At 46.8% G+C, this 72,089-nt stretch overlaps 1 protein-coding gene across 1 annotated transcript; it reads right to left on the bottom strand.

Annotated features, from left to right (window-relative positions):
• Nucleotides 1–23,113: 23,113 nt before the first annotated feature.
• LOC146194529 (sulfotransferase ssu-1-like) lies at nt 23,114–25,061 on the bottom strand. Its single transcript, XM_084596073.1, has one exon. It carries the CDS (start codon nt 24,976–24,978, stop codon nt 23,971–23,973), a length of 1,008 nt encoding a protein of 335 aa, XP_084452199.1. The 5' UTR covers nt 24,979–25,061; the 3' UTR covers nt 23,114–23,970.
• Between the last annotated feature and the right edge of the window lie 47,028 nt (nt 25,062–72,089).

Genomic DNA, 72,089 nt, shown 5'->3' with positions numbered 1-72,089 from the left:
TCGCTCGCCGTATTACACAGCGCAAAGGTGACGCACGCTCTTTTGTCCTGATAAGCTTGCCCCCTCCAGTGAACATCAGAATTTTGGACACTGAATCTTAAGCGCCAATGATGGAGGGGGGGTAAGGAACAATCAGAAGAACCTGCTGCTCCCCGGAACTCTTTTCTTCACAGCATGAAGTCATTTTTCGCCGGACTTTCGGAAACCAGTTTGGCTGTAGCTTTCACAGTGCCTAGGCTGGGCACACAAGACTTCATTGTGAACAATATGACAGGTCCCAGGGAGCTCAAAATACGTGCCTCTTTTCGACGGCGAGCACATACATGGTGGCTCTGAACACGTACTCTTCTCAAGGCTCCGTGGGGTCACGAGTCATTCCAGCAGAAGCGATGTCCTGTTCTGACGCGGAAGCATCGAGCGGTCTGTCTTATGCCTATGGGCCCTTGAGTTGTAAATATTTGTATCATGCTCAACATGCAAATAGATATGTGCGAGCAAAGTCCTTCGTTGTCAGTACAGGGAACTACCCCCTGTAAAGACGTAATCTTAAATTAACTGACGCGGCAGAATTGTGTTAAGGGCACAGCTCACGACGACTCTGCAATCAGCGACGACGTGCAGCTTGGATAAAGCAAGAGGTACGCATCTTCTAGGTCTGCAACAGTCTTGGACTGCCCAAAAGCAGCAGCAGAGGAGAGATCACGTTAGCAGATTCGCTGGGCCAGCGTTGAGAACAAGTATGGACTTGAAAGGTTGCTGCTACTGCGGTGGCAACGTGTCACAAAGACAAGCTTCGGACTCCATTACGCATGTCAATGATGGGCGACAGCAGCAGGTGCGGCGGCAGCGGTCAACGTAAACCGGCGCATGGTGCTTGTAAGTTCCATTTTTCAAACTTTTTGCTGCCCTTATTGTGGGTTTAAGCCGGTACTCGTTTAATCAGCATGTGTCGCAATAGTGAGCACAGTGTTGAGTCCTAGATTCGAGTGGTCCCAATCTTTATGATCAGCAGGCGTGACTGCATTTGAGTGACCACCCATACGTATAGCATGTGTTTCAGCGAAGGTGAACCAGAAGTTTTACAACTGCTTTTTGTGATATTTAGGTGGTTTCAAATTGCAATTGTTTACATCAGGATACAGGTTAATCAAGCTAATCTGGTGGTTAACTAAACTCGTAACAATTGGCTTCTTATGGCACTTCATCATCATCATCAGCCTGATTATACCCACTGCAGGGCGAAGGCCTCTCCCATATCTCTCCACTTAACCCGGTCCTGTGCTAGCTGCATCCACTTGACCCCTGCGAACTTCTTAATCTCATCCACCCACCTAACTTTCTGCCGCCCCCTGCTACGCTTTCCTTATGGCACTTACACAATCAATATTCGTGGTTACCCAAGTTTGCAAGTGCGAGATGCCGGGCTAGTGGGTACTGCATTTTTAAAGAACAGCGCAAGGAACAACACGGAAACACACAGAATGGATGGACACTGCCGCTGACTATACTTCGTCTCACAAGATGCTTGCAGCACTGCGAAAGGCAGAGGCACCCCAGTGTAATCAGGATCACGCGCACTGCAATTGGCAATTGTGCTCCTACGCGGCTCTTGCCACCAAATTGGCGGGGGTAACAGTATAAAAGCACTATTCTCTATTATAGTGTACAGGGGCGAGAGGCACTTCGAAGCACAATTGCAAGGACTCCTCTGCCTTTTGCAGTGCTACAGATAACTTGTGAGGCGAAGAACAACAACTGAAATTTTATTACCGAGCAAAACATATATAAACATGCATAAAGAGGTGGAGCCAGGGCGATTACTATAAACTGTTTTCGGTGATCGCACAGCATCACCTTGGCTTCACACCTTTATGCGTGTTTATATATGTTGTGCTCCGAAATAAAATTTCAGTTGTTATTGAGCGCCTGTGTCCGTCCATTCTTCTGTGTGTTTCCTTGTTGTTCCTTGCACTCTTATTTAGGCATACCTAAGTTTGGTCTAGTTTTGGGACATGTCCTTCAGAGTTATCTGGCGTTGAGATCTTGCGTTGTTGATTACTGTGTCATATCCTTTCTCCTACAGTAAAACCGCTTAACTATCATGCACACAGCTTTGAACTTCAGGCCAGTTCGCGCAGCTTAATTTCATGTCTCATAATGGACATTTTTGCAGTAGTTTCCTGCGATTGCACAAAGCCCCCTCATATATCAGTTTTGATGACCATGCTTGCGAAAATGGAGGAGTTTTCTGAGCGTGATTTTTCACGAACGTCCCCTCAGTTATCGACGCCCTGGCCTGCTGCACAATAATGGACCTTTTCTCAGCTGCGCACCCCTCTTGTGACCGCCAGGTGAAGTACCCTTGACGGGACGGCTTACTGAGGTTACCTCGCATATTTCCAGCAAACATTTTTTCACAATAGTGGAGTGGGCTTATTTTCTGAGCAGTAGTTGAATGCAGGGCTGTAATGTGTGAAGCAGGTCAAGTGCAGGGGGAAGGTATATCAGGGTGTGTCCACAGATGCCTCAAGCATATCTTTGCACATGCTAGCTGAAAGTAGCCCAGCACTTATATATACTGCTTGGAAAACAGGCCGGCACCACTACTGCGAAAGAATTTGTGCAGAAAAAATAGGAGCGATCCTCTGTAACCCGCCCCGTCAGATGTTCCTCGCTTGGCGGCCACAAGAAGGGTGCGGTGCTGGAAAAATGTTCTCCATGCAAGAGAAAGCGCTTGCTGTCTCTGCAGCCGCGACGCGGTTCCAACACGCTTCCATTTTTTTTTTTTTTGCCACGCCGCCGCAGTTTGGTCGCCGAGGTGTTTCCATCACTTGCATGTGTATACATTGTGAATGTGTCTATTCCCTCCACATCTCATTTTTCTCTCGTTTTTCTCTCACACAGGTTCCCTCGGAGTATGGATTCAACCACGACGATGACAAAAGACTGCTCGGTTATCCTGCCATTTTCAAACGCAATAAAAAGTAAACCCTGCCTTCCGTTCTCATGTACTAATATCGGTGTGCAATCTGCACCCTGAATGGCTACATGGCCCGTCACAAATATGTCGCTCTAGCCCGAAGAAACCAACATTGCGGAAGCGAGGGCGCCTGCGACCGGCTGACGAAGACATCATACATCTTTTCACCAAACGTTTTTCTTCTGAATAGGGCGTATGTTAAGGCTGTCTAATGTTGCAGTGGAGGCAGCATTGCCACACATATGCCAAACGGAGTTGCTTGCGTTGCAAATAAAGAAAATGTATGTCTCGTATAGCTTCGATAGCGGCGATGTCTTGTGACTGACTGCACAATCAGTCGAAGTGTGGTTGTTTTCAAATTACTAGCGTGCCAGTGTGCACCTAGACTATATTTAGAAGGGCGCAAACATACCCTTCGAAGGAAAAGAACATTATCTTAAATGGGTGTAAAAAAAACTATAATATGAATTTATTTTATTCCTCTGGGTGGTAATATTACCTTTCCAAACGAAGCATAAATATGAACGTAAAAGTGCAAAGTTACGCCCATTCATAGGGTGCAAAGATGCACTTACGGGGTGCTGTAGAAAGCTCATTACGCTGGCATAAATGCAGACTCTGTGAGGGTAAGTTTACGCCTTATGATTAAGCATAAGATTATTCCAGGTGGGAGCAAACATGCACCCGATTTTAGAGCATATTTTTGCACTTTCATGGCCTAACCTTTAGTCCTTCTGAGAAAGGGTAACGTTACTCCCCAGAAGCATATACTTGCACTTCACCATATGGCATAACGTTAGCCTCGTTGTAGCGCAAACTTTACACCACACACTTAAGCCCCCGTCGAGGGTGTAACTTTGCACCCAAAGGGGCTCCCCAGTGCGTCAGTGTACTTACCCCCCTAAAGGGGCAAGATCACACCTTTTTTTTTCTTAGAGTGCATACTATGCTTCGATGAAAGGCTTCAAAGCAGTTTTCTGATCTTCCAGCGGGGCCACGCCGATGTCTTTTTCTGGCGGATAAGCCATAAACATGGGTAAACAATATGCGGGTACAATTCAGGAGCCTTACCATAGAAATACATGCGTGTAAGCAAAATTTTACAAAATATTTTTCTTCATTCATACAACGAAAATACAAGCAGCCGTTGGAGAAGAGTTTTATTTAATTGATATTTATTGCCTCAATTCATCAGTAGGGTATAAGTTGAAGGATGAATAAATGATTAAATGAATGGAGAAAGGTTGGCTGATTTTGTGAAGTCCAGAAGTGATCGATGATGAGGTCCCTGCGTCCAAGTGAGATATGAGGCACGATTCGTTGCTGAAAGGCCCGCTGCGCTCAGGTGCCGTATTCGTGTTGGTTTGAGTGCTGGGCAGTCGCATAGCAAGTGGTGGATTTCGGCTTCAACATCTTCGATTTTACAGATCGGGCACCCTGGGCGGGGATATAAGTGTTGGAAGTATGACCACGTCCTAGTGATAGCTAGTGTAAGGGCAACACCGACCCAGATCCTCCTAAGCGCAACCTCCTCTGCACGGGTGAGACCGCGGAGAAGGGATACCGCACAAGGAGGCATACGGGCACGTGTGCGGCGCCGGAAGTGTTCCTTTCTTGACAAAAGGGAATTGTCGTCCACGTCGAGGAGCCGTGGGACTGATGCGTCTTGGTTCATGAGGCGGGTTGCTAAATCAGCTTGACTTTGGGAAGGCAGCAGATCCCGTGGGACCCACGCAATGTGTATTGACTGTGGGATGCGCGCCGCAAGCTGGTGTATGTCTTGGCAAATTTTAGGGCAGCAGCTGACACGCGTGAGCAGACGTACTGCTTGAAGTGCGTCAGTGCAGATGACAACGTGGGCTGTAGGGAGCATGGTTATGGAAGCCATGGAGCAGAGTGCCTCCTGAACTGTCACGAGCTCAGCGCATAAAGCTGTAAGTGGTTCCGAAAGCATGTCAGTGGCATTCAGGATTGCTGCATGACTGATGTTGTCATATGCCTTTTCAACGTCCATTGCTAATATGGTACGTACATTGCGGCTACGGCTAGATGATAGAACTGCTGAGCCCAAAACAGTGAACCCGTCCTCTGTACATATGTATGGACGACGAAATCCAAATTGAGCAGGGTGATAAAAACCATGCTGTTCAAGCCACCAAGAAAGCCGTGTGGCTAGCATTTTTTATACAAGCTTTCAAAGGCTTCCCAGGTTTGGGAATAGGGATCACGACAGCGCTTTTCTAACTCTCGGGTACAACACCATCAAGCCACACTTTGTTTATGGTGTCTAGTAGTTGAGGAAGTGCAGCAGTACTGAGGTTCTTGTAAATCGCATACTGAATTTTGTCCAGGCCGGCGCTGTTTTCCGTTTCGCATCGTCAATCGCAGCCAGCAGCTCAGACATCGAAAAGGGGCTCGCAATTTCATCTGCGTTGGTAGCACATGGCAGTTTCCAGGCGTGCAGTGATATCTGCCAAATTAAGATTTGCAGCTGAAGGAGGCAGTATATCGTATTTTGGGAAAAATTTTCGAGCAGCTTCTTTGTACGAAATCGGCCGGCAACGGATTAGCCGCAAAGCATGCTGTTGCTGCTGCGTCAGTAGAACGATGACCGTGTTCTATTTCATGAAACATTCAGCAGAGTGAAGCATTCGATGATTTATCAGACAATTGTTCACAATATGCATGCGGCTGGCGTCGCGAGAGATCGCGTTCGTATTTTCGAGCCTTCGCAGTAAGATAGATCAGTCGTGTACGTGCCTGCCCCGAAGTAGGGTCTCGAGTAGCAGCTAGCTCAGCTTGACGGCGGGATGCCCACAAGGTAAGCAGGCCGAGATCTGGTAGCGGTCGACCTACATCAATCCAGGTAGTAGTCATATCGCTGTTTAATGCTCTTTGTATACGGTCAGCAAAGAGTGATGGCGAATCTGAAGACATACTGTCGAGACATAAGCGAAAGCTGTCCCAGTTGATCACAGAACATTTGCGGCATAAAGGGAGGAGACGGGAGGGATGGAGACCGATGATAATAGGGTGGTGATCACTTTCCCAGCATATGGCTCCATGTGCCATGAGGGAGTTCCCGCGCCCAACCACCACGTCAAGTCTGGAGCATAGGCAGCACTACGTATGTGACGCACATACCGTGTTGCTGTCCCAGGGTGATTAAGCAGAACAAATAGGGCATCAGTGAAGACGTCCCGCACGCGCCTACCACGAGGGCTTGCAATTGGATACCCCCAATCCGGGTCAGGGGCGTTAAAGTCGCCTCCAACCAAAATTGGACACCCGGGGTATTGCCGACGAACACTGATAACCAGCCAAGAATAATACGGGAAAGGGCGCCTCCAGCTGATCGAACATAATATGAAACAAGAACAACAAATCCTTTCAGAAATTTCGGAGCAATTGCTACTATCTCTTGGTATGATGTACACCAGTTTTCGAGAGAAAGGCGCACATGGAGGAATACGCGTTTCAACATATACCGCCGGCTCTCCCGGGGGAGAACAGTCTACACGTGACGATCGCTCATTGAAGGAGACACGTAGCCGCTGAAGCCCAGAATTGATGGCAAGGCGTTCGTTTCCTGAAGTAACATAGTCAACACCCGAAGCTTGTTAAATCGCAGTCGGGTTTTCAGCTCGGCCACCTTCGTGGAAATGCCTCTACAGTTGCACTGTAGTACACCAGGACGACCGGATTTCGCCATTTTTGTTTGCTAGTCCAAGCGCTGCAGTATCACAGATGTCAGGTTGGACAACTGGTTGACCAAATAGAGGAGCAGCGGTGTTGAAGAGTTATCATTGTGCGTTGTGGTACTCTGGGAAGAGGCAGAAAATGGCCCTGTTGCGCGGGATGAAGGCGGCGGTGCTGGACTATTGCTATATTTGGCGGTTACTTCTGCAGCTCGCCGACGTCGAGCAAGCATTTCGCGGTGTTGTCGGAGCTTAGAGGCCTCTGCTAAGAGACGATTGATTTGCTCATCCACTACAGCCATCAGTATGCTGCTGTATCGGCTTGTCGACGGCGTTCCTTGAGCACCGTATCGTTAGACTTTGTCTTAGCTGGAGGTGCATTCGAAGCGGGCTCAGGAAGCTCTGGCCACTCGTCCTCATCCCACTGGAGAGCTGCAAAGCGACTATGTCTGCACTGGTGTCATGTCTTCTATTGGTCAATGCTTAGCGTTCCGAATACGAGCCTTCTGCGTTGCCTTTTGCTTTGTCGGACAACTTGGAGATGTTATCTCGTGGTTGTCCGATTTGCAGGGACCGCATCGGTACGTAACTTTTCCTTCAGACGCACCTTCATCGGTTGTAACAAAAGTGCAAGATTTGTGCATGTGCCCTGCTCGGAAATAGCTGTAACAGTAAACCACAATGTCCGATTGGCTGCGCAAAGTGTTTCGCTTGTGGTGGGGCACATTGCTAATCTCCTGTGTGCCCACGAAAACAAAGCTATATTTTTTAGACGTTTGCAAATTTTATCATTCTTTCATAGATTCTTCTTTCTGTAGCCCAATGAACCGCCCCAAGGCCTGCAAGCTGTTGCAACTTGTATGACGTCAATCGCTTGCCGCCGTTCGCAGGTGGTCGACCGGCCGTTGACCTTAACTGCGGCGTGCTGAACAGCCGACCTGGTCCCCCGCCTCTCGCTCTAGTATGACGTCAGTAGTCAGGTGACCGGCCACCGCAGCCGATCGACCGTGGAGCGTAGCCACGGTGCAAGATATATAGGTGGGGACACACCGTACAGCGCCGGTTCCAGATAAGGTCCGCTAGTTACTCTAAGCCGTACGAGGTGGCAGTTCACTCAGCGGCCTGTGACGTAGTGGGAGGCAATGCTTTTCTATGGTGAATACACGCTTTTTGAGAGCCATTTTCTCGTACATTGTGGCCGATGATGAGAGAAAAATATTTTTGCCGCTTTGTTTTTGTCTAGGACCATTAGTCAGCGCAGTTTTATCAATCTGTGGCTTCGTGAATGCTTAAATAAAAACGCAGAAGGCGCATAATATTTCGCGCGGCATTTGAACCTGCTGCACGCATAAGCGACGGCACTTTGACAACAAAGCATTAACCTTCGGTCGTTTCATTTGTTCTTTGACTTTGCATCTTTTGTTCGCCCATCAGTGTGCCCGCTCATCCTTAGTTTGCTCCTTACTTTATTCCTTCCCTAAATTAGAGGTCCGCTAACTGGATTCTGCCAGCTTCCACTGAATCCCCCCCCCTCTCACTTCCTCTTTACCATTAATTCTCTTCGCTTCTTTTTTCCGTTCCCTTATTCTTTTATCCTCAGGGTATTGGGAACAGTACAGAGGGGAAGATAATTTCACAACAGGGGAAAAAAAACACCGAGTATCATTTATTCAATACAAAACAATAGAGGTAAAATTACGGTTAACAGCTTTTTTGAATCTACGTTAGAGATTGGCGAACAGTATAAATCAGTTGATGAACATAAATAGATAGATAGATCGTGCAGCCTTTCGTGCAGTCAGGATTCGTGCAAATATTGAAGACAGTTGAGCTTGCTTGAGGCAAAAAAAGCCTTAAATCACGGCAGCGTTTCTTCCGGTTTTCGTACACTTAACTCGACCGTACTTTTCTTCGCTTGCTTATTCCATTCTTTTACTCAGTTTCCACGTTAGTGATTTATTCGATAGAGAAGCAGTACGGGGCGCTGTTGCATTTCCTTCATTAAGTGGTTAAGAATACCCTATGAATTTTTATATTTTTCTCCCATTCGCTCAACCGAACGCAGGATTCGCTTTTCCTGCTCTATAATTACGCTGTCCAAAGTGAGAAAACTGTTACTCCGGCGCCTTCAATTCAATAACGATGACTTAATGATTGAGTAATGTAGTACTCACTCCCCAATATTTAAATATAAAGTGCTACTTCAACCTTTTCTTCACTTCGTTGTTAGAAATAAATTGCGTCAATAGTATTGACAAGCCAATAAATTATTCCGGACTTCGCTTCTGCAGTGATGCAGTGGGCACGGCTTAAGAATAAAGTGCTACGGTGATGCTTCCGGCGACGACGGGGAAACAGTTCGGGCCATGCAAACGGCTCATGCAGGAGAAACACGCCGCGCGATATCAGCAGGTTGCTATCGCAACGGCGTCGTCGATGTATGTGTTTTTTCTTCCAGTGAAGATTCACCGCTACATCGACGCTGACGCTGCGATCAGCGGCCCGGTTCGGAGGACCGTGACTGGTACTTTATCTGGAAACTTGCGTCCAGTGCCTCGGCCGTGCTGTGTCCCCACCTAAATATTCTTACACCGTGAGCCTAGCTAAGGCGCGCCGAAGAGCCGACTTGCTACCCCGCCGCGCGCTCTGGTATGACGTCAGTAATCACGTGACCAGCCGCCGCCGTCGCTTGACCATGGAGCGTAGCTACGGCGTGCTGAACAGCCGACTTGCTACCCTGTCTCTCGCTCTGGTATGACGTCAGTTGTCACATGACCGACCGCCGACCGTGAAGGGTAGGCTCCGGTACGGCGAAAAGGCGAAGCCTGGCGTAGTATTGCTATCGTAATAAAATCCTCTGCAAGTCGTTACAAGAGAGCTCAACGCCTCGCATGGTGTCATGTGGTGAACAACCTACGGCACAGAATCATACGCTGACTTCAATAGCTACTGCCTGAGCACGCGCCCTACGCCACTCGACATTGAAAAGAAGCCTCAACACGAACATGGGGCATGCGACAGCATCTGTTCTGGTAATCTTCTAGCAGCCCCGATAGCCGCGTTTGTTCAATGAATCCCTGGGAGAAGATCCGGAGAATGGCTAGACCAGCGTGGACGAATCTCTGCATTGTACAATTGCGACAACAAGCGCTCTTACTGCCCGTTTCTTTTTTGTCGTTTCCTGCGTGCGGGCCTTTTGTGACGTTAAATATTTGTAGGACACCTTGAAACCCCAACATGTCTTCGCACTAAATGGGGCAGCTAGGATGCTGAATGAAAACCACGCGTATTCGCTAAAAACGTGGGTGGATGTTATGGAGAGTTAAAGCACTTCTCAAACGTTCTAAGGAAAGACAGCTCAAGTACTCCTTCAATCCAAACGTCATGTTCCCGACGTGTTCGCCCTCGACTACATTCAGAAAATACAACACAATTTCCTCTGGGGCAACAGAAACATATGGAAGAAAGAAAGTGAGGACTTTAATCATCATCATCAGCCTGATTATACCCACTGCAGGGCGAAGGCCTCTCCCATATCTCTCCACTTAACCCGGTTCTGTGCTAGCTGCATCCACTTGACCCCTGCGAACTTCTTAATCTCATCCGCCCACCTAACTTTCTGCCGCCCCCTGCTACGCTTTCCTTCCCTTGGAATCCAGTTTGTTACCCTCAGCGACCATCGGTTATCCTCTCTTCGCACTACATGTCCTGCCCATGTCCCATGGGAGGACTTTAATGACACACGTCAAATAGTCTCCTTTCACCGTCCTTGTTAGGAACTCGCCGAGAACAGTGGCCGTAAATGGGATGGAAGCATCCACAACGAGATTATGAACCCCCGTATACGGCAATATAGAACCTACCGCTTTAAGCCATGTGCACAAGCACCTACGACGGAGGATCTGAGAGCAGAGACACCTGTGGCGGGTGCTTATCATCGAGCCCCTCCAAGAAGAATTGTGCCGACTGTCATTATCCCAGCTGCCCCAAGTAACGACGCTCTCGGACATTATCCGCGAAAAAGTCCAGCAAGCATTGGACTTTATTCAAGCGACGGCTCTTGCGCATGAAGCCCCAGCAATCCGGCGCGTCACGCCGCCCATCGTTTCTGCGCAATCTTGAATATAATAAGAGGCATAGGTATTCTTGATGCTACATTGGTTGGGAACATATTTTTTAGAGTGTTTCCCCATATTGTTACCAGGCTGCAAGCAGATGACCATCGAGAACAGAGCGAAGATGACCAATCACTATGAGATGATTGAATGAATCGCGGCGGGCGCTGCGGAAGTGTTCCTGTCAGCGCTACTGCCCGCTTCTTCCTTGTCCGCAGTATTACGCGGGGCTACCAAGCAAACGTCCTGATCGTCGAAGAGTAACTTTGTCGATGAGATCGATGGCAAGACGATAGGTGTGATTGGATGGTTGAAGAGTGAAGAGGAAGGAGGAAGACAACGCCTTACCGCAATGATGATTCCCTGGCGAATCCTGGTCCAGGACACTTTCGTGACACAGGTCGCCACGCTCCAATGGCCGAGGCCCCGGCACGCACCGCATAGCATAGGCAAGGGCGATGTGCTTATGCGTGGCGGCATCTTGAGTCATTAGTATTTTTGTTCGGTGTCTTGGGTCGTTCGGGTTTTTGTATGGTTGAGTAGCTCTCTCGTTTTCTCTTGTGGTCGTGTGGGTCAGTCTCTCTTGTCGTGTCTTGTGGTCGGAGCGGGAGACTGAACGGTAGAACTGAGATGTCGCATCTGGTCCGGCAGGCTGGGGACCAGCCATGCGATTCCTTCAGGGCGCCGAAGCTCCGGGCCAGGATGAGGAATGATGAAGACGTACCCTAAACCTTCAGCCAAAAGTTTACGGGGCGGCAAGCCGACCAACACAAACAACAAAGAGATGACCGATGATCGCGAGATGAGTTTAATGATTTGTCGGCGGGCCTATAGGGCGAGCGCTCCTTCCCGCGCCACTTCCCGGTTGTTCCTCGTCATTAACAATATTGTGTGCAGTGTGTTTGAATTGTATTTTATGTGCTTATCATCTTTTGTATTATTTGCATTCTGCTGACGATACAGCTCGACACAGCAGGAGCCCTTGTCAGGCTTCGCCTTAACCTTCTGCTCTACTGAATGTTTTTGCTTCGTATCAGAACTGATAAATAAACACAAATACAAGATGGTTTGTTTTCGTTTAGCATTCTTCCTGTACGACGTCATTTTAATTTACCTCCGAGACAACAGCACTGCTGGAATATGCTTACAAGGGCATAAGTTTATTGATTAGAAAACTAAGGCATAAAAAGATTCAGCATAACGTTTGAATTTCTATGCCCTTGGCAAAAACAAAATATTGACACGTCTTCTACATGGGTGTTTTCTAGAGAGGATGGCACAATTTTTAACACAAATACTGATCCCAGTGAGACTAACTCGCGAATCCGCTGTTGTGGCATTTGAGACGTCAAATGTTGAAGATGGAGCAGCCAACTATCCTTTGTTAGAATGAAAGCTGATCATCTCCAGAAGTTTTTACAAGGCTTCGAACTTCCAGCAGCGCGAAGTAACGCTGAACCAAACAGGTGCCTATAAACATTGGGAGGATCTGCAAGTGCACGCTGACAAATGACACGGTCCAAGCTGCAAAAGTGTATATGTCGGCTAAACAAACAAAGCACATACGGCTTTCGTGTTTCTTCGTTTAGCTGACAGGGTTTGCTTTATGAGGAGATTTCGTTTTGGCATTTGCGTGGACGGGTACTGATCGCCTCTGATCAAATGAAAGGTTTACAATAATTTAATACGCAGCTCTTTGTCACCACTTCTTGTGTTTCGCGTCGTCGCCGTCGGCGTTGCCGTTTTCCTTCGTAACATCGGCAGCCGCGGCACCGCACTGCTAGAGCTGCGCGCGCTCCTTGCGCCATTTCTCCACGGTGCTCAAGCTGGAACGCATAGCCGGCTATTTCACAGGCGTCTGCGGGAACTTTACTCGCATAGACCTCAATTCCACTTTTCGTTCTTGTGAAAAAATTTCGTTCTCATTTATAGTGCCTCATACACGCAGTAAACTATTCCTGGCTTACTCGAGTCGCTAGGCAAAGGAGATGTATAGACACAAAAACACTTTGGATCATACTCGGCTGCCTCCTAAAGGGTGAGGGTGGCTGCGCCTGGTCCTGATGGGTGTGCGCCAGGTAGGTCACCACCGATTGCGGCGGGGGCTAACCTGCCAACCTACTTTTATCTGTTGTAGGCCGTCATTCCACCCGTCCTGCTTCGATGGTGGACGACGGCTGTTGCGGCGCGCGTCTTTCTCTCCCTCTTCTTTTTTTTTTCTTCTCTATTTTCTCTTCTGTCTGCATGAGGCAGTCAGTACCCAGGTTAAAGATCCCCAGGTGGTCGAAATTGCTCCGTAGCCCTCCATTATGATTCCTCTTTCACTTTTTCAATTTTCACTCCCATCTTCCTCCCTTCCGTTACGGCGCGGTTGAGGTGTCTTTAAAAAACAGATCCCCCACGTGGTCGAAATTACTCAGTGCACGTTAAAGATCCCCAGGTGGTCGAAATTGCTTCGTAGCCCACCACTACGGCTCCTCTTTCTCTCTTTCCACTTTCAGTCCCATCTTCCTCCCTTCCCTTACGACTCGGTTGAGGTGTCCGCAGGGAACAAGTGAGGCAGTTACCGCACCTTTCAATTCTTATAAATCAGTTTTTTTAATCGTCCGTAGAAAACAAGTGAGACAGTTACCGCGCATTTCCCTTCCTATAAATCAATCAATCAACCAGGCAGCGGATGTGGCTCAGAAACAGAGCCCGCAGCAGGCCCGTGCATTTTCTGTTCCTTCTTCCTACAGCCAGGACAGCAGCAGCTGTCTCTTGGTGGTAAAAATATTTTAATGAAAATGATTAGGAGGTTGTAGCGGCGGTTGGAGTCCTCAGTCCGGAACCCCATTGGCGTAGGCTGCTGTCCGCGCTCTTCCGATGAGTTCTTTTTGAACCCTTGCGTCCGAGCTGGTCAGAGCTGCCTCCCACCCCTCCTGCGTTGGCTGGTTATTAATAGTGACAGTCTGATTTCGCTGGCATGCCCACACCATATGGTATAGGTCCGCCTTCTCCCCGCAGAATTTGCATTGTGAGTCAAATGACTCTGGATCTATTGCGTGTAGTCTGCGTGGATTGTTAAAAGTGTTGGTCTGTAGCTTGCGGAGGTGTATCTCCTCCCCTTTGTCTAGTGTCTTTGCCGGTGGAGGGTAGACCCGGCGAGATAATCTTAAGTGCTGAAGTATTTCGGTGTAAGTTAGCAATGGGATAGGAGGTTCCACGAGATCCGTATTGGGTGCCCGGGGGAGAAATGCTCGGGCTGAGGCGTGTGCGCTCTCGTTCCCTGGGATGCCCTGGTGACCTGGTACCCATACTAAGTGTTTATCCATGGGTTGGTAGCCACGGGTGTAACTATCTTGCAGGATTTTAGCTGCTAGCGGTGCAATCCTGCCCCTGAGGTAATTGCGATATGCTGTCTGTGAATCTGTAAGAATGTATTCTGAGGTAGTGTGTGTCGCAGCTAGGGCAATTGCCACTTCCTCCGCAGCCAGTGTGTCATGGCTGTGTAATATTAGTCCATCCACTGTTTTATCTTGGTGTACTACCGCAACGGCCGCCATTCCCTGTTCAGGACCCGCAGCATCGACATAGAACACGCCCTCGCGCCCGCCGTAGTGCCTTTTTATAGCTTCCGCTCGTGCTTGTCTTCTTGGCTGGTGAAAGTCGGGGTGCATATTCCTCGGTAATGGAGTTCCCTTGAATTGTCCTCTCCATGAGGCTGGGATGTCGCTTTTAGGGTCTAGCTGTTCGGGGCAATTGATGTTCAAATCGTTCAAGACTTGTCGGCCAGTCAGAGTCGTGGAGAGTCGTACCACCTGCGCCGTGAGGTGTGCCTCAATCAGCTCGTCTACCGTGTTGTGGACGCCCAGTCGTAAAAGCCGGTCCGTCGATGTCGTAAGAGGGAGGCCCAGGGCCTTCTTGTAGGCTGTTCTGATTATGACGTCGAGGTTCTTGATGTCAAACTTCTTGAGACGAAGGTAGGGTGCCGCATAGACGATGCGGCTCACGACGAAGGCCTGCACCAGTCGGAGAGTATCTTCTTCGCGCATCCCTGATTTCCGCGTCGTTATTCTGGCGATCATCCTGCCGACTTGCTCGCTCACGAGGCGGAGTTTCTGGATGGCGAGGTGGTTGTTGCCCTTGTTATTGATGCATAGACCCAGTATCTTAACGGTCTGAACTTCCTTTATGGGTGAGTTGTCAACGTGGATGTCGATCGTGGCCTGATTTTTGTGCTGGCGGAAGACTAGGAGTTCACATTTTTCGGGAGAGCAGGTTAGTCCACACGCTCGTGCATAATTCTGAACTGTTGTTGCCGCTGTTTGTAGTTGTTCTTCCATCATTCCCATACTACCCCTAGTTGTCCAGATGGTTATATCGTCAGCGTACAGGGCGTGTCGTATGCCCTGTATCTGATTTAGAAGAGGTGGAAGATTGCGGAGTGCAATATTGAACAGAAGTGGGGATAATACTGCCCCTTGCGGAGTGCCTCTCGTGCCCATCTTCACTTGCGTTGTTTGTTTAGTGCCGATGCTGATGTTGACTGTTCTGTCTTTAAGGAAATCATAGATGTATGAGTAGACTCGCTGGCCACAGTTAGTGGTCTGGAGATTTTGGAGGATTGTGGAATGTTTGACATTGTCAAACGCTCCTTTGAGGTCGAGGGATAGAAGTGCTCGGTCACTGTTTCTGCGTGCTGGATCAATGACTTCGCGTTTGAGTTGCAGAAGCACATCATGGGTGGACAGATGTGCTCTGAATCCAAACATCGTGTGTGGCAGTAGCTCGTTGTTCTCTAGATAGTTGGAGAGACGTGCGTGGACTGCCTTTTCCATGAGTTTGCCTGCGCACGACGTGAGGGATATGGGGCGTAGGTTTTCAATGCTGATTTTCTTGCCGGGTTTGGGGATAAAGTGTACATTGGCTGTTTTCCATGCCTGTGGAATGGTGCCGATGCGCCAGCATTCGTTAACGTAATCCGTAAGTTGCTGCAGTGCCTCCGTGCCGAGGTTGGTTAGAAGTCCGACCGTAATTTTGTCTTGTCCCGGGGCTGTACCTCGGCGCATATCTGCTAGTGCTGCTATGATTTCTTCTAAAGTGAAGTCTTTATCTAGGTCTTCGTTCGGTTCCCCCCGGTATTCTGGATTTGAGGGTTCTGCGTCTCTCGAAGTGCAGATATAGCGACGCGTGAGTTCATCCATGAGTTCATCATCCGTGCCTTGAAAGTTGTGTAAGGCTCGATGCAAATTTCTACGTTGTTCACTCTTCGATTTCGGTGGATCAATTAGGCATCGGAGAAGGTTCCACGTAGTCTTGCTGTCTAGGCGACCTTTGAGGGATTCGCACCTTTTTAGCCAATTGGTGCGAGCGAGGTCCCATGCGTATTGGTCTGCTTGAGTAGTTAGCTTCGCTATTCGAATTCTGAGTTTTCGATTGTGCCTTTGTTTCTTCCACCGTTTTATGAGACTACGCCTAGCTTCCCAAAGGTGTAGAAGATGGTTGTCAACAGCTGGGTGGTCCTCCGTGGTGGCAAGGGTTTTTGTGAGGTTTTCTTTAAGGTCGAGAATAGATGCCGCCCACTCTTCGTAACTAGTTATTTGTTCCGATGTAACTAGTTTAGTATCCTTCCTGAATTTCTCCCAGTCTGTCATTCTGGCTTGCCCACGAGGTTTGCTGTGCTTGTTGCTTTCAAAGATGGTCTGCAGCATGTAGTGATCGCTGCCTAAGGTCTCTCCCGTATTGAGCCACTCATAGTTGCGGGCGTTGCGGACGAGCGTCAGGTCGGGGGAGGTATCCCGAGTTATGCTGGTACCGACTCGAGTCGGATGCTGCGGGTCAGTAAGTAAGGTGAGTGCCATGTCAGCGATGGCGGAAGCTAGTTTCCTGCCTTTAGTGTCTTCCTTTGGATATCCCCATAATGGGCTAGAAGCGTTAAAGTCGCCGACTATAGCTAGGGGAGCTGTGTGAGCTTCTCTTAGTGCTTTGATAAAGATAGCGTCAAAGGCTGCGCGGCGCTGTTTGGGGCGACTATATATATTGAGTATATAGGTGCCCTTGCTGTTACGGTGTTGTGGTAGCAACTTTATGAAGGTATATTCAATGTCGCTGTGTAGGTCAAGGTCTACAGTGGTTGCTGTGCATGATTTGTGGACCAAAATACATGTCGAGGGGTTTGTTTGATGTGTTGAGTATCCTCTGATCTTAGCCTCCATATTTACTTCTTGCAGGGCTATTATTTGCGGCGCATGAGAATAAGAGTCTATGTATTGTTGTAATGTTTCCCTCTTGCGCTTTAGTCCCCTGCAGTTCCATTGTAGGATGGTGAGTTTAGGTCTTGGTTGTGGCGCCATGTTGAGGATTAGAAATGTGTGTCGGATCCTGTGGTGGATCTTCAGGTTCTTTATCAAGTTCAGGGATGACTAGGCGACGATTTCCCATTTTGCCCTGTAGTTTTGTGCCCTTGTTGTGAGAAACATCCGAATATTCCTGAATTTTTCGGTCAATTCTAATCTCCTGCGCTTGCATCCTGATTAGAACTGGTTCAAGTTTTTCCATCATGGGCTTGATGACTGATTCTAACATGCTTTTGATTGTCGTCTCGATCATAATTTGTAATTTATTGGCCATGAGATCTTGGACTGTGTTTTCCAAGCGGGTAATGCGGTCCTGTGTTTCGGTGTTCTCAATAAATTGCGGCATGGGTGCCTGCGGTGCTGCTGCCTGCGGTTGTGGTACCTGCGGCATTGGCGCCTGCTGTGGCGTCTCTAGTGCAGTTTGCCTGTCGATAGTGCTAGTATTTAGCTCCTGTGGGTACGGAGGGTGTACCTCTTCCTTGTCCTCCTCCATCGGACATGCCTGTTGTGTCAATGGAGGTAATGTGTTCTTCGGGTTGGCTGCGACGCCTAATTGCTCTTTTAATTTCCTATTTTCTGATTTTAGTTTCTCGATCTCTGCTTTAAGTTGTTTGTAAGCCAACGCTTCGGGGGAGGAGGCAGCTACATCTGCCCAGCTCACCTTGCCGTCGTTGCGCTGGTCCTTGTAATGGGGTCCTGTTGTTTTCTCAGCTGGACGACTGCCGGTGGGGTGCGACGCCTTGTCGCTAGTGCCACGTCCTTTGCTTGATGACCGGGAGCCGCGTGGTCCTGAGTTGCTGCTGTTGGACTGGGCCCGTTGGGTCAGTCGGTCCCCGCTGTTAGATGTGCCTCTGCGGCTGGACCGGTCCCGAAACTTGGCCCTGGACTGGTGACTGTCTTGACCTGTCTTGGATTTGGCTGGTTGTGATGTTCGGTACTTGAACTTGCATTTTCGAACCATTTTGCCGAGCACAGCATGTATTTGACCACTCTGGTAGAAGATGGAATTTTATTAAATGAACTAGTGGATTTGAAAAATAAATTCCTTAACTACTGCATTTCTGGACCCACTTGTAGTGAGATATTTTGACCATCGGAAAAAAACAATCTGTTAACTTTATCAGACCTACAAGTAAATTCTTCGTCTCATGATAATAAAGCAACAATTCACATTATTAGGAAAATCAACGCGAGAATGTACTGGCGGGCAGCGACAAAATAGCACCCTCGAAACAAAATTGTAACAGTGGACGCATTGAACGGCGCCTCCCATATAACGGTGGGAAAGGGGCTGCATGCTGCGACAAATTTGGTTGGTTGGTTGGTTGGTTGGTTGGTTGCTTGGTCGGTCGGTCGGTCGGTCGGTCGGTCGGTCGGTCGGTCGGTCGGTCGGTCGGTCGGTCGGTCGGTCGGTCGGTCGGTCGGTCGGTCGGTCGGTCGGTCGGTCGGTCGGTCGGTCGGTCGGTCGGTCGGTCGGTCGGTCGGTCGGTCGGTCGGTCGGTCGGTCGGTCGGTCGGTCGGTCGGTCGGTCGGTCGGTCGGTCGGTCGGTCGGTCGGTCGGTCGGTCGGTCGGTCGGTCGGTCGGTCGGTCGGTCGGTCGGTCGGTCGGTCGGTCGGTCGGTCGGTCGGTCGGTCGGTCGGTCGGTCGGTCGGTCGGTCGGTCGGTCGGTCGGTCGGTCGGTCGGTCGGTCGGTCGGTCGGTCGGTCGGTCGGTCGGTCGGTCGGTCGGTCGGTCGGTCGGTCGGTCGGTCGGTCGGTCGGTCGGTCGGTCGGTCGGTCGGTCGGTCGGTTGGTTGGTTGGTTCACAGGCAGGGAAAGGCGCTGTATCAGTCAGACTTGTGTCTGTGGACGCCTCACCCGCTCCGTAAGGGAAGGGAGGAAGGTGGGAGTGAAAGTTGAAAGAGAGAAAGAGGAGCCATAGTGGAGGGCTACGGAGTAATTTCGACCACCTGGGAATTTTTTAACGTGTGCCTCGGCAAAGTGCTTCATATGCCGGACAGGTGTTCAATTCTCCGACGCCGCCTTTGGCGACAAGACCTCTTCCTTGGGTTCAAAATGTCGCAGGTTGACACTACCTATTTTCTATCAAATTGGCCATAAAAAACTTGCGCCCGAGAACAAAGACATGGCTAATTGCTTGAGAAACACAATTGAAAGGTAGTGCGCGAGATAATCGAGACAGCTGAGATAGCCAAACTACAAGAGGAGTGCGTCAGCAAACCGCTTCTGCTGCAAAGAAGCTAGGAACTCGAAATGTTAAACATGCAATTATTTTCAGAAGTGCACAAAGTATCCGCATCGTTTAGGGTGGGAGTCATGTGTTGACTGCACGTGTGATGCTGGTTCTCAAATAAAAAGTCAGGCTCGCTGTGTCGTATTTTTGTTCGTTTCCCCGTCAAGTTTCTTTCTTTAGAGCGCAGCTCCTTGGCGCCCGTTTTGCCGCGTTGCCGTCGGGAACTCGGAATCGAACCTCCATCCCTTGGATTCCCAGCCGACGATTTACCAACTGCGTCACTCTCGCTTTTTTTTACTGCATGGAAACACCTGAAGCTTGATTTAATTTACGTCGCATCCCGCAAACTGCCATACACACCGGCATCGAGCTCTAACTTTGCCCCCACCGGGATCGTGAAACTATAGTGAAACTAATACACACTGTAGTGAAACGCACTGCTTTTTTTTTCTGCGATGATGATGATGATAGTAGGGATTAGAGTGACGCTGAAATGAGTGATAATGAGAATGATGACATTAGCAATGATATGACGGTACATTTAGTTGATAATGACAATGACAGCAAACGTGATACACCATGTGCACCTGCAATGCTTAGGCTTGTGCATTTCTGCAGTGAAGATTCCATAATGCTCCCGGAAGTTTAGAGCCTTGCTATTTGGCTCCCGCTCCTGTTTGTTGTTGTTGTGGCAGTAGGAAGAAGCAAACGAAAATGCACAGGTCGGCTACAGGCTCTGTAGCTGAGCCCCCTGCCCCGGCCACCGAGTAGGCCACTAAGCTCGCCGCCAGCCATTGACTGGGGGCCATCAGAGCGGACCATCTGCAATCTGCATTTTGACGAAATAAGCGTTTTCCAATTCAATCCGATGCCTTTTTTTTAGATATTTTTATAGGAAGAGAAAGGCGCAGTAACTGTCTCACTTGTTCTCTGTGGACACCGCAACCGCGCCGTAAGGGAAGGGAGGAAGGTGGGAGTGAAAGTGGAAAGAGAGAAAGAGGAGCCGTAGTGGAGGGCTACGGAGTAACTTAGACCACCTGGGGATCTTTAACGTGTGCTGACATCGCAAAGCACACGGACGCGTCTTCGTTTCGCCTCCATCGAAACGCAGTCGCCGAGTTCGGGTTTCATACCCGGGTACTCCGGCACAGTAGTCGGGCGTCTTACCACTGCACCACCCCGGCGGGGCCAATCTGATGCCTCATGCGGACAGAAGAGAAAATAGAGAAGAAAGGAAAAAAAATTGGGAGAGAAAGACGCGCTCTCGAGTCATCGCCGTTGTCTTCGTAACCAGCTCTTGTCGGTTCAGGGGTCCAGGGAACCAGTGTAACGGATACTGCGCCTTACCTTTCCTGTCAATCAATTACAAGACAAATTGTGAAAAGACCGCGGATTGAAAAGGCGGTGTTACAAAGGCTACCGCTGCAACACTGAAGCTTTCGCTATCACAAGGTAGGCTCAAGCCATTCATAACTGCCCCCCTCCCCCACTTCCCAATTTTCAACTGGTAGCTTCATTAAGCGAAATAAATCCAAGGTCACCGTGTACTACCGATGATCTTAAAACATCTTTAGCGCGCGGAGGTCTCTGACTTCGAAGCATCAGCTGAGCAACAGCTTGACTCGCTAGCAACGTCAGCGGCATTAGTCAGTCGCTGCTATCTCTTAGCCGCACAACTTTCCTATGCGCTCACGTGCTGACTCCCGCGACCTCCCGATAACTTAATTGCCCTTTTAGCTGCTCCTCAAACGCCATCCCCTTGCGGCGGCAATCAGAGCGCTGGATAGGTGGCGGCGGATTTCGATATCTCCACCAAATGAACCGAAACGCTTAGCCGCCGCAATTCGCCACTGCGAACCGCCTGCCTATATAAATAGCTAATTCCCTACTTTCATAGATGTCTTGGAGAACCAGGCACTGGTGCAACAAGTCCAGCATACATCTATGTCTCCGACCACAAAGCTTCCTTCATGATAGTCAAGAACTGTTAATAGAATGCTTCTTGAGGAAGCTTAATAAGTGAAAAATAAAAAGTTATTTGTAATTGTACATACATGTTTTGCTCAAATTCTTTGCCTCGATCTAATAGGAAGTTTAACAGTTAATGAGCTGCGCTCAAATTTCGCGCTAGGAAGTAACGTAATCATGGGGCAAATTTTTGCAGTTTTTTTAAGCTGTTAAATTACGGCCCAGGGCAGTTTGCTGCTGAGGGCACACCTACAGGCAAACTCTCCGCTTGCAGCCTATACCACAGTGAATGCGGGCGGCTCACATACTTTATGAGGCTGTTATGCTCTTGAATAATTGCGCACGTAGGAGGAGGAAATACGGTGGCGGAGGAGGGAGGGTAGTGGCGCTCATACCTGCGAGTGCCTACTTTTATTTTTATCCACTCACATCTGCAGCACCATTGACAGCAGCTATTACCTGATCTGCATTTGAAATCGCTGCTGCTGCAACGTTAAAAGGTGTTAATGAAGCGAACCGCTTTTCCACGAGCGTCGGAGCCGAGCTATCGACTAAACAGGTTAGAATACTCACCAGCAGAGAGGACACTAAATAAGATTCAAGAAAGCATTTGGAGGCGCTTATAAACAAGGACGTTTCCAAACCCAGCTACTTTAAATCAGTGGTACCCGGAGCGATTCTCAGATAGGTACAAACTATGTCAGGATAAGGTGTATCTGGTACATATGATATGGACGTGTCCAGAAATAAAAAATAAATTAGCTGACAAAAACGGAATCAATTTGCGAGACTCTACTGTTGAGCTTACACCCAGAGACTCAGCTAGGTGTTATCCGACGGCCGAACACGCCGCCCGGGTCCGAGGGCTCCAGGCCGACGTGTAGGCGGATAGGTTGATGCCTACCCTGTATCTGTCCGCAATTCAAGTTTCTACCACCACCGAGTTTCGCGTATGCCGTATGCCGCGACCGAGTGACGTCACAGTCAAGCCCAGGTGCACAGCCCCCTCGCCAAGCTCTGGCGGCGCTGCCTAGCAACACGTAAGAGATGTGCGGCTTCTCCTCATTAACAAGAAGATTAGTCTCCAACCCAGCAGAGCGCCTTACTGCTGTGCCACGCCCCGGGTCGTGAAACGCTATTCATAATTCCGCTTGTCTACTGTGAGGATGATAGCGGGATTATCCGAGTGAGAGATACTGCGACTGGCGCGCAAATTGAACATACCAGACTTAAATTGTTAAGTCACTCAATCAGGGTGGCGTCAAGGATGTGACGTCATCAATCTGCCGTCAGTTATGAGGACCAAGCGGGAACGAGTGGCCTCCAACGCCGCCCGGTGGCGCTTCTTGCCTTCCGCGAGTGACAGATGCTGCGCCTTACCTTTCCTGTAAAAAAAATTATATAACGCCGGTGTGCTCGACATGGAAGACAAGGAGAGTTTAGCGGCTGGCGAACGGCGCAGAAGACTGGAGAAATTAACTTCTTCTGATCCTGAGGTAATCACGGCTTTTCGCTAAATTTATCCAGGCATAGCAGAGATAAGCCATTGTTCATTTTTTACGAAGGATATGTTGACAAGTCGCAAATGTTTTTCAAACAAGAAAACCATTTGTGCATAATTAAAGTAAAAGAGGACCTGATTAAAATGCCATTATATCGAACACTATAGATTTCAATAAGGCAATGTTCGCAGAGGAAACAAAATTCAAATATTAATTTCTTTCAGCTTTATTGATCGCATAAAATTGAAGAAAGAAATCTTATCTGAATTGCTACTTACTGCGACCGAAAACATGGTTTGCTAAATTTAAAATTTTGTGCAAAGTGATCTGAGGCACTTTGTACAAACGTTGCTTCTCAAATAAGCGAAGCTAATTTATAGAGCAGAATCGTGTAGGCTAAACAGAACGTTTGAACTTAAACCTAGGAAAGTATAGTCACAGATAAAAGAAACAAAATGTTTAGAGCAACGTTTGGTGAGAAGACAGCACGATAGGGGAGCAAACAAACGCAAAGTTATTATAATACTGTTGAAATAAAGATAAGTAATGGGTATGGCGAGGTCATGTAATGTGATTGCAAGATGTCCAACCGTTCAACGAAGCGCAGTCCGTTCCTAGAAAATTAACCACTTCCTTATTCGCTTTGTTACAAGTGGCGTCAGAGCGAAAGATGGGATTATGAGATTTGAAAATTTGTTTTGATTTGGCGGCCGCAGGCTGTACGGGACAGCGTTGGAACAGTATATGAGATGTCTTCGGCCTACAGTGAACGTAGCTGATGGTGAATAATATTCTCACCTTTTCCGTTCCTCAGTTTTAGTTCTAGTGCAAAGAAAAGCAAATATGCCGTGGTTTCCACAAAGCGCAAAAAACAATCGCGTACTTTAATCATCAGCACCTTCCTGCCAAGGTAAAAAAGCGAAGACACGAGAAAAACGTTTTTGCTATGATGGGTTTACTACGTGTTTTTGAAATAACCTACGCCATGTCCGGCTCATTCGACAGTATCTGAGTTTTATGTGAACAGGACATCCGAAATACAGGTCTCCCTGTAAATATCCGGGGCTCCCTATAACGTAGACTACATATATGCAGACTACATATATTGCTCCGATTTGTTCTGCTATTCCATTACACTAGGTCACATTTCTTGTTTTCATATCCCCTCGTAATACTTGTCCAGTTTCTTCAACAACGTCCTTCCACAAGGTCATAACGTCGCAGCCGCTTGTTCTCTCAAAGATCCTAGCCTGCATCTTCATCAATTGGCTTTGCGTGAAATGCTTTTTCCAGCCACCTATTTCACCATTTCGCACAAACGAATACCTACTTTTATTCCCTTGATATCCATTCTTAGCGTAAATTGTTCGTCCCTTTAGCAGCCCTTTCATTGCCGGGTTCTCAGTTCCTTCAAGATGTAAAACGAGCACCTTCCTCATGTGTTCCGGTGTTGACCATTCGAGCAATTTTCGAAGCAAACCTTCGTCGTTTTCAAGAGTTCTCCCATACTTCTCATTGAGAAAGTAGGCCAGTCGCAGTAAAACGCCCCGAGTGTCCCGCTTCATCTGCTCGTATGTGACAAAGAACACATTGGGCTCATCTTTCAAAGCGTATCCAGCCAGCAGGTGGTCGAAGTAGTCACCATAACCGAAATCACAGCCGACAAACGCATCAACAAATTCATCGAAAGTTCCGTCCTGAAACTTAAACGGGCTCAGATTCGACACGTGGTGGTAGAAAGACACGCAGCAGTCCCAAGGGTTTCTGGCCACGTACACATACTTGACATTCTCGTTGAGGTGCTCCTTGGGCGGCGGATGCAGGTGTGTCATCAGTGCTCTGTAGGGCGGATGCTCTTTGGAACTATCTTGGTCCCAGTCATTGACTCCAGTGTATTCGAGGGAGCGACTTCTGGTTGCGAATTCTTGATAGCTTTTGACGGACAGTCCCTCGTCCAGAACAAGAAGCGTAAGGTACTGCATCCAGTGCGTGCCGCATTTTGGATAGGACATTTGCAAAACATCTCCGCGTGTTGGCACGAATTCTAGCGCTTTCCTCAATATATCAGGCTGGACGACGGCAGAGCGGCGCACTCCGTCGATGACCTGGTAGAAAGGGTATCTTGGAGGCATCCTTTCTTTCATTTGCGCCTTGGCACGAACACTCACGACACCTTTCGAAAAGCGGACAGATATTCTAGAGCGACTGTTATGTGAAGACACTCGACGTTTCGCTGAAGCCACGTGCGTAGCCCTCTGCAAATAAATGATAAAGAGAAAACATCGTAAAAGCTAACAATAAAGTAAAACGCCTCGACACGTGTCGAGGCCATCTTCGGTCTCTTCGCTCTTGAGCTGCTCTATCTACGGTTTTTATCAGGTTTATCGTGTATTAGCGCTATTCCGCAAATACTGCTGAAGGCCAGGCGACTGATATCGATGCCCCTTTCACCTTTCTCCTATGGTCATGCAAAGTGACCACTGATTACGGGACGATCCATTGTTTTAATCCCGGTGCGTGCTGACGCTTGTGACGTCCGGGTAATGGGAATAATAATACTTAAATCTATAGCAGCTTGCCTATAATATCAACCAGTGCACTCAGCCGTTGAAGGTAAGGCTTTTGATTGCTGGTCGGGGCATGAAAGATTGCATGGGGGGAAATCTCAGATTCCTGGAGCACTGCGATCTGTAGACCCCCCGGAAGAAGAACGCAGAGGGTCAGAGAGCACTTCCAGGACGTAAAATGCAGTCGGGTACCCTTCTCCCCCTTCTATTGCTGCTCCAGCTGCATCAGAAAATAGTATGTTATGGCTTTACTTAACCTGCGATCAAAACTGCTATATATTTGTGGAATGTGGCAGACTAGCTGCGCTGTGGCAAAGTGCTCTTTCGGGATAGATTTCGCATTATTTGTATTTTGAGAGTCAACGGTTATATTTTATTCCTTATTGTTCCTTTGTCATTTTTCAAATGTTGCTTTCATCTCTTCTTTTTGATGCGTTCTTATCTGACGGTTATTTTCGCTATTGTTTTCTAAAAAATATAAAGGGGGGGGGGATGAGGTGTCATTCTGACTTGTGCCCACATGATCATGCGCAACCATGATAAGGCGACGCACATTGGCTGCTTATCACCGTATGCCACTATATAATGAAGCGGTAAATAAAGTCTCTTGCCCCTCAGTTGTGAACTGGCCTGTCTATGTCCGCTCTGGAGCCGCGCCGTTAGCTTTTCACTACAATTTACGATTCGTCGCCGCTATATAGGACGCCGGCGCCAAGCGACGCATGCTTTTTCAAATACGCGCAAATACACTTGGCTAGTTATCATTGAACCGCTGACACGTTCATACTTCACACACATGTTCACACACTACAAAAACCATACTTTCTGTTCTTTTAGACATACAAATAAACACCTATATTTCGCAATCAAACCTGATTACCCCAGAGCAAGAGCGACGGTTCAGCGATGCACGGTTTACGTTCTTGCATTCTGAAATGATAGGCTTCCCGCAGATCCCATTCCTGCTCTTTACCTCTCCTGCTGCAAAACTATTGTTGAAACCTTGGTGCCTATGCCACTCGTGCACGAGGAAACAAATGTTCATTGAAAATGCACCGGACCGAAACAACCTCAGCTGTCACTGCAAACAGTGTAAAAATGTGTATAGTTTCTGACAAAATTTCAGTAATTCGGAAACGAAAGAGGAAGCAGGAAAGGAAACGGCTTGCAGCATATCATAACAGCATGCATTGTACCGCTTCGGACAAAAGTAAACGGAGCATACTATTTGGTTCTGAATTTTTTCACACGTTGAATAATTGAAACTGGTAGCCGTGGTATATCCAGGCTTGTAGTAGACGCCAGTGCGCTTTTACTAGGAAAAATATTTTTTATCTCAAATACAGAAGGCGGTATTATAATAAAATAAAAGCATGCTCCATTTACTTATGTCCACGCCTGAAAATAGTTGGTGTATCAATGAACCGTCACTGGTGCTTACTAATAAATAGGTCGGCGGATACTAAACGTGTATAAGCCGAAAAAAAAATCGGCTCTTTTTACGTGGTGCGTGCGAAATAACTATGAGCGTTTTAGCTTTGCCGTGATGCGGGGGGGGGGGGGGGACTTGCCAGGTATCTTCCTTCCCGCTTTATACGTTTGCCGTTTACAAGTCGTGTTTACCGTACTGTTTGATACGCATGGGTCGTTTGGTTTTGAGGTTTGGCCATTCATAACTGTTTACGACCAGCACTATTCCGTGCACTTCTTCTGGTGATTCCTTGTATTTGCTGGTAAAAATACTTTCTTATTCACAAACTGGCTCGCATGGTCACCATATTGTCACGTTTTCAAGCACGTCTTTAGTTTTCAGGACATGCAAAAGGAGGACTCGTCTTTTGCAGTGCCCTAAAAATAAAAAGGTATCATTGAGTACTTCCACGTGCACATGTAACTTTTATTCTAGCCTATAAAACAGTACAAATGAAAAATTAGCAATAAGAAAAAGAGTTTAAGGATGTCGACACTCAAGGTTCGTCGTGTCATCATCAGCCTGATTATACCCACTGCAGGGTGAAGGCCTCTTCCATATTTCTCCACTTAACCCGGTTCTGTGCTAGCTGCATCCACTTGACCCCTGCGAACTTCTTAATCTCATCCGCCCACCTAACTTTCTGCCGCCCCCTGCTACGCTTTCCTTCCCTTGGAATCCAGTTTGTTACCCTCAGCGACCATCGGTTATCCTGTCCTCGCACTACATGTCCTGCCCATGTCCATTTCTTCTTCTTAATTTCTACTAGAATGTCGGTTACTTGAGTGTTTTCTCTGACCCACTCTGCACGCTTTCTATCTCTTAATGTTACCCCTACCATTTATCGTTCCATAGCCCTCTGGGTTGTCCTCAACTTAAGTAGAACTCTCTTGGTTAGCCTCCACGCTTCAGCCCCATAGGTGAGTAAAGGCAAGATGCAACTGTTGTATACTTTCCTCTTGAGCGATACCGGTAAGCTGCTAGTCATAATCTGCGAGTTCTGGCCAAATGCACTCCATCCCAATCTTATTCTTCTTGCTATTTTCTTTTCATGGTCCGGATCTGCGGTTACTACCTGTCCTAAGTAGACATATTCGCTTACTACTTCCAGTATTTCGCTACCTAATGTAAACTGCTGTTCCTTCCCGAGGCTGTTGAGAATTACATTAGTCTTCTGCCTCTTTTCCTGTCTAGGTCATCAATAATTATTTGCAGTTCATCCCCCGAGTTGCTTAGCAAGGCAATGTCATCAGCAAATCGCAGATTACTGAGGTATTCTCCATCTACCCTTATCCCTAACTGCTCCCATTCACAGTCTGAATACTTCCTCTAAACAAGCTGTGAATAGTACTGGGGAGATTGTGTCTCCTTGCCTAACACCTTTCTTTATGGGAATTTTGTTACTTTCTTTATTCAGAACTATGGTTGCTGTGCAGCCACTATATATATCTTCACGCACTTTCACGTACGGCTCGTCTACCCCCTGATTTCGCAATGCCTGCATCACCGCCGAGGTTTCAACTGAGTCAAATGCTTTTTCGTAATCAATGAATGCTATGTATAAGGGCTGGTTATATTCCGAGAATTTTTATATCACCTGATTGATGTACCATGTACTAAAGCAACCTGCCAGTGCACTTCCTATTTGTTGGTGTCTAACCACATGTGGCCTCACTCTAAACCTGAACTCCCATCACGATCCCATATCCTGAATTTTTATGCGTGGAGGTTTGAACATCCGTTTGTCAAGTTACAAGCTTTCTCAACAAAACTCTTCTGGATCAATTGAAATATTGAGATAACAGCTCGATAGATGGTGCAATTTATTGTCTAAGCATTCAGCTCCTGCTGGAAGTGAAGTCATTCTTAGAAAATTCTCTTCTGTGCTTGTCACTGCGCGTTCGTTAGATACACTTGACTTCTGTTTTACCTTTTTTGAACTCATCTACAGTAGCGCGCCAGGTTTGCTGCCAGGACAGTATGTCCTGCAATTATTACAAATAATGGCTCTCTTTCTATCCTCCCAACACACGGCTGCGTAACGGATGAGAACAACTGGGATTAACCAGATAATGAGTAGGTTGGATTTTGCGTCAATAAAAGCGACCCAATGTCAGTAATAATTATATTTAGTAACTAAACGTATTCTGTGGTACATTAGTACACAACAAACACAAATGTGTGAAGAGACAGCCGTATTGTTTAGTAAGGGGTCTAATAAAAATATTTCTTTACGCCGCTGTAATGAGCAAAACTGGGAATTCATGCAGCTGAAAATGAAGCCGCATATATGTGAACAATTCTTAGCAGAGTCATAGAAAAAATATATTGTATGTGTTATTTGGACGATGTAGTGATATTCGGGACTACTTTTCGTGAACCCAACAGTCGATTAGAGGTTCTCTTGGAGTGTATTGAGAAAGCTGGTCTGGTACTCAATACCAAGAAATGTCGTTTTGGAGAAAGCCAGACTGTGATACTTAGACATCTCGTAGACAAGGAATGAATCAGGCCAGATCCGAAAAAGATCGAAGCTGTCATTTATTTTAAACCGCCGAAATCGCTAAATCAGCTCAGGAATTTGGGGGGGCTTTGCTCCTATTTCCGGCGCTTTGATCCGAAGTTTGCTGACCTAGCATATCCCCTTACTTGTCTTCCGCAAAGAGATGTGCCTTTAAAGTGGATTGCCGATTGTGACTCCGCCTTCCGTCAGTTAAAATATATTTTGACATCAGGGCCTGTACTAGGCCACTTCTGCCCATCAGCTCCAACAGAACTTCACACTGACGCCAGCGCAGTTGGAGTTGGTGCTGTGCTGATACAGCGCCAGAATGGCGATGAACATGTGTTGCATATGCAAGCCGCTATTAGAGCAAGGCTGAACGCAATTACACAGTAACTGAACAGGAATGCTTATGTGTTGTTTTCGGTGTGCGACGGTTTAGGTCTTATCTTTATGGATGTGCATTTAAAATTGTGACGGACCATCATTCCTTATGTTGGCTTCGAAACCTTCGTGACCCCTGCTGACGCCTTGTGCGGTGGGCTTGCGCCTTCAAGAATTCAATTTTACTGTGTCTTTTAAGAGTGGTTGTAAGCACGGTGATGCTGACTGCCTGTCACAGTTGGCGCTTGAAACTACTGATTGCGACAATGAGATGTTGGATGAAAATATAGCTCCCATTTCTCCAAGCTTACCCGGTGTTGGTTAATTCAACCGCTGGGTGATTGTGTGCGTAGATTACCTTACGCGGTACTGTGAAACTGCTGACATACCGTTGTCACGAAATCGGCGCACATTTTCATCAAGCCGGTACGGCGCGAGGCACGCGCGGCGTCGCGTGCAAAAGCATGGAGAGAAAAACCTCCTTCCCCGCGCGGGAGAGCGCGTAGCTTTCTAGGCGTTGCCGTCACCCTCTTTCCCATTGCCCGGGGAGGACGGTGGATCATCGGTATGGAATCCGCCAGAAAATTCCAGAATCTTCTATGAGACCTAGCCAATGACGACGCGCGGTTCGACGGGAGGAAGAGAGAGCGCTCTAACCAGCGAAGCTAAGTGTGTGTGCGCGCTAGCTTTGACGCGTGCTAACAAACAGACGCGGCGCGCCCTATTTGAAGAAACCGCGCCGCTTGTGAGTCAGACAGTCAGTCAGTGTTTGCGACGTGCTCGCCTGTGTTTCGACTGGACTCCCGGGGATCACCCGCTGCTGGGAATCCCACAGACCTGCAAGGCAGCGGCGCTCGTCTCGTATGGCGGCCACATCGTGACTCTTGAGGCGTTGGTCTGCAACAGTGCCCGGTGGACAATTTGGTGTTTGTTTATGTAACTCTCTCGGAATTGATCTGTTGGAAAGACTCTGTGTTATTGAATCATTTTTTAGTTGCATGCTTAGCGTTTGTATTCTGTGAACCTCTCATCTGTGCAATTTTAGTGTTTGTGTATTCCTCTGTATCGTCTCTTGCTGTGTATAAAGTTTGTTTTGTTTGTTACTTCTGGCTCAGATCCTTACTCTGGTTTGAACCGGCGACAGCTGGGCACCAAACGGCCACCCCCTTCTGTCACTACTAGGTAGCTGAATTCCGGCTGAGCTTGCCACGCAGGTCGAGAGCATCTCCTTAGCGACTGGAACAGCTATCCCCACTCACTCCAAGGGTGTCTGGGAGTGTGCGCACCGTTAAGGGCGCATCGTTAATAATACCCCCTAATTATAACGGGTGACAATTATTCTGGCGTCCGCGACAGGACGTTTGGTGCACTCAAGCGCAGAGGACGGAGAACGAGTTGAAGAGTTCACGAAGAGGTCGTAAACGGTGTAGCAGCAGAGCGATAGCGAGAGGTACCGCGCTGAAGCGGTTGTGTAAGGTCCATTGACAGTGCTATGTGTTAGCATTAGGCAGTTCAGATTGAAGATGAATCTCAAGGAGATTATTGCGTTGGGCCTAGAGAAAGGTCTTAAAGGAGCTGAACTACGAGAATGGGTGGACCGAAAAGAAAGGGAGGTTCTAGAAGAGGCTAAGAAGGAAAGAGAGAGTCAGCGGAAAGAAAATGAAAGGCAAAGGCCGATTTATATAGAAGCTTCTGCGAATGAAGAACAGAGGAAAAGATACAAGGCAGATAGCTCTCGAGTAGCTGCTCAAAAAGCCCGATTAGGAGCACCAAGAGAAAGGACATTTGCCCCATATATTTGTAAGCGCATGCATGTGCGCGCGATGTTCGTGGTTGTTGTGAATATTGTGGGACAATATTCTTTAAGGGAGGGGCAGTGTCACAATATCGGCGCACATTTTCATCAAGCCCGTACGGCGCGAGGCCGCGCGGCGTCGCGTGGAAAACATGGCGAGAAAAGCCTCTTCCCCGCGCGGGAGAGCGCGTAGCTTTGTACGCGTTGTCGTCACCCTCATTCCCATTGCCCGGGGAGGACGGTGGTTCATCGGACTGGAATCCGCCAGAAAATTCCAGAATCTTCTATGGGACCTAGCCAATGACGACGCGCGGCTCGACGGGAGGAAGAGGGAGCGCTATAACCAGCGAAGCTAAGTGTGTCTGCGCGCTAGCTTTGGCGCGTGCTAACAGACAGACGCGGCGCGCCCTATTTAAATAGACCGCGCCGCTTGTGAGTCAGTCAGACAGTCAGTCAGTGTTTGCGACCTGCTCGCCTGTCTTTCGACTGGACTCCCGGGGATCACCCGCTGCTGGCAAGCCCACGGACCTGCAAGGGAGCGGCGCTCGTCTCCTATGGCGGCCACATCGTGGCTCTTGAGGCGTCGGACTGCAACAGTGCCCAGTGAACAATTTGGTGTTTGTTTATGTAACTCTCTCGTGATTGATCTGTTGGAAAGACTCTGTGTTCTTGAATCATTCTGTAGTTGCATACTTAACCAGCCAAAAGACGAGACACAGCAAAGAGGAGGACAGGACAAGACTGGACTATCAACTGAATGTTTAATGATCTGAAGAAAATGAAAAGCTCGCGCGCAACCCAACCAGTGGAATGGCAAGACAATGGGAGGAAGATGAAGACGAAAATTCAAAGCCAATTCAAAGTCAAGGCCTAACTAACGACTTTTCTAGTAGATCCAATTCCTTACAATGAAGGCTAACCGACGCCTTAGCCACACACTTGTCCTTGGCTTTAGCAATATAAAATGCTTCAACCAACTCCCTGCAGAGTTGATTACCATTGCTATAAAGTACACCCGTATTATTGAAGTCAGGCGCACAAAGAGACGGGTCGTGCTTCGACTTACACTCTCGGGATTGCACATGTAGCGCAAGATTGGAACTCGCCTTCCCTCCCAGAGAATTAGAGTGTTCCGTCAGGCGCACGTTTAGGCATCTGCCTGTCTGTCCGTAGTAGCACCGGCCACAATTCAGCGGAATGCGGTAGACCACATTCTTTCTGCAGGAGGTGAACTTTTTCTTATGTGACACTGCACATCGAAAACTATCACGAGGTACACTGTCAAGCCCCTTTCGAACTCTAGCGCACAAGCCTCCTATCTTGTTTCTCGCTGTAAATACAACGTCAACGTCGTACCTTGCCGCCAGTTTCTTTAGTCGGTGAGAAACGCCGTGGAGGTAAGGTATGGCAGCCACCTTCTTTCGTCGCGTCGCCACAACAACATCCCCCTGCACCGTTTTACTCTTCCTCGAACGCGTTAAAACACGTTCTGACAAGCGAGCGAGATGGATAGTTGGATAGCCTGCCGCCAACAACTTCGAAATTTGTTTTGAAAAAGCATCTTCGACACGGTGATGGCATGATTTACGTAATGCGGACTTGATGCATGCGACCGCCAACCCATCCTTTACCAACCTCGAGTGGTTCGATTCAAAGCTAAGCAGAGGCTTCCCTGACCTGGGGCTGTAGCACCAACACACGTGATTGTCTTCAAAGCACAAGTCCAAATCCAGAAACTGTATATGGTGATCTTTCGGAAACTCATACGTAAAAGACAGACCCTGACCTTGCTCCTTGAACATCCGTAACACATCTTGCGCCAAACTATCGAAACCATCCTTATCCAAGAAAATAAGGTAGTCATCAACGTAGCGAAACGCTACTATACCGATGGCGTCCAAACTTGGCTTCAATGCGGAATCAACTTTAGACAGAAAAATGTCGCTGAGCACAGGAGCGACTTGCGAGCCAATGCAAACCCCTGACTTCTGGATGTACGTGCTGCCTTGCCAACAGACGAAAGTGGAACTAAGGTAAAAGGATAACAGCTCCAAGAAACTAGCAACCGATATACCGCACGCATTAATGAATGCCAGTTCATTATCAACAGTGATGCAGTCTTGCACACCTTAAAAGTCCGTCCTGCGGCAAAGAATAATATAAGTCCTCCACATCAATGCTCATTGCAGAGCACCTACCCGGATTTCTGTCCATTAAAAATTCTAGCACCTTAGAAGAACTCGGAATAAAAAATGGGTCCTTAATTTTTAACATCTTTAGGTGCGTCTTCAAAAATCCCGAAATCTCGTACTGCCATGTTCGACGTTCCGAAACAATGGTCCTAAAAGGTATGTCCGTCTTGTGCGTCTTCGCCGAAAAGAAAACATCCAAGTTGGCGTCGGTAGCTGCCTTCACCTTCGAACTTAAAGCCTTGAGGTTGTGATCGTCTAACCAAGCGATAGCTTGCTTCCTGTAAGACGATGGCTTTGCTTTCACCTTCTTAAAATTCTTGGCAATCGCGGCCGAGGCTTTTTCAGAGAAACAGCTGTCAGGTACAACGACAAAGAAGCCTTCCTTATCAGATACCATTAGACGCATTCGTTTGTCAACCAGGTAGTCACATACTGGTTTCAGATTGTACCGTGGCCTCTGCTTACAATTCCTTGCCGCTATTACGTCCGTGGCTTCACTCAAAAACCGACTCTTCTCATCTTCCGAAACATGACGAGCAATATTTCGAGACACCGCCAGAAGATCAACTGGACTTACATCTGGTTGTAGGCAAAACTTCGGCCCACGCTCCAAGATCCGCCTGTGCCTTACATCCAACTCTTCGTCTCCCAGGATTGGCTTTGATCGTACTCTGCATCTGTCGAGCCCGGACAGCGTCATGGTATGCCAAGCACCGAAGATGCCCTCCTGATGTGCAGTCCCTGTGTGGTTGGTTGCAGCCTTCTCCGGGCCATTCAAGCAGGATATGTCGCATCTTGGCGTCGGAATGGTGGAGACAAGCCCGTCTCTACAAAGAAATGCTACGTGTCCACTGTGTTGGCAGCGGTGATACTCGTCGCGGAGGTCAGCTAGCTGACTGGAGCAAGACTGCTGATGGACTAACGGAGTTCATGTGGAAGACCGTTCGCCTCACGTTGCCTTCTTGGAAGGGGCGCGCAAATGTTCAGGGTAAACTGCTAATCCTGGGAGACGAAGAGTTGGATGTAAGGCACAGGCGGATCTTGGAGCGTGGGCCGAAGTTTTGCCTACAACCAGATGTAAGTCCAGTTGATCTTCTGGCGGTGTCTCGAAATATTGCTCGTCATGTTTCGGAAGATGAGAAGAGTCGGTTTTTGAGTGAAGCCACGGACGTAATAGCGGCAAGGAATTGTAAGCAGAGGCCACGGTACAATTTGAAACCAGTATGTGACTACCTGGTTGACAAACGAATGCGTCTAATGGTATCTGATAAGGAAGGCTTCTTTGTCGTTGTACCTGACAGCTGTTTCTCTGAAAAAGCCTCGGCCGCGATTGCCAAGAATTTTAAGAAGGTGAAAGCAAAGCCATCGTCTTACAGGAAGCAAGCTATCGCTTGGTTAGACGATCACAACCTCAAGGCTTTAAGTTCGAAGGTGAAGGCAGCTACCGACGCCAACTTGGATGTTTTCTTTTCGGCGAAGACGCACAAGACGGACATACCTTTTAGGACCATTGTTTCGGAACGTCGAACATGGCAGTACGAGATTTCGGGATTTTTGAAGACGCACCTAAAGATGTTAAAAATTAAGGACCCATTTTTGATTCCGAGTTCTTCTAAGGTGCTAGAATTTTTAATGGACAGAAATCCGGGTAGGTGCTCTGCAATGAGCATTGATGTGGAGGACTTATATTATTCTTTGCCGCAGGACGGACTTTTAGGGTGTGTGCAAGACTGCATCCCTGTTGATAATGATGAACTGGCATTCATTAATGCGTGCGGTATATCGGTTGCTAGTTTCTTGGAGCTGTTATCCTTTTACCTTAGTTCCACTTTCGTCTGTTGGCAAGGCAGCACGTACATCCAGAAGTCAGGGGTTTGCATTGGCTCGCAAGTCGCTCCTGTACTCAGCGACATTTTTCTGTCTAAAGTTGATTCCGCATTGAAGCCAAGTTTGGACGCCATCGGTATAGTAGCGTTTCGCTACGTTGATGACTACCTTATTTTCTTGGATAAGGATGGTTTCGATAGTTTGGCGCAAGATGTGTTACGGATGTTCAAGGAGCAAGGTCAGGGTCTGTCTTTTACGTATGAGTTTCCGAAAGATCACCATATACAGTTTCTGGATTTGGACTTGTGCTTTGAAGACAATCACGTGTGTTGGTGCTACAGCCCCAGGTCAGGGAAGCCTCTGCTTAGCTTTGAATCGAACCACTCGAGGTTGGTAAAGGATGGGTTGGCGGTCGCATGCATCAAGTCCGCATTACGTAAATCATGCCATCACCGTGTCGAAGATGCTTTTTCAAAACAAATTTCGAAGTTGTTGGCGGCAGGCTATCCAACTATCCATCTCGCTCGCTTGTCACAACGTGTTTTAACGCGTTCGAGGAAGAGTAAAACGGTGCAGGGGGATGTTGTTGCGGCGACGCGACGAAAGAAGGTGGCTGCCATACCTTACCTCCACGGCGTTTCTCACCGACTAAAGAAACTGGCGGCAAGGTACGACGTTGACGTTGTATTTACAGCGAGAAACAAGATAGGAGGCTTGTGCGCTAGAGTTCGAAAGGGGCTTGACAGTGTACCTCGTGATAGTTTTCGATGTGCAGTGTCACATAAGAAAAAGTTCACCTCCTGCAGAAAGAATGTGGTCTACCGCATTCCGCTGAATTGTGGCCGGTGCTACTACGGACAGACAGGCAGATGCCTAAACGTGCGCCTGACGGAACACTCTAATTCTCTGGGAGGGAAGGCGAGTTCCAATCTTGCGCTACATGTGCAATCCCGAGAGTGTAAGTCGAAGCACGACCCGTCTCTTTGTGCGCCTGACTTCAATAATACGGGTGTACTTTATAGCAATGGTAATCAACTCTGCAGGGAGTTGGTTGAAGCATTTTATATTGCTAAAGCCAAGGACAAGTGTGTGGCTAAGGCGTCGGTTAGCCTTCATTGTAAGGAATTGGATCTACTAGAAAAGTCGTTAGTTAGGCCTTGACTTTGAATTGGCTTTGAATTTTCGTCTTCATCTTCCTCCCATTGTCTTGCCATTCCACTGGTTGGGTTGCGCGCGAGCTTTTCATTTTCTTCAGATCATTAAACATTCAGTTGATAGTCCAGCCTTGTCCTGTCCTCCTCTTTGCTGTGTCTCGTCTTTTGGCTGGTTAAGTATGAACCTATACCAACTTGCCCAGTCGTCAACCTTGTAGTTGCATGCTTAGCGTTTGTATTCTGTGAACCTCTCGTCTGTTGTACTTCAAGTTATCTTGTGTATTCCTTTGTATCGTCTCTTGCTGTGCATAAATTGTGTTTTGTTTGTTACTTCTGACTCTGATCCTTACTCTGGTTTCAACCGGCGACCGCTGGGCACCAAACGACCACCCCTTTCTGTCACTACAAGGTAGTTGAATTCCGGCTGAGCTTGCGACGCAAGTCGAGGGCATCTCCTTTGCGACCGGAACAGCTACCCCCCTCACTCTAAGGGAGTCTGGGAGTGTGCGCACCGTTAAGGGCGCGTCGTTAATAATACCCCTCTAATTATTAACGGGTGACACCAGCATACGGGTCGCGTCCCAGTGATTGTTCTTCCCGCAGAGCTCGTACTCATCCAGTCAATCTTCCACGTCTGTCTTGTCTTCGCCATTAAAGATGGGAGGGTGGCGGATTTTCTTCAGCATGACTGGCTGAGCCGATGTTGCCGCGGTGGTAGGGTTTGCGTCGGAGGTCATATTGGTAGTTGCTGCCGTCGTTGAGAGCCCAGGTAGATGACGGCCACTGCACAAATCTAGCTTTTGGCAGCGCAAGGGGTAGTCTGTGCGCACGGGGATCTTTGGTCACCTCCACCAAGATGATAGTTGGCAAGACGGTTAGTTCGAGAACGCAACGGCTTATGACGAGTGAATGTTCGGGTAGGCGCCAACCTTCTCGTAGTATATCAGCTACCGTTGCCACAGCTTTTGCTTCCTTCCGTGTCACTACTGTTGATCGTCGCCTTCTTCGACGTCCAGCGACGCAGGCCATATATGTAACGGCATATATATATATACACATACATACTCACATTTAAACAAATCCATATTTATAAAGGTTGCAGATTTGCATTTTGCAGATAAATTCCACTTATAAAAAATAACGCACCACTTTTGCATATATCGCGCACCAGTTTTGCTTTAAAGTTACACAACAAAGTTATATTTTACGAGATAGCGTATTCAGCGTACCCCACCGAGAAGCCGCTGACTCCGTAGACAGCTGTCAGGAAACATAAGGTGGACACTTAAGCTCCGGCTTTAAGTGTATTATGGTAGAGTCTTTATGGTACGTATCAATAACATGGAGGCTTTACAACAGATGAAACACGAAAGAGTTACACAAACAAACACCAAATTGTTCACCGGGCACTGTTGCAGTCCGACGCCTCAAGAGTCACGATGTGGCCGCCAGACGAGACGAGCGCCGCTTCCTTGCAGGTCCGTGGGCTTGACAGCAGTGGGTCATTCCCGGGAGTCCAGCCGAAGCACTGGCGAGCACGTCGCAAACACAGGCGAACTGACTGACTGACTCACAAGCGGCGCGGTCTCTTTAAATAGGGCGCGCCGCGTCTGTCTGTTAGCACGCACCAAAACTAGCGCGCACACACACTTGGCTTCGCTGGTTATAGCGCTCTCTCTTCCTCCCGTCGAGCCGCGCGTCGTCATTGGCTAGGTCCCATAGAAGATTCTGGAATTTTCTGGCGGATTCCAGTCCGATGAACCACCGTCCTCCCCGGGCAATGGGAAAGAGGGTGACGGCAACGCGTACAAAGCTACGCGCTCTCCCGCGCGGGGAAGAGGCTTTTCTCGCCATGTTTTCCACGCGACGCCGCGCGGCCTCGCGCCGTACCGGCTTGATGAAAATGTGCGCCGATTTCGTGACAACCGTCAGCCACTGCTTCTGGTGTCTCGGCTTTCCTTCTACGGTCCATCATTATTCGACATGGGCCTCCTCGTGTGTTAATAAGCAACCGTGGGCGACAGTTTACGGCAGACGTTGTAGAGGAACTTCTCCTCTGCTCCTTCCATTTTCGCCATTCAACTCCTTACCACCCACAAACAAACGGTCTTACCGAACTCACCAATCGTACGCTTAGCAATATGCTCGGAATGTATGTCGACTCCCGCCACAAAAACTGGGATGAAGTCCTTCCGTTTATAACATACGCATTGAACACTGCTAGGCACGAAACGACAGGCCACAGTCCCTTTTTTTCTTCTTTACGCACGACCTCCACGAACTACTTTGACTCGTTTTTACCTTTCTCACTCCCTGCTGAAACTTTACTCGCACATATTCTCTCTTTGGCTAAGGATGCTCGTCGACTCTCTAGACTTTGCACTCTTGCCTCCCAGAAACGCTACAAGAAACGGTACGACAAGCGTCATGAAGATGTTAATTATGCCCCTGGTGATTATGCGTGGCTTTGGACGCCGTTGCGCAAACGCAGCTTGTCCCAGAAACTGTTGCACCACTATACAGGTCCTTTTGTTGTACTGGAACGCCTCAGCGCAGTAAACTTTGTAGTCTCTTGCCTGACCACCCAAGGTCATCGTTCTCAGAAGACTCAAGTAGTCCACGTGGTCCGGATGAAGCCTTCGATCAACGCGACGAACCTTGACTCGCCCGGTGGGCATCGTCTGCGAAGGGAGCAGTGTCAGGCCCTTCCCGAGGTCCTGTATTGGAGGAAGATGAGATAAGCAGAAGAAGAAGAGGAAGCTGGTTCTGCGTGCTCTGGTTGTCTAATCTCCAGCACATCCTAACATCTTTGTAAATAAACCTCCTAAAAATATCAGAATGACAAGAAAAAACGCATAGCACAAAAGAACAGGAGATGGAGACACAGAAAGGAGACTCTTCCTAAAGTCATATTATAATAAATACAAATTGCGCATACAATATCCCCAATTTAGCCAAATTGCCCATGATACAGAGGCGGTTGGTTCAAGACATTATTATTTTTATGCTTCTGATCAACTTTCACAGAATCTCGTCTTATTTTATTCTATGTTCTATTTTATGTTCTTGTTTTAAGCAACATTTTAATATATGCATTAAATGCTGCAAACATATTTATATCCAGTACCAGCACACTTCTGCGAGTTTCACATATGGTGGCAGCAGTAATAACGAAAAACATTGAAATAAAGAGCATATTCAAAAGCCGAAATATGTAATAACGGCGTTCACAGAACTTGCTAAACTTATAAATGCAGACATGATCAAGCTGTGGTATGAGGCAAGATATTTTCTGGTCGTTGCTTTAACAAGAACTGCTGCAGAACGACTAAAATATACATGAAATCTGGCAGCGCGTGCAAAGTAAGCAAGCCTAATTGAGCGAAGTTACAGCGGCCAAACGGCCACCTGCTGTCCACTTCGCACTATGATCACATGTTTAATTCTGTATTATGTACTTTTATGAACAGTAATGTGTGTATTTACATTTATCCCTGGCCATGTGCCAATTTCTTGCAGAATACGCCCTGCTACATTGTTCTTAAGAATACAGCAGAGAAGCGAAATTCCCACCAGCTGCCTTCTTTTCACCCCTCTGCGCCCTTCCCACCAAGTTGATTCAGTGGTTAGGGCGTTCGGCTAATAAACCAAAAGATGCGGAGACTAGTCTCTGCGCCGGCGGCGGCTGCTTTTCGTTGTAGGCGAGAAGTAAGGCCTTCATATGTAGAGCTAGCTGAGTGCAATTAAACAACCCCAGATTGACGAAATATCCGGTGTCCTCATCTGCGGCGTGTCTCATAGCCTGCGGCCCTTAGGGCTGTTAAACCATACGAGCTAAACCAAATCATCTTTTTCGCCTATATCACCGCATAGTTTTGTACGCATGGTGGCTAACCAGAGCATAATATTGGACATACCTAAGGTCCGCACAAAACAGAAGGACAGACATTATTAAAAATTTCATGGATAGTCTTGAAACATTTGCCGACGCTTACGTTGCTTTATAATGCACAATTTGAGCTTAGCTCATCAGCTGTTGCAGCTTTTTGATAAATTGAGGCAAAGAATTCGAACACGACGTTTATGTACAGTTACAGCCAACCTTTTATATTTCCCATATAGTCCATACCATTCGCTCTTTCGCGAGTGGCAGATATTGGGCCTTTGTTTTCCTGTAAACCACTTAACTGGCACAAAGTTTCGATGGAGACGAAGCAAAGGGACGTCCGTGTGTTGTGCTATATCAGTGCTAAATACCTCCAGATGGTCGAATTACTACGCACTTCTCCACTACGGCACCCATTCCACTCATTTACCTTCACTCCCATCTTCCTCCCTTCCTTTACGGCACTGTAAAGGTGGGCACAAAACAGGTGTGACTGACACTGCGTCTTTCCATTTCTGTAAAGCAATTATGGCCGTTATTGGCACTAATAACTGCTTAATTAAACTAAATCAACCAATATGTCACTTTCAGATGTTTCCTGAACGCTCAATCTAATGGTACCATTCTTTTTGGCTGCGGAGGTGGTTACAACGAGCAACGGCGACGCCGAAAATTACATTACTAGTTTCTGAAAAGCGCTGAAATGGGCGCCAAAGAGCTGTGCTCTAAAATCGCTAAAGCACTGTGGAATCTGCAATGCAGAAATGCGAAAGCCATAGGGTTGCTGTTGCACACGGTGCTTGACGTTTGCTCTCATTATCATTATCAACTAAATGCACTGTCACTATTGCCAATGTCTTCATTGTCATTATCACTAATTGCAGCGTCAATGTCATCACTACTATCATTCTCGCGGTAGACAACAGAATTATGATGTGCGTTTCATGATCCCGGGTGTGGCGCTGTTGGTTAAAGCGCTCGCCTGGGGATGCAAGGAATGGAGGCGTGGTTCCTGGTGGAAGCAAGATTCATTTGTTTATTTACATATTTATTTATTTATTTATTCATGCAGCTGGTTACGAGGGACAATGGCTATGCTGACGGCAACGCCGCGAAACGCAAGAACAGGCGCCAAAGAGCTGTGCTCAAAACCTCCGTGCATATTCTGTATGCCAATGAAGCCGCCATACTTTCATTTTGTGAGTGTTTCAAAAACAACGATGGAGTTCCATCTTTGTGAAGGGTGGCTGTTCTTGGCTATACGGGGCTGGGATCGTAGGTTAACGCCGCTTGCGGCGGGGGCTAGCCAGCCACCAAACCTTTATCTGTTGTAGGCCGTCATCGCATCCGCCACCACTTAGGTAGTGAACGACAGCTGTTGCTGCGCACGTCTTTCTCTTCCTCTTCTTTTTCGTTCTGCTCTACTTTCTCTCCTCTGTCCGCACGAGGCAGCAGGGGTAGCTCTGCTACAGAGCCAATAGCAGGCCCGTGCATTTTCTTGCACAGCCACAACAACTTGAGTTATACCGCGGCCACGTACGAGCTCCAATCAGTTGGGTTTCTCTAACGGTGAAGGATTGATATCCGGTTTCGTGCATCGCCTGTTATGATATAATTGGTACCAAAGCCATGCAGGAGCAGAGTCAGAGGACAGGTTAGTGTGGGCAATTAAAACGAAACATAATGCTCCCCCCAACCCACACTACATAAATAACAATGGACTTAAACTAATATCCGGGGTGGCGCAGTGGTTAAGGCGCTCGACTACTGTTCCCAAGGACGCGGGATCGAATCCTGGCTTCGGTGGCAGCTTTTCGAGGGAGGCGAAAAGCAAGGCGCCCGTGTACTGTGCGATGTCAGTGCAGGTTAAGGAACCTTGGTGGTATAAATTTAAGGAGTCTTCCACTACGGCATCTCTCATAGCCTGAGTTGCTTTGGGACGTTAAACCCCACAAACCAAACAAAACCAAGCCAAATAAAATATTTGCAAAGAGGCTATTCTGTACGGCAGGACAGAAAATGAAGGAAACGAAGGGGGGGGGGGGGGGGAGGCGAAGTTTCTTGCAGGAAGGACTGCATCGCAAGGCATTGTTCAGCGCAGATTGAGCAACGAGGATACACTACGAGTGCTACGAGGCGAGCTGCAAGTGCTGACGTGGAGAAGAGATCCTATCCCGTGGTTTACTCAAGGTGTTAGATGACTGGTGCTTCTTCGTGGTGAGGCCTTTCCACGTACGGGGGTTTTTTGGTCAGATTTTAGGCTAGCTTTATAGGATTTAGTAACTTAAAGGTGTCATTAGCTTGTGCACAGGCACATCTTTCACCTCCCAGGGGGATGGCTCGGCAGATAGGTTTTCCAGCCTGCTGACTGAAAGCTTGCCTCTAGATTTATTTGCTAAAAATGGGGTCAGTGTGCTTCCAGTTGCAATCTTACCGATGGGCGAAGGGATGCTGAAAATGAAGGATTCAAAAACTATCTAGCAGCAACTCAAAAGTCTGACGGACCCCTATCTTGACATCTCTGAAGTGTGACTTTTCGGAAGACGACGTTATGTTTACAAGTCTGCAAACAATAATTTTGTTACAGATCTGCTACGCCGCAGTTCTTTTACCTCGATTCCTGTCAAAGCCTTCATTCCAGAACAGCTCGCATGCACTAAGGGTATTGTGAGTTGTGTGGACCCTGCATCTAATTCTAAAAACATTATTGAGGAATTCCAGAGCGCAGGAGCTGGTGTTCTTTCTGTGTACCGCTGCTCTCGCGTGTTGGCCGAAGTGAGTGCTGCTACAAAGTCTGTAATAACAACATTTGCCTGTCTCATGTGTTCATCTGAGTTTAAAATTCGGCCATTTGTCTACCGCATTTACGCGATACGTCCTTGCCCCCTTCAATGTACCAACTGTTGGCGATTTGGACACAGTGGAAGAGGGTTTAAGTCTGTTACTAGGGGAAGGGTGTGTGGGGAAGGCCACGCTTCTGATAGCTGTACTGCTGGAAAGCCTTGCTGTTGCCTATGTAGCAACGAGCACTCCGCTGATGACGCCAGTTGTGAGAAACGTTCTCAGGAGAAAACATTACTAGAATTAATTCAACAGAATCGTTGCTTTCGAGCAAATGCTTATGCTCACCTTGATCGCAAAATGCAAACATATGCCAATTTTGCGCGCTCTTCCACTAATCACTTTGAGGCCACGTTGTCTACCGCAACTATGAAAATGGTTGAAAAAGCTCGTTTTGTTGTGATTGACCTTATGCTTAGCAGCGGTACTGAAGCCTTGTCTGATATTGTTGCTAGACAGTCATCTTGCACACACCTCAGGTTGTGCTCACTCCAGCATTAACTTCACTTCAAATCTGTGCTGAAAGTTTAAATGCAACTTCTTCACATATAGTGCCGGCTCAAGTGCAGCCTATCTAGTGTCCCTGTGAGCATTTCTCGCAAAAGTGTTTGCTCTTACGATGTTGACATGACTTGCCCTGCTCAGAACCACCGTGCTTCTACCTCATCTTCATTTCCCAGACCAAAGCCAAAAAAGTGCCCTCCAAAGTGTTACCACAATCCGATGTGCTAAAACAGGCTAATGCAAAGCCTCCATTTTAGGAAAGTAATCATGTCAGGTGTAAAGGTTGTCCGGTGTAATAGTCGCTCTATTGTATCTTCTTATCCAGATTTAAAATGTCTTTCAACACGTAAGCCAGACATAGTGCTTTTACAAGAAACATAGCTCTCCTCGTAAGTTCCTTTACCATAAAGAAATTTCGTGTTTTCGACACCGATCGTGTAAACGGTATGGGTGGTGGCTTAATGGCGTTCATATCTTCTAAATTATGTCAGCGGGCAAACATAAGCACAACAATAACGAATCCCGACTGTGAGCTGTTAGCTGTAGATATCACTTTCCCGCAGTATGCCCGTGTCACAGTCGCTAAAGCCTACTTTTCCATATGTGTACGTAGCACAGACTGTCTTGACCACCGTGGTTTTCACATAGTACTTCCAAATTCTCATAGTGTGATCATCGCTGGAGATTTCAACTCGAACCGTACTCTTTGGAGTAACAACTCGGACTCATGTGGACAGTTGTTAAAGACGTGAATGTCGGCAAATAATGTGCGCTGCTAAAATTCTCAGGCTATAACGTTCATGCGCGGAAATTCGCGATTTGTCATTGACTTCTCCCGGGCAGCAGGAGGAATATGTATAGGTGGATGGTCAACAGTAGACTGTGGTACTTCTAGTGACCACTTTCTAATACATTTAATATCATGATGAGCCCAACACGATATGGCACTTTTTCCCGTAAACTAGTAAACAACGCCACTTATGCCGCATTGCTACGCTCCTCACTCACATCTGATCTTTGATTCTGTAGGAACTCCGAGTCCAGGAACTTGCATAAACTACAAATTTTGTTCAGCGTCATTTAAAAGAGCCATAGCTCAAGTAAAGGATGAGTCCAGTTAAAATTTATATACTTATTTGACAAACCCAAAACACAGGAAGGATTTGTTTCATGGAACGAAATAGGAACTCAAACGTTTTTGAGTTATTATTTCAGTAGTGTTGTCTCCACAGGAGGCACAAGATGAGTTGGAACGCATTGCACAAGGACTAGCGGACTAGCATTACTTTTTCAGGAGCAGTGCGAAGTTCCTTTGCATGCCCTCATTGCCTGCTCCGACTATGTTGAGGTTGAAAGGTCAGACATCCTGTGATTTCTTCAAGCAATACTCGGCTCTAGGTTGGGACGGTGTAACGGCAGGTAGACTGAAAAGTTTAACAAAAATGTTCGCTCAGGATCTCCTGGATCTGGTCCACAAATCATTAGAATCTACATGGCTGCCGCCCGTGGCGAAAATTTTATTACTATTGGAAGACCCCGGGAAAGGATTTCATTGCGAAAACATTCGGCAGATATTTTTGACTTCAAATCTGGTGAAGTTAATAAAATTGTGCATGGCACCTTCTAAAAGCATATTTCAGAGGTCAATGCTTTGATTTCTGCCCAGATTGGCTTCCGCCATGGAAGCTCAATATGGTCTGCCCATGTAGACTAAAAAACCAGAATTCGCCTTGTTATGTGCAAGCATGAGGTATTAGCATTAGTGCCTGTCGACATTACCAAGGATAACGATAGCATTGAGCATTCCATTCTTTTAACCAAGATATCATTATTATGTCTTGTTTTCTACATTTATGCATGGATCGGCAAAATGTTGAAACGATGAGAATTCTTTTGCACGGATGGCTCATTTATCTATGATACCTATGCACAGACAAGAGGGCGGCTTCAGGGCTCTGTGTTTTCGCCACTCTTTTTCAATATATAATGTGCGATATTCCGATTCATCCTGATGTCACTGTGTATGTATATGCAGATGGCATAGCATTCTTCGCCTCTGCAAAATATATTCATGCCCTCTATCGTTCACTACAGCCCCGCCGGGGTGGCGCAGTGGTTACGGCGCTCTGATACTGTTCCCAAGTATGCGGGATCGAATCCCGGCCTCGGCGGCCGCTTTTCGATGGAGGCGAAAAGCAAGCAGCCCGAGGGCTGTGCGATATCAGTGCACGTTAAAGAACTCACACCAGGTGGTCGAAATTCCTGGAGTCCTCTACTACGGCGTATCTCATAGCCTGAGTCGCTTTGGAACGTTAAACCCCACAAACCAAACCAAACCGTTCCTACAGGCCTACCTAAATGCATTTAAGGTCTGGTTGGGCAAAATTAAGTTGATTTAAACATGTGCAAAAATACTGTGCTTGTTTTTAAAACCAACACCCCCTTACATCTTTCGTTAAACTACCGCTCAAACGTCGCACCTAATGTGGAATTTGTGCTTTATTTAGACATTACGTATGAAGCTAGTATATATTGGAGGCCTTGCATCGTCTGATGTTTAGAAAGATCGACGACTCTGTAGGCTCATACCGATAAGTAACAGGAAATTTGGAATGCATCAAGATACTCTTCTACTTCTGTACAAATTCTATGTGAGAACAATTTTGGAATTTAGCTGCATTCTTTTTTCTGATTGTCGAAAATATGAGCTGCATCATTTGCTGCTTTTAGAGCTACCTGTGCTGCGCCTCTGCCTCAGTCTTCCTCAGTCAATCTCCACCACTGTTCTGTACTTGGTGGCCTGCATTCCGGACCTTAACTCCCGTTTCCGCCTTCTAATTGTCAAATCATTTTTGCAGTCATTTGAGGCTACTCCCGGTGTGGGTGTGCGTGTTTTTGTGTCAAACCCGGCCCTCTTTCTCGCTCCCCAGTGGCCAAGGTTCTGCATGCCCCAGGTTGTTTTCACGCAGAGCATTTTTTCTGCTTTATTTGTTCCTCAGACAGTGTCTAAGAGGAGGCCAAGGCTAAAGGCTAAAAGCCTGACGAGGCCTTGACCCCTTTTATAAGATTTTGCATGAAGTACAGAACTAAAGAAAACACTTCGGTCATTAGCGGGAATACAACCTAACAATATCATTAAAAGGAAAAATTGTATCTCCTTGTACATAGAATAAATGACACAGATTGTGCATGCACGAAAAAAAAATGTGGCGTCTTGTAACACATGTAGGCTCTCAAGTTACAAAACACTTTAAGTGCAAAGTCCACACTACGAACATCAAAATCAATACATGAGAAGAAATACTAGAACACAGAAACAATTTTGTATCCGACTACAAGCATTACATACATATTCCATGTGTAATCGAAAAAACTCCCATGAGCGATTCAACTATTTTATTGAGACCATAGTTATAACATACACATCATTTTGTCGTGTATGAAATGGCAGAAGTAACTATAAGGCGTCTGCATTTACGTTTAAAAACAGTAAACGAATTGTGTAAGCCGATGCGCATTCTAAAGTTGTTCAATAGTTTGGTAGACTGAAAAGTTATTGTGTGGCGATAATAATTAGTTTGTGTCATAGGCACTCTCTTTTTAGGATAGCGGATCGGATATACACTGCTATGTTCGCCTATGGTGATAAGCGGTTTGTTTTGGTGGATCCACTGTAGTAATTTAAAGTAATAGACCTGGTTTGCTATTAGCATATTGTATTTAATGAAAAGTGACACGGTTCGTGAGTTGCGTCTATCGCCTCTGTAGTTCTGAAAGAAGCGTAGAACCTTTTTTGTGTATAACTATAATTTATTAGTCATAGGTTGTCGTCGTTCCCCAAACTAATGTTCCATAACTAAGCCTAGAGTAAAAAAGAGAATATTATATTACCTGTTTTCAGGAAGTGGGTATAAGGTTCCTAATTCTATAGATGCTCCCAGTTACTAGCGCCAAGTCAGCTTTTAGTTTATTAACATGCGTAGTCCATGACAACTCTTCGCTGAACCACACGCACAAGAATTTTTGTTCTTTTACTTGTTCTATCACAGCTACATCATAAGTTATATTTATAGCTGTGTAGTCGTGCCTATTGAAGGGCTTGAATATTATGCACTTTGATTACTTGTATTATGTTCAGTTTTTTTATTTGAAAGCCACCGTGACAATTTAAGCAGGTATTCATTTGCAGCTTTTTCCAAGCTTGCTTTGCTTTGTCCTGTGAAGAAGACATTGGTGTCATTCGAATATAAAACTAGATCGGTAAACCCAGTGATTGAGGTAATGTTATTGATATATACCAGAAATAAAAACATCTCTAAAATGTTCCCTGGGGCACACCATAAAGAATTCGCGCTTTGCTGGATAATATGTCAATAATGTCAACATACTGATAGCGCACACAAAGGTAACTTTTAATCAAATTCAACGCTATTCCTCTTACGCCATACATATCAAGCTTTTTAATAAAAAGCTGTGCTGTACAGTGTCGAATGCTTTCTTTAGGTCCAGAAATAAACCTACGGTTAAAAAGTTTTCTTCAACATTTTCCACAATCTTTTCTTTAATATGTATCAGAGCCATTACCGTTGATTTTTTTCTTTTGGAACCCGTACCAGGCTGAGGTAATGTTGTGATGCTTTTCAAAAAAACGGCACGAGTCGATTGTTCACAGCTTTTTCAGATATCTTCAAAAAAAATTGGAAGGACGGAAATTGGGCGATAGTTATTTATGTCTAACACATTACCGCCTTTATACACTGGATGACATTGGCAATTTTTATTTCTTCAGGATAATCGCCATAATGAAACATCGCATTAATGATATTTGAAAGTACTGTGCGTATAATAGGTGCAGTGTAGTTTAGTGGCAATACTTTAATTCCATCATCACCAGCTGCAGCATCATTTTTAGTTGCATTATTATAGTCGCAATTTCAATAGAAGTAGATGGCGAGAGCATAACAGGTTCAGACAGGCTATGCCCTATTTTTTTTTTTTTTTTTTTTTTTGCCCAGCATACTGACCAATATTTACAAAGTGATAATTCGTTTCATCTGCCAATTCCGGCCCATTCACACGCTCGTTTTCTTTTATTAATTCTTGCAGTGCATCACAAGTCTGCATTCCACTCATAAGGTGGTTAATCATGTCCCACATTTTCATGTCCCACTTGTTCTGATAAAATTCAGACTTTGCTTTCTTGATGTCCGAGTTCAGTCTATTCCTGATCTTCTTGTAGTCGACAAGCAAAGCGAGATCACGATTTTTTATGAAAACATGATACATTTTGTCCCTTTCTTTTATTCTTTTGTATAGAAGCTTAGTTATTCATGGTTCTCTTATTTTTACATTTTGGTCTTAATTTCTCGCAAAGGAAAAGCTGCATTTTAGCAGGAAAGAAAGCGATTAAGTAACTTTTCATAATCTGTTGTGGGGTTGGTGTCTTTGAGTACATGTTCCCAGTTTGTTCGCTCTAAACGACATCGAAAGTTTTCTAACGTCTCTACATTCATTGTACGAACCTGTAATGTACAATGTTTCTTTTTACCGTGCGTTTCGTGGCAGTAGAGGCTAGCAGAAGATTGGCATGTGGCCCGTGATATTACTTGTCATCACACCAGCAGTAGCATTTCTGATTTCAATGTTTGTGACGCAGACATCAATACACGTGGTAGTATAAGCAGCATAAGCAGGTAGTATCAGCAGACTTCCTAGTTGGTAGGGTTATCATATTTTTACATGCATGCTCATGAACAATGTCTTGAAAATGTTTTGCACGTGGTCCATCAGATAGAACATCAATATTCACATCACCGAGAATAACAAAAGAGGCAGCTATCCAGGGCGTCTTCAAAAAGGTGTACGAATTCCGCCACAATGCCAGATGGCGGCCTGTACAGTGCAGCGACCACCACATTCAATACCTTAAGAAATAAGCTCTCAATATTTTCATTCAGGTTGGTTAGTTTCTCAAGGATTACATATTGGCAGCCATATTTAACGTAAACGGCTATATCGCCGCCTCTGCGGCTTTTCCTGCTAATGGTTATGCTCTTATAACCATGAATGTGAGGAGGCGCTTCCGCCTTCCTCAACCAAGTCTCAGTAAGGACTATAGCGTGTTGCACAAATAGAGGCGCGATGTAGAATGGTTCTCCCAGCTGCACAGAAATGGTAGTTTGTTGCTAGTATTTTTTAATACCAAATTTGTTTGGGTACTTGCCTCATTCGATCAAAAGAAGAAAGATGTTCCCATCTTATGCGGCGGCAACGACGCCAGACGAGCCGCTGCCCCAGCGATATTGTACTGATGGCGTCACCCCATGCTGCTTACAACAACTCAAAACCTTCTGCCATGGCCTCCGAGATCACCTCCGCGTGCACGTTTCTCTTCGGCTGTTCCAATCGGCCGGAGAGAGCGTAAGTTGGAAAAGGGACGTGGCAGCGTCTTTCGCCGCACCGCGGCGCTCGCCACTTACGCATCAAGTGTTCCGCCGCAGCTCGGCGCAAACTATAAAACACGGGTTTTCTCAGCTTGCGGTCGTACAACAGTCAAGCTGCCAGCTTTAAAATGGCATGGGCAAGACAGCAGCCAACTATTTCGCTATCGTTAAAGTACTAATAATATAAGGCCCACATGCGCAAAGTTAGGCAGCGACTACCCGAAGCTGCATGCCTGCCCGAAGCATGCATGCGTGCTCTGGCGCTCTGTGCTGCTGTTCCGCGTCTTTTTTTTGTCAGTGTGTATATACACGCCGTACATTTGCGAGTTCATTAACTCGCTAGATACAGTATTTACGAGTGCGGCGACTTACATAACATCCATCGCACGAATACAATTCTCTAAATGGTACCGCCACAGCCATGCTGCTTACTTAGATGCATGTCACGATAGCTTTTTTTTTTTCTCGCACGGTTTTACAGCAACCTTGGAAGATCGTAAGCACGCAAGTTCGATAAAGTCCTTACGGAAAACAATTTACATGGGTTTTTTAATATGCCTTATGGCAAGCTTGCGTAATAAAAAAAAGGTCGATAAAGGTCGATAAGGACCTTAAAAATTACAGACCAATCAGCTTACTGTCTGTTACGTATAAGGTATTTACTAAGGTAATCGCTAATAGAATCAGGACAACCTTAGACTGCAAGCAAGCAAAGGATCAAGCAGGGTTTCGGAAACGGTACTCTACTATCGATCATATCCATACCATCAATCAGGTGATAGAAAAATGCTCGGAATATAACCAGCCCTTATACATAGCATTCATTGATTACGAAAAAGCATTTGACTCAGTTGAAACCTCGGTGGTGATGCAGGCATTGCAAAATCAGGGGGTAGACGAGCCATACGTGAAAGTGCTGGAAGATATATATAGCGGCTGCACAGCAACCATAGTTCTGCATAAAGAAAGTAACAAAATTCCCATAAAGAGAGGTGTTAGGCAAGGAGACACAATCTCCCCAGTACTATTCACAGCTTGTTTAGAGGAAGTATTCAGAGACTTGGAATGGGAGCAGTTAGGGATAAGGGTAGATGGAGAATACCTCAGTAATCTGCGATTTGCTGATGACATTGCCTTGCTAAGCAATTCGGGGGATGAACTGCAAATAATGATTGATGACCTAGACAGGAAAAGTAGAAAGGTAGGCTTGAAAATCAATATGCAGAAGACTAAGGTAATGTTCAACAGCCTCGGGAAGGAAGAGCAGTTTACATTAGGTAGCGAAATACTGGAAGGAGTAGGCGAATATGTCTACTTAGGACAGGTAGTAACCGCAGACCCGGACCACGAAAAGGAAATAACAAGAAGAATACGATTGGGATGGAGCGCATTTGGCAAGCACTCGCAGATTATGACTAGCAGCTTACCGGTATCGCTCAAGAGGAAAGTATACAACAGTTGCATCTTGCCTGTACTCACCTATGGGGCTGAAACGTGGAGGCTAACCAAGAGAGTTCTACTTAAGTTGCGGACAACCCAGAGGGCTATGGAACGAAAAATGGTAGGGGTAACATTAAGAGATAGAAAGCGTGCAGAGTGGGTCAGAGAAATAACTCGTTACCGACATTCTAGTAGAAATTAAGAAGAAGAAATGGACATGGGCAGGACATGTAGTGCGAAGAGAGGATAACCGATGGTCGCTGAGGGTAACAAACTGGATTCCAAGGGAAGGAAAGCGTAGCAGGGGGCGGCAGAAAGTTAGGTGGGCGGATGAGATTAAGAAGTTCGCAGGGGTCAAGTGGATGCAGCTAGCACAGAACCGGGTTAAGTGGAGAAATATGGGAGAGGTCTTCGCCCTGCAGTGGGTATAATCAGGCTGATGATGATGATGATGATGATAATGAAAGGTGAAGGGTAATCTGGGCACACTCAGGCACTTCTGCCGTCATATGAGTATATGCGAGGTTTACGGGTCAGCTTATATGATCGAAAGTAAGGAGAAGCTATTATCTCATTGGTAAACTACGCGGCCCGCCATAGCATAAATATGCGCAATTATCACGCTAGTTTCAGCTTATTTCTTGTTTTCACTTGTTTGCATATGCTACAGACTGGGTGCAGTGCTTTTTTTTTTAATTTTTACTCCTATGCCTATACACGCAGAGGGCAAAGCCGAGCAAATGGGTTAATTCAAACGAATTATGATTAGACTATATAATGGCACTATCATACACGCCTGCCACACTAGTTAGCAATTTTTCATTAACTTTCAATGATATGCGAAACTTAGAAAATTTTTGGCAATAAACATCTGCCGGTTGTAATAATACTAGCCACGTTCTGAACAAAATTACGAGGCAAACACTATGAGCAATTTAAAAAAGACGTAAATATTTCTTCATTTACAAAACTCATGAGGTGGACAAACAGAAATACAATATGGACAGGCACAACAAAAAAGTGCACACACACATTTCCTTGTTTACAACGTTCAGTCACACACATATGATGACTACTTGCGTAGTTTTCTATTCGCAAAGATAAAACTCGCCAGACTAAACACGCAGCTCCTACTTGCTCAACAGGTTTTTTTTTTTTTTTTTCCGGTAAGCTTCTTGATCAATTACTATTTTTCCTGCGTTGATTTTCTGTGGCCTAAGCAATGTTCTCTATGATTATCTTCGTTGTTTCAGTGGCGTGGTCCTTTTTTAAGTGCACAAAACTAGAGCACCTCTCTAAGTAAGCAACATAAGCTAGCGACATGTACGCTACACGTGGAATGTAGCGATGTACGCGTCGTGTTAGCCCAGGCAGGGGGGGGGGGGGGGGGAGGCGCAGCCACACCCGCGCCGGAACGCTGCCCGAGAAAGCAGTCCAGACACCGCGCTCCCAAGCGACGAAAATGAACCCCCGTTTATTATCGCACTCCGCTTTTATACACTTGCGCCTCAGATCCACTATCGCAGTCGCAGCTGCCAGCCAAGCCAAGCCAAGCCAAGCCAAACCAAAACAGATGATAACAGCACATCCCCCTTTTCAAGCACTATTAACTTTACATGCATACACTTCAAAATAACGTTGGAACACACCCAAGAAAACAAGACAGAACACAGTCACTCCCAGCATCAGTCGTCCACGCCCAGCCTTATGGGTTTGCGAACAACTCTGCCAAATCTGGTCGTAGTTACAATCCTAGCTTGAGAATTGCCACCGTCAGTCTCCGTCTCAGTTAGAGGCACCAAAGCTTCCGGAGCTTCGTCAAATTGGTTGTCTACTCCAGTTACCAATCCGGCCCTGCTGGGCAGTTCCTGACTATCCGGAAACTCGTAGTACCCAATATCTACCCGGTCTTTTGGGAGACGGTTAAGCATTCTCCTGTTTCGACGGACTTTAACCCCGTTTTCCGTTTGAACACGGTATGAACGCGGCTGTGGTGCTGCTCCGAGCACTGTACCTTTGGTACGGAGATCAGTCACCCACACCACATCAGCTTTGGGAGATTTTTAGACCGGTGATGTCGGTCGAAGTGCCAGCTTTGCTCCTTTCTGACTTTACGGTCCTTGGCTGCCGCTTCTTGCAGACAGCATTGTCCCGGATTGCGGTGCGAAGGCAGCATTGGGACTCTCGCCCTAACCCTTCTACCCATCAGTATCTCCGCTGGGCTGACGTTCAAAACACCAGGCGTGGCCCTATAAGCCAGCAAGGCTAAGTAAGGGTCGTCCGATTTTAGAATAAGATTCTGAACCGTCTTTACCATACGTTCGACTTCCCCGTTTCCCTGGGGGTGCCTCGGACTCGAGGTGACATGACAGAAGCCATACAGTTTTGCAAATTTCTCAAACTCGGCACTGACAAATTGGGGACCATTGTCGGTCACCACACACTCGGGAATGCCATGTCTCGCAAAAATGCTTTTCATTCGGCTTATCACGGTAGCAGACTTCGTTGACGGAAGAATGGCGATCTCTGGGTATCGCGAAAGATAGTCTACTACGACAAGATATTGCCGTCCCTGAATTTGAAACAGATCGACCCCTACTCTCTCCCAAGGAAAAGAGAGCGTTGGCGATGCAATCATCGGTTCGATCTGTTCCGGCGCATGCATCGCACAAACGCCGCACTGTTTCCCGAATGACGCTATTTCAGTGCTAAGTCCCGGCCACCAGACAGAACCTTTAGCCACACTGCGGTATCGCGAGATGCCTTGGTGAGCGTCATGCAGTTTGCTTAGCGCTTCCTTGCGAAGGGTCTGAGGAATGATAAGCCTCATACCTTTGAGCAGAAACCCGTCCACCATTGTAATGCATGAACGTTCCTGCCAGTATAGCAAAAGATAACATGGAACATTTTGTTTCCTGGGCCACCCTTTTTTGCACACTGTGCGCAAGCTTCGACACACTTCGTCTTTTGCTTGACCTTCTTTTACTCTTTTCAAGAAATCGTCGCCTGTTTCTAAACCCAGTAAACAAGCTTTCGAGTAGGCGGTTACCTCTGAGACAGTTAAACAGCTTTCTACTTTCGTACGAGCTAACGGCGAACGTGAAAGAGTATCAGCAGTGGTTAGCGATTTGCCTGGTACATATAATACAGAAAAACTGTATCGGATCAGGCGCAGACGAAAACGTTGAATTCTTGGCGGCATAGCGTCGATTGCCATGTGACCCAACAGCGACACCAATGGCTTGTGGTCAGTTTCAAAAACAATTTCCAGACCACGTATATACTCATCAAACCTTTCCGCTGCCCACGTCAACGCCAGCGCTTCCTTTTCGATCTGGGAGTACCTTTGCTCGGTTTTGGGGAGCGAACGAGAAGCGAATGCAACTGGTCTACGTTGCCCGTCTTTTTGCTTTTGAAACAAACCTGCTCCCAGACCGAAAGACGATGCGTCAGCTGAAAGAGTGGTTTGTAGCGAAGCGTCGTACAAAGCCATGCATTGCGCTGAGCAAATGAGCTCCTTGAGTTCTTGGAACGCTTTTTCCTGATTGCTGTCCCAGACCCAGTCCCTATTCTTGTGCAAAAGAACACGCATGGGAGCAGTCACTTGGGCTAAATGTGGCAGGAAGCGGCCCAAATGATTCGCCATGCCCAAAATGCTTTTAAGCTCAGTAACGTTTCTGGGTGCTCTCAAATCTTTTATAGCACTGACTTTCGCTGGATCAGCATGAATACCTTCTTCATTCAGAATGTGACCCAAAAAACGCACTTGCCTAACCCCGAATAAGCATTTCTCTTTGTTTATTGTCACATTTGCCCTTGCTAGGCGTGTGATCACGTTACTTAAACGCTCATCGTGTTGAGCTTTGCTTTCGCCAAACACCAGGACATCGTCCATGAGAATAACGACCCCCGGCAGGCCACCTAGTATCTCAGACATTCTCTTTTGGAAGTACTCCGGAGCGGAGGTAGTTCCAAAGGGTAGTTGCGTGAAACAGTATCTACCGAAGGGTGTTAAGAGCGTGGTTAGCTCTTCCGAGTTTTTACTGAGTCGCACCTGGTGGAAGCCTGAGTTGGCATCGAGCTTTGAAAACCATTTCGCTCCCGACAGTGACTCTAGAGCTTGATGCACAGTTGGTAACGTAAATCGCTCTCGAACTACGCATTTGTTCAATTTAGTGAGGTCTACGCAAACTCTCAGGTCTCCTGAGGGCTTCACTACCGGAACTATTCCGGCGCACCATTCGGTGGGTCCATCCACTTTTCTGATTATGCCTAAACGCTCCATTTTATCTATTTCGCGCTTCAGGGACTCCCTCAGGGGAATTGGTACCCTGCGTGGAGCGCTTATGGCATGCGGGATAGCGCCAGCTTGTAGCCTGATGGTGTACTGCCCTGGCATTGTACCTAGACCGCGGAACATTTCTGGAAAACGCGTCTCGTACTGCAGGTTTCCCGACTCGACCGCGTCTGCAAATTTCACGATACCTAAGACCTCAAGTGCAGGTAATCCTAGAAGGACGTCGCGTAACGGACTGACAACGTAGCATGTTTGATACACTGTTTTCTCTTTCCATGCGATCTCTGCTACGAATTTGCCTAGTACGTTAACCTTACTGCCTCCTGCACCTTGCAAGATTTCATCGGTTTTTACCAGTCGGGACGGTAATCCCGGAAACGTTGATGGTAATACTGACACTTCAGCACCTGAGTCAACCTTTGCAAAAATGGGCACACAATTTATGCGCACCTGAACAAATCGCGCTTTTCTGCATGCATCTATTGATCCCACGAAAGTCTCTCCAGTTTCCTGGTTGACCGCTGAGACGCGTACCTCTCCAGTTTCCTGGTTGACCGCTGAAACGCGTACCTTTCGTTGAGCGGAAGCCGTTGCTTTCTTCAAGCAGGCCTTTGTGAAATGCCCCTTCTTGCCACAGTGGAGACACTTGGCAACTCTGGCTGGGCACAATGTCCTGGGGTGGGCGTCGCCACTGCAGAAAGGACACCGCACCTCCGGCGTTGGTAGCCCATGTTGCCGCACCTCCGGCGTTCGTTGCCCATACTGCCGCACCTCCGGCGTTCGTTACCCATGCAGAGGTCCCTTGTGCCTCCGTTGAACCACCGCGTCCACATTGGGGTCCTGGTCACGAATTTCCGATGACTGATGGCTGTGTTGTCCTCATAGAGTACTTTGCTGCTGTTGGACGCTTTCCTTTAAGCGAGCCTTCGACAGCGCCGAAGCCAGCGTGAGCTGAGAATCCATTTGCAAAGCTTCCGAGAGCTTTGCGTCGCGGAGCCCGACAACCTGTCTGTCTCAGATCATCCGTTCTTTTAGTTCACCGTAGTCGCAACGTTCCGCCAAGCTGTGTAGCGCAGTGACGAACTGGTCTACCGACTCTTCTGGCATTGGTACGCGTCTGTGAAAACAGGCGTTTTCGTACACGATGTTCCTCTCTTTTACAAAGTGCCCGTCGAACTTTTTCTTTACGGTTTCATAGTTCTTGGCGTCTTCGTCAGATAGTGAAAACGTCCTGAATATGTCACGAGCTTGCCTCCCCATTGTATACAACAGCGTTCGTAACTGAGCCTCCCCGGAGCATTCGTTGAGTCCCGTTGCATATCGGAAGTCGTCGAAATGTTCAATCCACGCCGGCCACTCTGACGTGCGGTCAAAGTCCAGCGGTGGCGGTTGCTGCAGTCCATGCAGCCGTATTGAAGGCGTCTTCGACATCGTGGAAGGAAGGTGCCTGGCTCAGTGGGAAGATTCTCGACTATCTGACATCATGTCGTAGACGGCCACTTCTGACACCATGTCGTGTTAGCGCAGGCAGGGGGGGGGGGCGCAGCCGCACCCGCGCCGGAACGCTGCCCGAGAAAGCAGTCCAGACACCGCGCTCCCAAGCGACGAAAATGCACCCCCGCTTTTATACACTTGCGCCACAGATCCACTATCGCAGTCGCAGCTGCCAGCCAAGCCAAGTCAAACCAAGCCAAAACAGATAACAGCGCAGTACGCTCCACTGGAATTTGTTATATTTGCAAGCAAGCGCAGAATCTTTAGGGTTAACAATAGGCAGGAAAACAAATGTCTCATCAGTTCACCAAACGGCAACAAGACCTTGCAGCTCAGAAACATGCATGCCTTTGACCACTCGAGCATACGCTCGCCACGTTGATTGATGCCGGCTTCACGAGTGACCGTTAGGCACTCAAAGACTACCACCTACACGAGGTAGTCTTGACGAGTAACCGTTTCACAGGCAAAGAAAACTATCCACACGAGCACAATGCGTAAATTCTAAGTAGAACAGTACACATTATGTGAGCGCAGCAAGAACATCAACACTCAGCTTCGGTAGTAAACACAACACTTAAATTGTGAAACATTTCAGGCACATCTTGCGGCCAGTGTTTGCTGGAAAACCAACTAAAAATGAAAGGCTACATGGCACGCTCGTAACAAATTTTTCGTGAATGTACACGCGCAAAAAACGAGAGAAACGCCAGCGGAGATACGCCGCGAGCGGGCTGGACCATGCATCGACGCATTAAAGTCCCTTGATACGATGGATGGATGGATGGATGGAATATAGGAGTGTCCCCTTTGAAACGGGGTGGTAGCAGTAGCTATCATGCTCATTTTTCTCCATATATCTTAATTATTGATTTAGAATGGTTAACTAAACCATCATTCTATTTATAAAATTTTGCTCCTACATTACTAACATTATGTCACTTCTCTGCTTTTAGGCCACCAATCTTCCAGCCGTTTTTTGCTAGTTTCCACTGCCGGTTTATTCACCTGGCCACTGTTATCTCTAAACCCCAGAGCTTCAGGAACAGTGATTGCGCCTGCATCAACTTTCTGCGCATAGGCGCGCCCTGCCGCCTGGTGGCGCCTGGAGGAACTGACAAACTTACATTTGGCTGGGGCTCGCGCCAATTAGAACGGCCGGAGAGAAACATGCGCGCGAGGGTGATCTCGGAGGCCATGCTCCTGCCAAAACGTTACAAAGTTGTTGTAAGTAGCATAAGGTGGCGCCACCAGTACCATAGCTGGGGCAGCGGCTCGTCTTGCATTGTCGCCGCCGCATAAGATGGGAACATCTTACTTCTTTGGATCGAATCAGGCAAGTACCCGAACACATTTGGTATTAAAAATACTAGCGACAAAATGCCATTTCTGTGCAAAATTTGAACTGCGAAGATTCCACAGTTTAGCTGGGAGAAGCGTTCTACATCGCGCCTCTAATTGCGCAACACGCTGTATTATGTCAAATTTTGCTGCACAAGAATCAAGGTATATTTCTAAATTATCTGTCTTGCTTTTAACACTTCTCATGTTCAAATGTATGGTCGCAAACGGTCTGTTCTCACTTATATACAGTTTGTTGAATGTAGGGCAGCCATATTAGTAACAACCAATTTCCGATCTTTCCATTGTAATAGCATCTAAAACACATAGATAATAGCATCTAAAACCATCTAAAACCATCTAAAACATTGTAATAGCATCTAAAACCGACGCGGTGGCCTTGTGGTAGAGCATCCGCCTCGCATTCGGGAGGTACCGGGTTCGATCCCTGGTGCCGCCGGTTACCCACCGGTTTTTAAATGGGTACAAGCTTTCCCCCGGCCTGGTGCTCGGCTCTTCTGGGGTGAAATGCTTGGGAAAAGGGGTCACGGCCCAAATAGTTGCGCCGATGTGGCAGTGATTCGTTCCGCCATCGGACAACAATAAGTCCGCCTTGCGCGGCAACAGCCCATTATGTGGCCCTTTTTTTTTTCTTGAACCAACATGTTTGGTTCATGGCCCCTCTTCCCAAGCATTTCACCCCAGAAGAGCCGAGCACCAGGCCGGGGGAAATCTTGTACCCATTGGAAACCGGTGGGTACCCGGCGGTACTGGGGATCGAACCCCGTACCTCCCGAATGCGAGGCGGATGCTCTACCACAAGGCCACCGCTTCGGCATAGGAATGCAGGTTATGTTTCTAGATTGCAATCTTAGCAATGTCTGCCATATTTGCGATTCTCATAATGCCCGCCTCCTCATTCTTCCTTGCGAGAATTTGGCCGCGAATAAACCACACAAACTTCCATCCAGCTCATTTCTTTTGAGCAATGGCTGCACCGAGAAGCTTTTTGTTTGTGCCAGTCATATGTTCGTTCACGTACACAGGTGCTACCATACCACCATAGTCAAGGTCTTTGGTGTCAATACTCTGCTTCTTGCACTTCTGCAAGAGTATGCCTCGCTTTGTGCGCTGCACAACACGGACAACAATGTTTTTCTTGAAGGACTTGAAAGCACTGGCACGGTGCCACACATCAATATCAGAGTCGTCAATCGGCTCATTGACAAGGTTTCCATTCCTTTTTGCTATGTCCACTGCATCCCCCTCCTCAGGTACACCCGTTATTTCGAGATTGTTTGCTCTGAGATACTGCTCAAGTTCTTCGTTTTTTTCAGTAAGCTTTCGGTTTTCAGAACTCAGTTATTCATTTTGTTCAGTTAGTCTTTGAACTTCTTTCCGAAGTCCTTTTATCTCGTTTTTGGTTTCGTTGACGCAATCACATATGTCACTAAGTGCTTGACGCTATCATCGGAGGTCAGCCCTTATCTCACGTTTGAAATCATCAACAACTTTTGTTAACTCTTTCACTTCCTTATTCATTGTCAGCTACCAAAAACACTGTGGCAGCAGAGGCGAAGCGCCTGACGACCACTGGTAAAGGATTTCTCCTCTTACCGCAGCTGCGTCAACGGATTCGAGGGACAAGTGCGTGCGTGTGGGCCGCAAGAAGGATTACGGATTGGTATCACATCGGCCTCATAGCCCAGCCACAGAGCTGCGCCTGCGTCGTACTGCGTCAGCGCCTGGGCGCTTCAAAAGGAGCCCCGCAGCGTTGGCTGGTCTCACTTGGCAGCAGCGGCGAAGCGCCTGAGGACCACTGCTGAAGGGTTTCTGCGCTTACCGCAGGTCAGTGGTAAGAGTGTTTTCCTCACAAATCTTAAATTCCAGTTGTACGCCTCGTCGCTGCGGCTAGTTTTGACTGCACAAATGTCTACACTGAATAAGTTGCTGATCCATATGTGCTCGAGTACTGGGCTCTTGTAGTTGATTGTGTGCATTGAATACTGTTTTTTTAGAGCATTGGTATGGACCTCGTGCAGCGGTGGCGTAGCGGTAGAACATCCGCCTCGCATGCAAGAGGACCGGGGCTCAAATCCCGGTGCCGCGCAATTCTCCACCGGATGAAAAAAAAAATCCTCGTGTCGATGCAATTGCATACACAGGTGAACACGTGCGGCAACCCACTCCCTCACCAGAACAGGCGTTGGCCACTCTGGTGCAGTAATTGGCCACAACCTCCTATGATAAGCTCCATAAAACCCCGGCCCTCAGTCACCAGCGGCTGCGGAACAACTGACCACGGCGTGGGTCAGACCTGTGACGCAGCAGGGGGTGCTAAGAAAGCCTGGCTCCGCTGGACAGGCCGCCATTGAAAACTGACCCTGGAAACGTTTAATGCTAGAACCCTAGCTAGTGAAGCTAGTTTAGCAGTGCTGTTAGAGGAACTAGAGGGCATGAAATGGGATGTCATAGGGCTTAGTGAGGTTAGGAGGCCGAATGAGGCATATACTGTACTGAAGGATGGGCATGTACTGTGTTATCGAGGTTTACCAGAGAGCCGACAACTAGGAGTAGGTTTCCTTGTCAATAAGTATAAAGCGGGTAATATAGATTAATTCTATAGTATTAATGAGAGGGTTGCAGGCATCGTAATTAGGCTTAATAAGCGGTATAAACTATTAGATTAGGTTAGGTTCGTGGGGTTTAACGTCCCAAAGCAACTCAGGCTATGAGAGACGCCGTAGTGGAGGACTCCGGAAATTTCGACCACCTGGGGTTCTTTAACGTGCGCTGACATCGCACAGCACACGGACGCCAATTCGTTTCGCCTCCATCGAAACGCAGCCGCCGTGGTCGGGATTCGATCCCGGGAACTCCGGCACAGTAGTCGGGCGTCTCACCACTGCACCACCCCGGCGGGGCAACGGTATAAACTGAAGGTTGTACAGGCCTATGCACCTACATGTAGTTACGATGACCAGGCAGTTGAAAGCTTCTATGAAGATGTAGAATCGGCAATGCGAAAAGTAAAGACGTAGTATACTGTACTAATAGGCGACTTCAATGCCAAGGTAGGGAAAAAACAGGCAGGAGACAAGGCAGTAGGTGACTAAGGCATTGGTTCTAGGAATAGCAGGGGGGAGTTACCAGTTGAGTTTGCAGAGCGCAATAACTTACGAATCATGAATACCTTCTTCAGCAAACGGAAGAACCGGAAATGGACATGGAAAAGTCCTAACGGAGAGACTAAAAATGAAATCGACTTCATAATGTGTTCAACCCCCGCCATTGTGCAGGATGTAGAGGTAATCGGGAAACTGCGATGCAGTGACTACAGGATGGTGAGGTCCCAAATTAGCCTAAATCTGAAGAAGGAGCGCAGCAGATTAGTAAGAAAGAAACTCGTCAACGAATTAGCGGTGAGGGGGAGAGCAGAAGAGTTCAGGATCTCGCTACAGAATTGGTATTGAGCTCTAACTGAGGATGGCGACATTACCCGAGAGGCAAGGAACAATAATTTCAGAGATATAATTAGTGAGTGCGCGGTAGAAGTAGGCGGCAGGATAGTTTGAGAGGATACAGGTAAGCTGTCTAAGGAGACGAAAGATTTGATTAAGAAACGCCAGAGTATGAAAGCTTACAATCCCACAGACCAGATCGAATTGGCCGAGAAATCAAAGCTAATAAATAAGCGCAAGGTGGCCGATATAAGGAAGTATAACATGGAGAAAATTCAGCATGCTGTAACGAACGGGGGAAGCCTTAAAGCGGTAAAGAAGAAATTGGGCATAGGCAAAAACCAGATGTATGCGATAAGAGACAAGGCGGGCAACGTCATCACTAATATGGACAAGATAGTCAAAGTAGCCGAGGAGTTCTATACAGATCTCTACAGTAGCCAAAGTAGTCGGAACCATAATGAGATTGGCGGTAGGGAAAAACAGTCAGACGTTCCACCAGTGACGAAGGAGGAGGTCAAGAAAGCACTAGAAACTATGAAAAGGGGGAAATCAGCTGGAGAGGATCAGATAACTACAGATTTGCTGAAGGACGGGGGGGATGTCGTGCTAGAAAAACTGGCCACCCTGTATACGCAGTGCTTGGTGCCATCGACGGTACCGGAACCATGGAAGAATGCAAACATTATCCTCATTCACAAGAAAGGGGACTCTAAGGACCTTAAATATTACAGACCAATCAGCTTACTGTCTGTTACGTATAAGTTATTTACTAAGGTAATCGCTAATAGAATCAGGACAACCTTAGACTGCAATCAAGCAAAGGATCAAGCAGGGTTTCAGAAACGGTACTCTACTAGCGATCATATCCATACCATCAACCAGGTGATAGAAAAATGCTCGGAATATAACCAGCCCTTATACCTAGCATTCATTGATTACGAAAAAGCATTTGTCTCAGTTGAAACCTCGGCGGTGATGCAGGCATTGCGAAATCAGGGGGAGGACGAGCCGTACGTGAAAGTGCTGGAAGATATATACAGTGGCGGCACAGCAACCATAGTTCTGCATAAAGAAAGTAACAAAATTCCCATAAAGAACGGTGTTAGGCAAGCAGACACAATCTCCCCAGCACTATTCACAGCTTGTTTAGAGGAAGTATTCAGAGACTTGGAATGGGAGCAGTTAGGGATAAGGGTAGATGGAGAATACCTCAGTAATCTATGATTTGCTGATGACATTGCCTTGCTAAGCAATTCGGGGGATGAACTGCAAATAATGATTGATGACCTAGACAGGAAATGTAGAAAGGTAGGCTTGAAAATCAATATGCAGAAGACTAAGGTAATGTTCAACAGCCCCGGGAAGGAACAGCAGTTTACATTAGGTAGCGAAATACTTGAAGTAGTAGACGAATATGTCTACTTAGGTCAGGTAGTAACCGCAGATCCGGACCATGAAAAGAAAATAACAAGAAGAATAAGATTAGGATGGAGCGCATTTGGCAAGCACTCGCAGATTATGACTAGCAGCTTACAGGTATCGCTCAAGAGGAAAGTATACAACAGTTGCATCTTGCCTGTACTCACCTATGGGGCTGAAACGTGGAGGCTAACCAAGAGAGTTCTACTTAAGTTGAGGACAACCCAGAGGGCTATGGAACGAAAAATGGTAGGGGTATCATTAAGAGATAGAAAGCATGCAGAGTGGGTCAGAGAAATAAGTAAAGTTACCGACATTCTAGTGGAAATTACGAAGAAGAAATGGACGTGGGCAGGACATGTAATGCGAAGAGAGGATAACCGATGGTCGCTGAGGGTAACAAACTGGATTCCAAGGGAAGGAAAGCGTAGCAGGGGGCGGCAGAAAGTTAGGTGGGCGGATGAGATTAAGAAGTTCGCAGGGGTCAAGTGGATGCAGCTAGCACAGAACCGGGTTAACTGGAGAAATATGGGAGAGGCCTTCGCCCTGCAGTGGGTATAATCAGGCTGATGATGATGATGATAATGATGGACCTCGGTTCTATAGGTCCTATTGGTTACACAACGTCTATTGTGAACATCAATTTTGGTTCTGTATTTCCATTTAAAGTGAAGCACTTACCTTCAAGTCTAGTATCCGGTCTCCTATCTGATGACCTTGAAAAGTTCTCATATCACACTGCATAACCCCCCAGATGCGTCGGTGACAGCGCAGAAAGCAGCGACTGAAATTTTTTCCGAGTCCTTTTCTTGGATTTTTTGGGTTCGCGTCCCGGATTACACATCGACCTTTTTCGCGGAGTTAATGGCAATTGGGCTTGCACTTTGAAAATTTCTCTGCAATTCAGCTTCATACCTTACCTAAGGTTGAATGAATCGCATTTTTTGTTCCCCACTCCGACAGCAAACGGTCAAAGTGTTTGTCATTTGAAACATTCTCATCTGTCCCCACTTCCGTTGTTATCTTTGCATCCATCCATTGCTCATTCTACATCTGATATCATTTGTGTTTTGATAATGTTTTTGCGCTGTGTTTGCTGTACGCCTTTGCTTGATTTTTTTCCCTTCTTTTTTTGTTTGAACAACTACGCCCGCTAACTTATTGTGCTTATTCATTTGCCGAAATTTTAATAATAGGTTTAAATTTGATTATATCTTTTTCAGATCCTCTGCCACATTTGTGTATTTATACTCATGTATTCCGGATGGGAGGTCCCCCAGACTGTCTTACTTTGGGACCTTCTACTGTACAAACTTTTTTATGCACTTATGAATGATTTGTATTTCGTTTTAATAAACCTTCAAACCTTCAAGCACAGTCAAAAATAATTGTTCTTTGAGACTCTCTTTCTGTTTTATTGCTATTGGAGTCAGCACGGGATGCTCTTTTGAGCCGCTCACTAAAGTATTTCATACCCGGATGGGTGAACAAAATACGCTCCATCTGGGTCCCCGGTCACTGCGGTAATTTCCAGAAGGGAGCGGCAGACTTCTTAGCTAAATCAGCCATTGACGCACCTGTTCAATGTGCCATCCCTAATTTCATCATTTTTGGAATGTCCTGTTTTCAGCGTTATCAATTCATAGCCGCCTCATGGAATAATCCCTTGCTATCTACAGCAGAATACTAAGATCTCATATACTCATGGAAAATTCGTTCATGTCAATTATGGCTGTGTCAGGTAACGCTGACTTTCATGCGAAGCAGGATCCCCCGCTTAAATCTTTACTTGTCTAGTGCGGGCTGACCCCACATACCTTTGTGAGGCTTGAGATGAGATTAAAAATATTGATCATTTCCTTCTAGCTTGCCGAAGGTTTTCGCATCAGAGAAGGGTACATAAAAAAATTCCAGTACCACAATTGGGATTTATCTTGTTCACCCCGCTTTAACTCTCCTTCTGTGTGAGTGGAAAATGACTTGCGTTGCCATCAATTTGTCAATATTTACATAACTACATCAAAGCTACGGACAGATTTCCTTGCTAATTGTATTCCAATTTACAAACTTCCAAATTTTTGCTCCGTATATTTTTTCCTTTCATTCAATGCTGTGGTCTTCAATATTTGATTTTTTGTTTAGTTGATAAATAATTCCATACAGTAATTCAGTATCTGTAGTACATTTGGCAGTCCACGCTGAATCCTGGCCAATCCCCTTTGTGGGTGTGGGCCATTTATCAAAGTAGAAGAAGAAGAAGACAGACTTCTCATCTTGCTGCAACTGAAACCCTCCTTGAACGGACTTTTCAAGCAGCTCTCACCGCTAATGCTCATCCACGGCCTCCAGGTGAAGTGCACCCTTGCGGCTTCTATTCTAAATCACATCCATTTGAGTTCGATATGAAGGGGCAAAGTGGTTGGGATGCTTCAGGCAAAAAGGAATTAGTGGTAATCATGATGGGTTTGTGGTCGGGACACATATGCTGCGGGAAACGTATTTGTGCGAAAGCGCTCATAGGATCGTCAAAACTGAAACACCTTAAATGTGCATTGCTTGTTGCTATAGCAAATATGACGCGAGTAGTCGCCGAAGAACCGAAGCGGTGAATGCAAATATGTCCATCTTACCCTATAGCCTCTAGCGAGTCATTTGCTTGTACAGCCTCAATACAGACCACGAGTTAACGCCGGAATTCAACATTTCGTCAGAAAACTGTAATGCTGCCATTGTTCATGCAGCATTCATGTAGTGTCAAAGCATTTCACTTCCCATTTAGCATCCATCTGGTCGTGAAGTTGCAGACTTGTTTACGATAGGGATTCGAACCGACGCTTTTAAGTACCTCTAATTGTAGGCGTGCAATAAAAACGTTTATCACGCTGTAAACTCGGTGAGAATCTCTCAAGGCTAACCCACGAAGTTAAACCATGCAAAACGCTGCTTACACACGTCTTAATTGGTTTGAGCGGAAATAATTCACAATTCATTTATAGAGTGCAGACAATGCGTCACGCAGCCGTCTACAAGAAGGGACGTCGTAGAGGACGGGAAGAAAACTCAAGCAGCCATTCTAATGCATGGAGATGCTGCGAAGCTGCCGATGATGAAAAATTAGAGATGGATCTGGGGAGCCTAAAAGTTCTGTTCTGCGCTGGCAGGAGCCTGCTGCCTGGCGCTTTGCCGGTCGACAGGCGCAAAGAGAATGCGGTCCCACCACGCTGTCATAAAGTACCAGAGTCAGTGTAAAATAGGGGTAAAGACTGTGCTAATCCCTCACTGCGAAGAAATACCTCGCTCAGCAAGCAACGCAGATTTAGGGACGAAGAAAATGATGGATATCACAAAATTCAGAGTTCTCCAGTTACATTAAATTATGAGACAGATTCCAACGTTGCGACTATTAATACGAGAGCCAGCGTCAGAAAATGTACAAGAACCATCCCTTGCTGCGAAAGCAACGGCGCAAGTTCCGTTTAAGGCCTTCAGCAGTAACGAGGCACCATAGAGAAAACAGGTACAACTCTGTAATGCATAACAGGCCTCTAGCCGGTTTACATCCTCACCGTATCACGAACTTGTTCATTCCAACAGTGCTTAACAAGGTACAGTCCCTGGAAATGACCAAGCATCATTTCTGAGCCGTGGCGTAGGAGAGGAAAGTTGGGACATCGCTGACAAAGATCGACCGCATAACAAAGGCCGTGATACGTAAATCGGCTTTTGCGCTGTTCTATCCCTCGCGCAGGTGTTACTAACGACCATCAACTTATGTCGATCAACAAAACCAGGAGAATATTACATTAAAACAGCGCTAGAACACGCACAGGTATGAAGAGACAAACACACATTGTGCTGAACGGACAACTTAAATTTTATTCTTTAAGAATATATTTTTATACACAGCGGCTGATTAAAAATCGATAACCAGTCCCGTCGCACGCCCTTATACGTCACCCGCTCCCGTCAAAAAGAACCCTTTTCATCGCTTGAGGTGTTAGGGAAGTGCTGCCTACGAATGTTTCTCTACCATCTGCTATGTTTACTGCCTTAATAATTTCTCTTGCTATTTGGTCTCGGTTTCAGCTTATTACTTCTGTCTTTTGGAAGCACGGTTCACACTGGCAGTTCTAACAATGATCAACAAGATTCCCGTCCGTTTCCCGCTCTAAATTGTTCTTGTACTCACGCCAATGTTCCTACGGTCGCCCCTCACGGAAAACACAGGTAGTTCATGTCGCAAGAATGAAGCGCTGCCACTCTCACTCGGGACTCTGACAGCCCAGGGACTTCGTCTGCGAAGGGGGAAATGTCAGGCATGCGCACAGAAGAGTAGAAGGAAGTGCAAAAAGAGGTTCTCCGGAATGGAGGTAAAAGAGGAAGCTCGCCATCTGTTGCTTAGCCCATCAGGCTAAGGTGCAGAATCACTCAGTAAATAAACCTTAACACTGTCATTTAAACACCGTCCAGTTCGCAGGCGACTGCACGGGCGTTGCGCTTTCTGCAATTAGAACAATATGTCTTCGCTTACTTCACCACCCACCAAACTGTTTTCCAAACTGCGGTGAGCTAACAACCGCCTATATTCCACGACGAGTTCGCCATGTTTTTAGCGGTCGCCTCAAGTAGTCAGAAATGTAGCGCCCAACTTTGGTCATTAACCGCAAAGGCAGTACGTCCTATACGTAATGAAACGGGATTTTGACATCATCATATAATATTTATGAATGACGTATTTCTCATCTCACAACGTCAGCTACCAGATTACAGCAGGCGGCTCTTGACAGTGGGCGGTTCATTTCACCCCAATCGTAATACAAGCGTGAGCGCTTTCCTCAATACCGTTTATACATTCGTTTTCTCGCTGTCGTTACTTGTACATACCATACATGCATCATGAATAGCGCTGCTAAAAATAATTTTCACTCTCACGTCATTTTTTTTGTTACCGCAGGGCCATTTCGACCCACCACAATTTTGCGCCACAAAGTTAAAACACGTGACACTTTTTACAACAAATCAAAGAAACAGCATGGTGCCGAACTGCGGCTATGTGTGTCGAAAATAGAGTCCGAGGATACTGGCCGATCGCGGTTGAATTCGCTGTGTAGCAAGCCGGATCTCCATCGAGCTTGATTTTGATCGACTTGATCTGAAGTGCCTGAGTGACAGCGGTATTATTACTCGCATGTTTCTTTTTTGATTCCAACAATAATTACTGCCAAGTGAATAAATCAGAGTATACCCTGGAGTGTTTATTACTCTATATGTTTCTGAGTCGTTATAATTGTTTAAAACGCTTTCGTACGAGTTGGGAGCTTTGAGCGCTGTACTCTTTACACTTCGAAAATACGTCAGAGACGGAATAGCCCGAACATGTGATTTAGGGCTATTTATTTGGCAGTAAACGCCCCTGATTCAACGACTGTAGTTCCTGGAAGTGAAGGCATTACATACGTCAGGGTTGCTGGAGCCAATAAAGAAAGACAAAGTACAACCATTTGTGAACCTAGTGCGAACATGCACGAGCGCAAAATTATCTTCGTTGAGCGACAAAGGCCCGACACCTATCTCTGGATATTGCCTGTTTTGAAACTTTGAAATAGAAGTGGCATAATATCAGCAATGAAAACTTTATTCACCAGTGTCAAAGCGATGTTTTAGAACTGAATTCCATTAAAACTATTTTGAAAATATTTACCGCAATCTATGCTCCTTGTCAGCCCTCCTGGTTAGGAACTAATCCTTGGAGTTACACCTGAATTCCCTATAAGTCTAACCAGCGCACCTAACATACTTCAGCTCAGTTTCAGTATTTGGGGTTTAACGTCCCAAAGCGACTGAGGCTTTGAGAGACGTCGTAGTGAAGGGCTTCGAAAATTTCAACCACCTAGGGTCTTTAACAAGCATTGACATCGCACATAACGCAGGCTCCTTGCTTTCGCCTCCACCGAAAAGAGGCCGCAGAGGCCGGGATTCGATCCCGCATCTTTGGGGACAGTAGCCGAGTGCCCTAACCACTGCACCAACGTGGCGAGGTTGAACATATTTCATCGGGTTTTTTTATTAAAACGCGCTATTATGTTCAGCAACATATTGTTCGCTCAATTTCTTATGAACCATATGTAGTCAGCTTAGTTATATCACCCTGGCGCAAATAACGTACTACGAAACTATTTGTGTTCGATGTCCTTTTCTAACCAGTCAGCTCGAACAACCATCTATAGATCGCATTCCCTTTGAACTTAATATTGTACCTATCATGCGTTCACTCCAGCTATCATGGCTCAATGATTTTCCGTACCTGCAACAGTGTTGTTGCTGTTCCTGAGTTCACTCAAATTGTCTGTGAATGAGTTATTTCCAACTTACGACAACTTAGAACTTTGTTGGCTGTGACCACTGTCAGAAACCTATTCGTCGTCACCAAAAAGCCTGCTTTGCAATCTACTTTTGCACTTACTTCAAACAGTCGATTTTGGCTCATATTATTAACCGCCCTCCTACAGATGCCCTCCAGGTGACAAAGCTACTTAGACGAGTTAGTAGTAGCCCGGAAATCGGCCAGAACATACACAGTCTAGCAGCTCGCATACCAAATCCAATTCGTATTGAATGGACCCCGCGTGACCTTTTAAGTGCTCAAAGCCAAGTGGATGCTGCAACCCGCCTATCAAACTCGACATCGACATCGCCAAACCTCATAAAATTAGACAATGCCACCCTGCTTTTAACAAGAAAGGAGCACCTCCGGCGCCGTACAAGTGCTCTTATACCTCCGTGTACGGTAAGCCTCCCCCGCGGTCTAACCCGTGCAGAGGAGGTGGCGCTTCGGAGGATTAGAGTTGGGGTGGCCCTAACACCAGCAGTGATCCGAAAGTGGCCACAATTTCGGTATTTATATCCACACCCTGGGTGCCCCATCTGCAAGTCTAAAAATATAGAAGCAGACATCCATCACCTACTGTGGGATTGCCCAGCGTTGAAGCCAACGTGGATCCGGCACCTGGTGGCAGCTGGCCCCTCCCCCCATAATCCGGAGTCATATGCTGTTTGGACACTGGGACCGCATCATCGCTCACTCCTCGATTTCATTGCATCAGCCAACCTTTTTTCATTTATTTGACCACATCCCTCATCCATCATGACATTCCTCTTATGCCCTGAGGCAATAAACTTCGCAAAAAAAAAAAATTATTAACCGCCATGCCCATGACCAATGTGTGTGCCATCTTTCCTGCTTGCGTGCTTATATTATAACATTGTTGACTGTACTTTTAGATGTTAATGTAGATTTTGACATGCGTGACACCCTTTTTGCAGCGTTTATTTATTTGTCTCATGTTGTGGGGATTCTCACGGGGCTGCGGCTCCGCTCTGAGAACCGAGGCCACACCGCTAGCTCCGACCACAGCAGTGGCCGTGAAGAACGTCACACCGAGGCAAACATAGCCAGCGGGCCAAGTTGTTTGTTGGGAACGCCCAATGTTCTTCCTCGGTGTCATAGCAGCATCTGCGCGCTACGGCGTCGCGGCGTCGTCTCTCTCGGTGCTGTCCGCTGAGATGAGAGGGCAGGAGGAAGGAGGGGCCGTTCTCTAACCCCCGCTCTCTCCGCCACAGCGCCAGGGGAAGGAGGCCAAGAGGGGAAAGATGAGGGCTCCCCGAGAGAAAGAGAGGGTGTTCGCCGCGTCGTGCGGGCGAGGGAAATGTTGAATTCCCACAATGTCTTTTGCCCCTACATATACATCTCTTATAATTTTTACTATATGCAAAAACCAGTAATAGGAGATCTTCCAGACACTTTCCACTTTCAGAATTCACCATTTTTTAATTCATCTACCCCATAAACGTGCAAATATTTTTCAATAAACGTTTTTTAACTTTCAAACATTTCAATACTGCAGCGTACCGAAGCTTTTCAACTATTGAAAGACCTCTAAAATACTGTCGAATACACCGTCTACTTACCAAGCTCAATGCAGGTGCCTTCTGAAACGCGCTGCAGTGATTAGAATTTGCCCATTCCTTCAGTGATTCTTACACATGTAACTTCATGATAAGGAATTTATAAATGATATCTGCTTATTGCCGAATGAATAGCGCTCTGACAGGGACCGCACTAAAGTGTTCCGCCGGGCAAGGCACATTTGGTCGACAGCGATGGGCTTTTTCCGTGTATTTGCGTACTTTTTTACTAGCTTTATTTGAACGTTTTGTCCTTAAGAACCTTAAA

Source organism: Amblyomma maculatum, chromosome 3 (assembly GCF_055883805.1).
Source record: "Amblyomma maculatum isolate TAMU_Amacu chromosome 3, ASM5588380v1, whole genome shotgun sequence".
Taxonomy (NCBI): Eukaryota; Metazoa; Arthropoda; class Arachnida; order Ixodida; family Ixodidae; genus Amblyomma; species Amblyomma maculatum.
The sequence above is the reverse complement of the archived record's forward strand: the minus strand, read 5'-3'. Positions and strand labels throughout refer to the sequence as shown.

Coding starts and splice junctions, on each gene's coding strand:
- LOC146194529 (XM_084596073.1), bottom strand. CDS start 24,978: ATGAAAGAAAGGATGCCTCCAAGATACCCTTTCTACCAGGTCATCGAC.